General features: G+C 44.4%; 1 protein-coding gene, 1 long non-coding RNA gene and 1 pseudogene across 13 annotated transcripts; 1 reads left to right on the top strand and 2 right to left on the bottom strand.

The window, feature by feature from the left end:
• Positions 1 to 5,786: 5,786 nt before the first annotated feature.
• On the top strand, positions 5,787 to 13,289 carry LOC136456914 (uncharacterized). 2 transcript variants are annotated; one of them, XR_010759615.1, is made up of 6 exons: positions 5,787 to 5,883; positions 6,047 to 6,175; positions 7,292 to 7,497; positions 12,896 to 12,962; positions 13,051 to 13,109; positions 13,238 to 13,289. It is a non-coding gene; the product is annotated as an uncharacterized lncRNA (long non-coding RNA). The 2 variants fall into 2 exon arrangements; XR_010759614.1 differs by lacking the exons at positions 5,787 to 5,883; positions 6,047 to 6,175; positions 7,292 to 7,497 and having other exon boundaries at positions 12,477 to 12,962.
• LOC136456913 (protein NRT1/ PTR FAMILY 5.10-like) lies at positions 9,652 to 23,222 on the bottom strand. Of its 11 annotated transcripts, XR_010759613.1 has the most exons (10): positions 22,963 to 23,222; positions 22,528 to 22,754; positions 12,572 to 12,627; positions 12,285 to 12,479; positions 11,134 to 11,547; positions 10,915 to 11,060; positions 10,484 to 10,835; positions 10,250 to 10,405; positions 9,794 to 10,108; positions 9,652 to 9,728 (listed from the first exon to the last, which is right to left on the bottom strand). XR_010759613.1 is itself a non-coding variant. In XM_066456913.1 (4 exons), exons 1-4 carry the CDS (start codon positions 23,111 to 23,113, stop codon positions 12,464 to 12,466), a joined length of 450 nt encoding a protein of 149 aa, XP_066313010.1. In that variant the 5' UTR covers positions 23,114 to 23,222; the 3' UTR covers positions 11,850 to 12,463. The 11 variants fall into 11 exon arrangements, 2 of the variants coding, with proteins under 2 accessions (XP_066313010.1, XP_066313011.1); XR_010759610.1 differs by lacking the exons at positions 9,652 to 9,728; positions 9,794 to 10,108; positions 10,250 to 10,405; ... (3 more) ...; positions 12,285 to 12,479; positions 12,572 to 12,627 and adding exons at positions 14,884 to 18,049; positions 18,145 to 19,149; positions 19,261 to 19,348; positions 19,529 to 21,149; positions 21,225 to 21,409; XR_010759607.1 differs by lacking the exons at positions 9,652 to 9,728; positions 9,794 to 10,108; positions 10,250 to 10,405; ... (3 more) ...; positions 12,285 to 12,479; positions 12,572 to 12,627 and adding exons at positions 14,884 to 18,049; positions 18,145 to 18,612; positions 18,919 to 19,149; positions 19,261 to 19,348; positions 19,529 to 21,149.
• A 2,663-nt stretch (positions 23,223 to 25,885) lies between these two features.
• Positions 25,886 to 27,930, bottom strand: LOC136459527 (protein NRT1/ PTR FAMILY 5.10-like; annotated as a pseudogene).
• Between the last annotated feature and the right edge of the window lie 37,880 nt (positions 27,931 to 65,810).

Genomic DNA, 65,810 nt, shown 5'->3' with positions numbered 1-65,810 from the left:
TCAAATAAATATCAAAATTTGAGAGTTGAGGACAAAAGTGATGACATAGTACAGGTTTATATGGACTGAAATATCAAAATTCAAGAGTTGAGAATCTAGATAACACTAGCGTGGTTCGCTTGTGAATTTTACTGTTTTTTTTTGTTCTTCGACACCCAATTTTTCTAGCAAATTCATTGCATTCATAGGTTGGGCTAGCTCGAAAAGGAGGACATGGGAGAATCTAGCGAGGCCAGTGATGGTAGCAGCCAACAAGTGAAATAGCCAATAGAATAGGTTCCCACGGATGGAGGGTGCCTTGGCCTTGTCACGGGCTCCTCTTGCATCATGCGGGATTGCATTGCAGGTGGCCTCCTGTGCAAGGACCAACCGATCGGAGGATTATTTACATATTTATCATCATTATGATGTGAGTGGTATAAAAAATACTATGTCAGTAACTCATATGTCAGTGACTGTAAGATGCCATTAAAGCGGCAGTGATCAATGATCAGGAAGCCGCTCGTGCTGCGGGGTGCAAAGGAGAGGACGATGCCACATCAAAATGGCAGCCTCGCCCTCACACCACACCTCGTGTCCTCGTCCTTTCCAAAAGCGCCGCAAGGTGCAGCAAGCCCATCCATCCATCCATTTGTTCTCCTCACCAACGGCTGACCGGGGTTCTCAACTTTCCTGGCAGTTGGGTCATGTCTCGTGGCAACATAGCCTGGCATGATTTGATTTGTAGCCTGTTCGGTTGGCTGGTTCGTATCGTTGCTGGTTTGTGAAGAAGTACTGCTGACTGGTTTGTGTGAGAGAAAAATACTATTCCGACTGAAAATTTACGATCGTTTACGACAAGCCACAGCCAAACAAACAGGCTGTTGGTTTGACGGGGCGTGGCCTAGCTAGCTACATGCATCTAGCACGAGGCACGAGCGGTTGGGCGAGCAGCAGCGGTGGCTTGTGCGAGCCGAAGCTTGCCTTTGCTGATTGATTAGTTCGTTGCGTTAGTTAGTGATGAAACAATACGTTCGCCGGCACTTTTTGAAAGGAGAAACACGGTGCCTTCTGGGTCACAAGTGACATTAGAGCTCAAGCTCTAAATAGGTAGTCTAAAATTATATCTAAACTTTAGCACTACCGCACATTAAAGCTTTAGACCTTATAAAAATGAGCTAAAGTGCTTTAAAGTTTTTAGAGGTCTAAAGTTTAGATGAGAAGATCAAACAGGCCCTAATTGGTGGTGTGATCTTAAACCCACTGTGAATTCTGATTCTGACGACAAGGTTTGACTTTTACTGATGGTCTGGTTCTTTTGACCTTTACCGGTCACGGCGACTGAGTGGAGAAAGCCATTGATTGGTTGATGGGAGAAGGCAAATATACTTTTATGCTCTCTGGTCCCTGCCATGTCCATGTGTTTTATTCGAATATTTGCTCTGTTCATTTGGCTGATAAGTTATGATTAAAAGTACTATTGACTAATTTATTATAAGAAAAAATACTATTTATTAACTAAAAAGTACAGTTTATAAAACGAACCAGCATGCGCTTGGAGGATCGATCGACCATCGATCGTTGAGGATCGATCGACCATCGATCCATCGACGATCAGACATGCCTATAATAATGCGTAACAGAGTACTCCTGACACTCCATCAGGGAAGATTCCTGCAAGTGCGCGCGCGCACCTCGTCGGTCAGACGCATTTCTTCTGTCTTGGCGGCAACTGCAAGCTACCGTTTAGTTCCCTCCTAAAATACTAATTTTTTCAAGATTTTTCATCACATTGAATCTTTAGATGCATATATGAAGTATTAAATATAAATAAAAAATAAAACTAATTACACAGTTTAGACGAAATCCACGAGACAAATCTTTTAAGCCTAATTAGATTATGATTGAACACTAATTACCAAATAACAACAAAAACTGCTATAGTGTTATTTTGCTAAAAATTTCGACATCTAAACAGGCCCCAAGGCCATGTGGCCTTCATGGGCAGTGCAGGGCTCCTTGGAGGCTTGGACGCTTCCCGGTTCTCCCCTCCGAGCTCACGTTCACGTCCTCCTGCATTGCCGGCCCGCAAGCGTCCCTTGTTGTGTCACTTGCAGGCGGTACCGGGCCCGACATGTTGACCCTAGCCAAGGCGCGCAGGCAGGGCTCCATGAAGCGACGCTCCTCACAGGTCAGATCGGACCAGCCCAACATTAGCTGCGACGCAATGCAAATGGCTTTTTCTACTGCATCTGCATGCGATGCAAGTCGGCAGGCAGTTTTACTAACTGAATGAAGAAGAATAAGGCCCGGCCAGGTTAATTAGTAGTAGGAATGTAGGATTGATTAGTGGGCCTTGTTTAGTTTTCCAGATTTTCTGAATTTGGCACTATGCAAAAAGAAGATTTCTCGTCACATTAAACTTGCGGTACATGTATGGAGTATTAAATGTTGACGAAATTAAAAACTAATTGCACAGTTTGGTTGTACTTTGCGAGATGAATGTTTTGAGCCTAATTAGTCAACGATTGGACAATTATTACCAAATAAAAACAAAACGCTACAGTGTTTAAACAGTGCTGCCGAATTTGACGGCGCCGAATCCGGCCTCCAACTAAACACGGCCGTGGTAGGATTGCTAGCACGCAGCAGCAGCAGGCATGTGTACGGCCTTTGACGAGCTCGCAGCGTTCTGGTCGTTCAGCTTATAAGCCGTATTTTTCAGACAATAAATAATATTTTTGTCTTGTAATAAATTAGTTAGTAGTACTTTCAGTCCTGGCTTCTCAGACAAATAGGGTATGCTACTCAACCCGAGAGGCGACGAGCCAATGGGCGACATGGCACGTTATGGGGTATTCCGTGGTCGGGCCATGTGACGTCGCGCTCACTGTACCAGCACCAGCACCAGCACCAATACCACGCTGCTGCTGCTCCGTCTCCGTGATTAGGACTCTAGACTGTTCGTTTCGTCTGGATAGGCTTATAAGCCATGATTGAAAGTACTGCTGACTAGTTTTGTGTGAAAGAAAAATACTATTGACTGATTGATAATCCAAGGCTTATAAGCCGGATACAGGCTGCCGAACAGGCTGTTAGTACTCCTGAGAGCAAGTATAATAGCAGGTTGTAATGCTGAGATGGAGGAGAGATGTGAGAAGTGGGCTGTAAGCTTACAGCCGGTTTGGGCACAAGAACCAAGAAAGTCTGTGAGAGATAAGTGACCCATGTATTAACTGTAAAGAGCTAATTACTATATAAGTGGGCTGAGAGAAGGTTGTAAGGACGATGACATGGACAACGGGTCTGTAGAGGTCGTATGTACAGTGTGTATTTTGCGTAAAACCCTGCCGAACCCTATTGAATGAGGAGAGAGAGCATACTCGGCGTTTCGCGAGACGACGAGCTCGGCGCGTGCTCCAGGTGCAGTAGCCGGCCGAGATCAGCGTTGTACGACACGCTCGTCTCCAGGCGAGGGCGTGGGATCGAGATGCGGCGCGCGCGGTTTTGCCTTTTCCGCGCCAAAATCCGTTCTATCGACGATACCGAAGATGGCGAGCGCGGCTCCGGTAGCTGAGCTCCGGCGCACGGGCGAGCTCCGCCTGGCCGCCACGAGGCGCGCAAGCGAGCTCCGCTCTGGCCGCTGCGAGCCCCACGGGCGACCTCCTCCGCGGGCTACGCGTGGGCGAGGTCCGCCGCGAGCTGCGTTTGGATGAGCTCCGATCCCTCCCCCCAGCCGCCGCGAACCGTCATCTTCTCCTCCATACTGTGCGAAGGGCCCTTCACCATCTTCTCGGTCATCAGAAGCTGCCTCAACTTCCCTATTGGTGACGCCCCTGGCATGCTCGATGAAAGGCTGCAGAGGAGCACATCAAAAATTTGGTGGGGTTATTTTTTCCCCCTTTCTTCTTTCTATGTACAGGAACTCGGTGGGGGACTTGTTTATTTGCTGCTGCAGGCGGATCCAACCAGATTAGTAGATTAAGTTAGGAATTCATTCAGTCATTTCATTTGCTGCTGCAGACTACAACAGGATGCATGTAATTTTCAGTTGTTGCTGCTGCTTCAGTCATTTCATTCCTCAAGTCATTTTCAGTTGCATTCATGTGCTTGGTAATTTTCAGTTGTAGTCGATTGCTTCGTATTTTTCTGAAAACTGAAACCTGTCAATTTGTTCTTGCTATAAACCTGTCAGTTGCTTCTTAATTTAATCATAGATAAAATCTGTCATATGTGCATGCTATAACCTGTCATATGTTCTTGAATTTGCTTCTTGTGAACTGCTAAAAAATGAACTGTTGATGTATTTTCTGATGTATGGACTTGTTGAAGTATGGACCTTCGATGCTCAGGGCATTTTGCCCATAGCCACACACGCACAATATAATTTTCTGCCCATAGGAGTCACAGCTACACAGTTGCCTGTTGCAACATATTATATTTGATTTGTGTTTGATCCGTTTTATATCGACTAGCAACATAACGATATATTGAGATAGTATTCACGATTGATCATGACCTTATGCAAGCATTAAACGGCTTGCAGACAAACATATAGACAACTCATTGTATGGGTTGTCTGTTTAACCATCTGTGTTGTGAATTCCAAGAATTTGCAGACGACCTCTTGTCTGTGGGGTGAACATACCCTAAGTAGCCTTAATAGAGTTATCTCGTTAATTAGTTTCCATCTATGTAATTATTTTTTTAATTAGCTATATTTAATACTCCTAATTAATATCAAACATTCGATACGACAGACTAAACTTTAGTCCCTGTAACCCAACACCCTCTTAGATACCGTTACAAAACATCCAACCAAACACTGTGTAAATGAAAGACTAGCAACGATGATAAGTTTCAATCGATGTGACAGACAAACCTCAAAATAACTACATGAGAATTTTTACAATGGTTGTCATAAAATGGACGGCTCACGAGGACCGATCCGACGGCTAAAAAGGCAAAGGAACCCAGAGGAACCAATTTAAGAGGTACCAGGAGGAACCAGGTGCATACTAAATGGTGGGACCATACGCACCGGGTGCATACTAAAATTTATCGGATCAGCACTTTAAAAAAGTGGGAAATTTTTTATTTTTGAAATTATTTTACATAATTGAGGGTAGAACAGTAAATCAAGGATAGAAAAATAATGTTTAGAGTACTAGGATGATTGAAGTACTACACTGTTTTCACGTCTCTTCGGACCAACGCAGGCCGACCCCTCTCTCTCTCAGTCGCTCTGTTCTTTCTCGGGCCCTTCTTTCTCTCTGTGTGCTGCGGCGACGAGTGCGAGGGCGGGGTGAGGACGAGGGCGGTGGCTGCGGCGGCGAGTGCGAGGGCAGGGCTGCGGCTTCCAGGGCATGCCATCCCTCCTCACCAGTCCCTGGCGAACGACGGCACCGCGTAGATCCGGCGATGGCGGTGGAGGAGGCGAGATCCGGGCCCGGCGACGTCCGCGCTCCCCTTCGCTGCGGCGGTGGCTGTCCCCGCTGGCGGGAGGGTGCGGGTGGCAAGGTGCGCTCGCGGACGCAGCGGTCCGAGCAGCAGCCATGGTGGGGATCGACACCGTGGAGGAGGACGAGTAGGGTTGCCGGGCTCCTACACCGGCACCGCGTAGATCTGGCGATGGCGGTGGAGGAGGCGAGATCCAGGTCCGGAGGCGTCCGCGCTCCCCTTCGCGGCGGCGGTGGCCATCCCCGCTGGCGGGAGGGTGCGGGCGGCGAGGTGCGCTCGCGGACGCGGCAGTCCGAGCAGCAGCCATGGCGGGGATGGACACCGTGGAGGAGGACGAGGAGGGTTGTCGGGCTCCTACACCGGCACCGCGTAGATCCGGTGATGACGGTGGAGGAGGCGAGATCCAGGCCCGGCGGCTTAGAGTTTCGCTCGCGCCCCACTCAGGTAACCTCAAGCGCCGTCTTCAATCCCAATTGCACTCGAAGCTACAAGTCTCTCAGCTTAATTTTGTGTCTAGTTCGATTTGGTTTCTTCGAATGCGTTCGTTTCATCTCAGCTTCATTTTGTGTCTAATTCGATTTGGTTTCTTCGATTGCGTTCGCTTCAGGTCAACGAAGCTAGCACGAGACCGGCCATGGCACCGACGCAGGCCAAGTTAGGTCTCTTCGTTGGCATAAACAAGGGACACGTCGTCACCAAGCGAGAGCTGCCGCTTCGCCCGTCCGATCGCAAGGGGGTAAGAATATCCGTTCCGAAGCCTCCGATCTCTTAATACTGCTCTGCGATCTCAATTGCAGGTGTAATCCAGCCTATAGGACCAAAATCCTGCTATTTTGTGCCGTGCTTGTATATATCTTAGTTGAATTGCAGGTTATGAATTTATGATTTGTGTATTGGACATAAAAGAACGCTGACTGTTTTGTGCAATAATTTTATTTTTGACTTGGTAAGAGATTGGCATTTTGGTATGGTGGATTCTGCTGGATTACATACTCTAGTGGATGACTTGCTTGGTTTTCCGTATTTGAACTGCAATGTTACTTTTGGTGTATCATTAATGTTAGATAATTGAGGTTTGATGATTGAATAATCCAAATTGTTAGGTCAAACAGGCCTGTTGCTTTTGGACGAAAAAAGTATGGGCGTAGAAACATTTGTACATTGAATAGTCTTTTTTTAAACAGCTTTGTTGTGTTTCTTGCCTCATCTCACCTTTGGCAATCTGGAGATTTTTCAATACTCCAAGTTGCTAGTCCTGGAGGCAGATATTAATTGGTGAGACATAACGTGGAAGCTTAGTCACATTGTGATTTTGTTTCTAATACTTCTCACTAAATGCACCTTTTAGCACATGATTCGTAAGCAGAAGTTTTATCTAATTTACATTATGACTGGTTTGGGTTGTAAAATTGAGGCATAATATGAGTTTGCCGCTGAATGATCTGAATTGGTCAGTCTACTAAGCTAGGTGTGGTGCTTTGGAATGGCAAAACTATAGTTTTAAAACATTTGTGGAAATGATAACAGGATCATTACTGTAACTAATAAGCAGCCCCAAAGTTCATACTGATCATCATGTCTCATCTCACCTTTAGCAATCGGAGGATTTCATTACTTCATGTCGCTAGTTCTAGAGGCAGATATTTATTGGCGAGACATAACATATAAGCTAAGTTGCATTTTGATTTTGTTTCTAAAACATCTCGCTAAATGCAACTTCCTGAATTAGTTGATGGAATTTTGACATGATGCTATCTTAGTTTTTCTTAATGTTTTCTGGTTGTTAATGACTTCTTATTTTTATTTTTTAGCATCATGGTCTTATATCTTTGTCCTGGCCCTTTTATTTCAGAAAGCTACCAGGAGGGTGACATTCGTCAGAAGCTTGATTAGGGAGGTCCCAGCGTCTGCTAGATCTCGTCGGCGCGCAAGGCAGGCCGAGCACTTCAGCCGAGCCGAGAAGCGGTCAGCCTCGGTGATGCAGCGCCTGGGCGGCTTCCTCTTCCCACGCTGGCCAACATTGAGGACGGTGTAGCGATCCGGCGTGGCTCTGCCCGGGTCCGACGCCCCCACCCCTTCCTCTCCTCCTCCACTTGTTTGATTATTTTGATTTGGTTTGTCACGTTGTAGCAAAATGCACTGGCATTCTTCTCGGTAGTTTATCTGCATTGTGTTTGCTCGGGTTGATTACTTTTTTGGGTAAAGTTGAAAGGACTTGACTATATGTTTTGTTTGTCCCCTCTTATGTTTGCTGCACATCTAGAAGCGTGCCCTTGCACAAAACCATCAGATATTTAGAAGCGTGCCCCTACAGTACCCCCTTTCCCCCCTTCCCATGAAGCCATGTAGCAAGATTTTTGCTTGGTTATCTGGGAAGTTCTGATGAGAGTTTTGGATTCGAGTGCACGGTAGTGGCAACGATTACCTCTACCTGGGGATGTTCGATATGTATCTCTTTGGTTGGTCTTCTACTGCATCTTGCTACTGATAATTGCCACAGTTTTGTTACACTACACATAAGTTGATGTCATGTCATTGTGCATTCAATATTATGATATCTGCATTTCTTGTGGCAATGTGCTCCTGATCTTCTAGAAATATAATGAGTCAGGCTACCTTGCCCAGAGCCTCTAGAATTACAGGAATTGATGTAGACTCGCTGAAAAATGTATGCTGCATAGTTTATTATTTAGAAAATGAATCAGCTTAGTAAGGACTATGGGAGAAGGAATCCCAACTTTGCTTGAATGATTTGATTGATAATGACACTATTGGAGAATCATTTGTTATGCAACATACATGCAGTTGATAAAAATCTCGTACTGTAACCAATTTGTTTTCCTGATTTATCAAATGAAACTCTAACTCAAAATATTTGATCTTTTCATCTGCTACTAAAACTCAACTTTAAGATAGGGTGTCGTCTTAACATCCATGATACTGGCATGCAGGAGAGAGGGTTTTTTTTCATGTTTAGATAGTTTTGGTGTGGGGAATCATTTGTTATACATCAATATGGCCTGCATCAGTGGAGGGCTAGGGGTTTCCCTTGCTTCCACTTTTCAGCAAGTGATGAATCAGATGGATCTGCTATTTTTTTAGGTTAAGCATGATATTTTAGGCGTCTAAAGTTAGGGGAATCTTTTGACCTCTGTCAGTATTTAAGCTGCTCTACTATCTCAGTGCTATTATATTACTGTGATACTAAAAATAGATGTCAACGTTCATGAGTGAGCTAATTTCTATCTTTTAATGTTACTGTAGTGGTAGTGGCCTGGCATACATATTCTTAGCAATAGAGGCCATGGTTGATGGTGGAGTTGCTGCTGGGCTTCCTCGAGACCTTGCCCTTGGTTTTGCATCTCAGACAGACCGCCTTCATTCCATAAAGATATGATGTGATACACTCTTTGCATATGCTGTGTGATTCTTTTAAGCCAGCGTCTCCCGGTAGATGTTTGACTAAGTATTTGCGTCTGAACACACATGAATTTAGTTCAGCACATCGTTTAGGTCTGAACACACATCGTTCTAGCCATCTGGACAAACTAAAGATGAAATATAGCTTACTAAATAGACAGCACATTAGTTCTAAAAAGGCCTAAAAGGGCTGGTCTGCTGTTTCCCTGGATGCTTGGCCCTTTGAACTCAGTTTAGCGATAGATTCGCTACTAAATTCATCTGCGACAGTAGGAGTAATTGACAACTAATTTTTTTGGCGGTCGTCCTCTTTTCTATTTTGAGCTCCTAGTTCCTTTTTCAGATCCTTTTCCTTTCGTTCCTTTCCCTCCTTTTGTCCCTTTCCCTTCTTTCGTGCTGGCCTCAGGGTTTGGAGTTTTAGTCTCTATTATTTGAACATCGCTTGCATTTTAAGCCTGTTCGTGCTGGCGTTGTTCATCCGGATTGTTTGCATAGTACTCTTCCTCCTAAGAATCATCAAGAAAAATGTTAGACCTAGCATATTTTGTACAGTCTAGTATAAGTTGATGCATCTGGATCATTTTTAATATGAATTAAAAGTTCAGACCGTGATAGGATTTTGGTACGATTGTTGTCGTCTCATGTTGCGATCAGAAAGGAGCAACCTCGTGCAGATTCTCCAGTTTAAATCCTTGCATTTGTGTCTATACAAGTGAAAATAGTGCACTATCATAGAACAATTATTGAATGAGTCTGTAGATATTTGGAATTAACAAGGATTGTAAGACTCACTGTTTGTGAAATGAAAGGCCATTTTTTCTCCATCCCATGCCAGCATATAAAATATTATGAACGCCCCGCATGAATGACTGCAACGAACATAAGAATTAGTAATTGAAGTAGAACATTAATGTAGAAAAGGGAAAAGGAGTACCCGTCTGTTTGTTGCGGTATGTTATGATAAGGAATTCGTTTCTAGACGCGCAAGTTAACCAAGCCATCATTGCCTGAAGAATCAATGCATTCTTGTATGCTTTCCACCTAGTGGATGGTGAGATAGATGTTAAATTTGATCGAACTGTAATTGTAATTCAATAGGTGGTACGTGTTACGTTGTACTTACCAACGCCTTCTCTTGGTTTTCATCTCGGGTTGAGGCTAAGGAGTTAAGTAGCTAGACCTCTTTCTTTATAAAATTTAGCACTAGTAGAGCCCAGTGGTTTTTGTTTATATGCATAGGCACAAAAACCTGAAAACAATAATTGCGATAGAGATTACCAGAAATACAGTAAACTGTCCTAATTGACAAAACTTTGAAAAAATAAATACGGATATTTTGCTGAATGGAAATGTCAAGTAAAAGTGTCCAAACAAAATCAGTATTACATACCAAATGCCTTCGAACACATTTGTCGGCAATTAACTTCTTAAATGTCAGGCGTTGGTCACCCAAATTATCTGTAGCCAACTTCCTGGCTTGGAAAGTTGTTATGAATGATGCCTCTTCAGTCTCCACATTGCTGAAATCAACATAGGCATTTATGACCTAGAAAGGGTGGAGTTATTAGTACATAGTAGGTGTTTGCATGTTATTGTGGACAAAAAGGATCTAAAATTAGTTTACCTCATCTACTATAAAGCCATCTGTGAAATTAGGGCGTAGCTGTTTGGCTGTAAGAACATGGTCACCTATCTGTACAACCTTAGCATGGTCGTAACTCATTAGTACGAAGCATCCGGCTTCTGTGTCTATTGGACTCACTTTGTAATCGTTGTCGACAATTGGCTTCCTTGGTGTGATGTGTGTAGAGGCGTCGCCTTGGTGTTGTATAGAGGGGCTATTCTGCTGCTATGTGTTCTTTTCCATCTTAACTTTTGTTCCAGGTGTGTGCTTCAGCATTGATTCTCGCCAGTGCATGGGAGAAATGCAGTGGGCCACCTGGTGCTGACTTCTTGACTAGTATCTATGGTGATTCCTGTAGTTGGTATTTTTTGTTAAATTCCAAAATATCAAATCCAACATTACACAAAGCAACTGAAGCCACATTTGCATACCCGAACTTATGCAGATGTAGGCATAGATAACCTGAACTTGCGAAGATGTAGCCATAGACGGCTGACCTTGTGCAAGATGTTGGCGTAGATGGGTCAACAATACTTTGCAGTAGTTGAAGGATTTGTTGTTGTACCTGTTGCGTTTTCTGTTTTTTGAGAAATTATGTTAGACAATGAAGCACTGGTGGAAACCAAAAATGAGTACTCACTGATGGTTACCTTGATATCCATTTTCATTTATGCAGTATTGTCTTCTATCTTGCTCACCCTAGCTTCCAGTCTGTTGTCCAGCCTTTTCTCCTTTCTAATCTTAGCTAACTCCTCATTTTGTGATAATATTTTCCTATCATATTTGTGGTCTATATCCATAATTTTTTTTCCATTGCTAGTGCAATGTTCCGTTTGGCTGTCGTTCGCCCATTCTTCAAGGAATTGCTTCTACATAAATAGGAAAGAATGAATTAGGCACACAAACGAGGTTGTGCACATAAATAGGTGTCATACATACTTGTTCGTTACTTAGACCCTCCTCGCGTATTGACGCTTGTTCTGACATTGATGTTTCTGTCTTTATATTTTTTTGGCTTGGTGGTCTGCTGCAGGGTGGTCTGACCTAGTAGTGCGCGTCATATGCTGGAAACAATTAATAAGATAGTTAGGATGTATGCGTATGAACAGCAGCATATTGATGGTATGTTTCGAAACTTACTAGTTCCTCCATCTAGGCCGGCCTGATTAAAAGCATGCCATCGAAGACCAACTATTGTCTTCAGTCCACCTCGCCATCAGTGGTGGTTGGATTGCCTCGTAATTGATCCCGTACTTGGTGTATGCAATGACGCGCTCCCAGTACCAAAACTATGAACACAATGCAAAAAATACATAAGACCAAAAGTAAACATTGTTTATAGGTGGCTGTAGCTTATAGAACTGACCTGCAGCAAAGTCAAATTGCCATGTATGTTGGCTCGTTTCTTAACTATGTAATTATTACATGAGGATCAATAAATGGGTCAGAGTGAATTGGCCCCAATTGAATTTCGGAATGTCTGATACTTTTCTAACCACGGGTAGATAACTAGCTTTAACATAGGGCTTCACAGTTGGTGCTAGAATGACACCAATTGTGAACAAGACAAATATTCTTTTGAAGTCATCATCCGGAGTGCCTGATTTCATCATCATTTGTTTCAACTTGCTAATCGTGAGAAGGTGGTATGCATCTTCATACCTCTTCATCAATTCAATGTCCACTTTTTTGTCTTCATCTTTGACCTCCTCTTGGTTTACATGTTTAAAAACATCTATGCCCTCAATCCGGAGTCACATTATGTCCCTGACATCCTCTAGATAAATAGGAACATTCTTACCATATATAAAGAAGCATTGGTTGCTGATTTCGTATCTGTTTGCAATTTTGTCAATCATTTGTCTTCGGAGACATGTCCCTGGCATACGAAGCAGCCCCCAAATCCCATAGACTTAATAGCATCCTTGTGGTCGCTCGATAAGGCTTTTACAGCGTTTACAAAACTCATAGTTGAGTTTATTAAATGCATATATTTCTGCAGCAACCAGTTGGTTGATGATAAGTTGCTAACAATGCAAAGGACAACTTGCACAAAAATAGGAACTGGATATTGGATATGGAAATTACCTGCTTCTTGGTCCCTCCCTGCACTTTTTCAGTATGAACCATGGTACCACTGTCAACTGCATCAAATGATGTGAATAAGAAATGTTAATAATGAATGCTGCAGTTGTAATCTGATTATATTCCTTTGCATATCTTGGTTCTTGTTTGTTTGTCTATATTTCAGCAACATGGTATTTACCTATATTTCAGCATTTTGGTGCCCTTTTATCATATTCCTTTGCATATCTTGGTTCTTGTTTGTTTGTCTTAAATTTATTTCACCAAGTAGAGTTCGCTGCAGTGTTTGTGCCTGGAAAAAGGAATGCTAATCCTTCTAACTATCAGGTCACCACCACTAGCAGCAATCACATTCCATGATCTTGTATTGTACACAACAAATGAAAAATGGTAGGTACTCAATTGTGATTTTAAGAACTATAATTAATTTATTAAATGATTTATTTGCCATTGCCTGATTTCAGTGCCATGTTTACAGGTAGTAAACTTGAAAGAAGCAAGGGATTTCTCCAACAACAAAGGGTTCATTTATGTTTTTAAGGTTTGATGCCCCTTACTTGCTTCCAGAAGATTAATACCTGCTTTTACTGTTTCCTGATCTATTGCAAACTAAGACTGTCAAACTCAGAAAGGATTTCTGATCTCACGTATATCTATTAAAATTCACAGAAACTGGAGTGGCAATCATTGTCAGTTGATCTGTTGCCTCATCCTGACATGTTCACCGATGCAAGATTTAAGTCTGGTAGTACTCATGATAACAAAACAGACGATGATGGTGCAAAACGAATGTTATTTGGTGGTGAAACATTTTTGGAAGGAATATCTGGAGAGGCTAATGTGAGTGCTTTGAGTTTTATTTTTATAACATGTGTAAAACTCTTTAACTTGTCTGATGTTGAAGTAAATGGTTATGTTTGTGTGATAAAGAAAAGATAGACTTTCTTTATTGAAATTTTCATATTCATAACTCCATTAAGTGCAGTTGCACATATTTCTTAGCTAGGGTGTGATATCTTTGATCATCAGCTTATTTGATTAAGGCACCAGGTGGCAAAAGAATGTACGTACATATCCTGGTAAGAATGCCAGCTTCATTGTTATTAGGTGGACCAGGTTTCACAACTTGATTCCAATTAGATTAGTAAGTGATGTCTACTTGTGTTTCTTCTTTTAGTGAATCTCTATGATTGCGGCAGCTTAAGGCATCAGGTACCAAAAGAATGTGCCTACATATACTGGTACACCTTTAGAATGCCAGCTTTGTTGTTATTTGGTGGACCAGGTGTTGCAACTTGGCTCCAATTAGATTAGTAAATGATGCCATTTTGCCCTGTTTGTTTATTTGGTGAATTCTATGTTGCTGCCGTGCAAGCTGCTCTGATTGAATGGCATGCATTTTCCCACTTCTGTGGGATATATGCTGCCAAATGAACTGTCAGATGATGAAGTAAATGGTTGTGTTTGTGTGCTAAAGGAAAATTAGACTTCCTTTGTTGAAATTTTCTCGTTGATAATATCATTAAGCGCAAATGATGAAAGATATTCTGGCAAAGCCTTTGACTTCTCTCTGAAATTCAAATTCGAACTTGGGCCCCACTTGACAGCACGCTGATGAACTGAGGAAGAACCAAGAATAGAGCTGCTAGGGCAGGCATCCGGCCGTGGCTCCTCAGGATTGCTAGGAAACTGAATGCGCTTGAAGGCCGAGGTTCGAGAAGAAGGCTGTTTGTGCCCCATGAAGCGGGGAAAATCCAATCGACTGAAAACCGAAGAGCGAACTGGGATTGCATTGGCGCCAGTTAAAGGGGTCATTTTCATGACTGAACGATGAGCAGACTGCCAAGAGTTTTCTTCTTCAGATATGAACTCTCTGCATTCTCTCTTCCAGTTTGGACCAGCCCTTGTTCCAAAGGTGAATAAAAAGCTTGAGAGAAGGAATTGCAGAGCCCCCATTAAATGCCATGCATGCTTGCGTTGGGGACACGTCCAAATTGACTGCCCAGTCAAACGCTGCAAGGTAGTAACTCATGGGCAGTTTAGGATGTGCTTAGTTGGGGAGGTGAAAATTTTTAGATAGTCACATCGGATGTGTCGAAAGGAATGTCGGGAGGAGTTTTTGGATACTAAGAAAAAAATAAATTACAGAACCCATCAGGAAACTGCGAGACGAATCTAATGATACTAATTAATTCGGTTATTAGCACATGTGGGTTACTATAGCACTTAAGGCTTTTCATGACTAATTAGGCTTAAAAGATTCGTCTCGTGATTTTGCCGAGAACTGTAGCAATTAGTTTTTTTTTCAGTTTACATTTAGTACTCATACATATGTCAAATATGCTTCTTTTACTGTAGGAGGTAAAAAAATTTGAAAACTAAACAGGCCCTTACTGATGCAATTAAAGGAAAAGCACCCATCGAGCAGCCCACCACACTTGATGCTCCGGCTGGGCCTGGCCCGAGCAAGCCCCCTACCTTCAACTCATTCTCGGATTGGGCCAAGCAGCATTTACGACTGAATGGTGAGACCCCAGATCAACGGGTGATTGAGTGGACCCTCCTGCCAAAGTCTATGACTAGATGGGCCTCAACATCCTTTACCCCACCTAGAAGAGAGTACAAGCGCTGTCACTGGAGCTTAATCTTAACCTTGGCCCTTCGCATTCTAGCAGTGCAGTGCTTATATCACCACGACCAACAGTGTTCCAGGAGAACCCCATTCCACCGCCATTGCCACAGCAAGCTCAGAATGCACCACCACCACATTCTGCCCAAATGGCATTTCAGAGAGCTGACCCCTCACCTTTCCTTCCACCTGAGATGCACCTTCAGCACGTGGAAAATCGCCTAGTTCATGGTCAGGGCGGTGGCGAGATCAAGACCGGTGCCACGACATGAAGATTGGGCGATCTTCAACATAAATCCACTGCTGGGTAATGCTCTGAATTTCAATGCGGTCAGTGATGTGCTAGAAGACTTCTTTGTGGATGTTGCAAGAGTCCAGATTCGTACGATCCAGCGTACTCATCTTGGCCAAGCTTTGGTTCAGTTTGTTCGTGTCTATGATAGAGATACTCTGATTGCAAATAGCCCGCATCAGTTTGACAATGTAGCCATTTCCTTTGTTAAGCACAACCAAGGCCGTAACTAGATGGCAGGGTCACGTTCAATAGGGAAGTTTGGCTAATGCTTGCAGGCTTTCCTTTTGATTACTGTGAAGAAGAATATATTGATAATGCCTTGGTCCCCTTCGGTAGAATGCTAACCTGGGACAAGAGCCCAGATCACAAGAACAGGCTGAATGGTGAGAGCAAGGGTGGTGGACCTGGAATCAGTCCCTCACTTCATTGTTCTCTCAGAAACTGAAGCAATGGAAAGTGAGTCGTGGACTATCCAATGTGAAGTGGTACAACAGGACATGCTTGGTGCAGGACCACCTGATGAAGATCAGATACCAGTAGAAGCACAGAACTTTGATCAGGTTCCTTTTGCTTTTTTGGCCTTGGACAGCAGGGACCAGGGCCAGTGAACCAACAACAGGTGCAGTTTCAGCCAGCACTACAAAATGTCCCCTAATCAACAGTTAGATGGACAAGCAGTCAATTGGGACTTCTGGCCTGAGGAGCTCCCTGCTATTGGTCAGCAAGTAGTGCAAGAGCAGGCGGTGCCACCTATCCAACAAGCTGCACCTCTCCTGCAAGATCTTAATGAAGAGCCCAACCTTGAGGACCCTACTAAGTCATAATTCATCCTCCTCAAGCGTTAGTCCAAGTGTTACCCCAATATCAGGATTTGGATTGAGAACTAATGAACCAGGAAGTTGAGATGGAGATAGCACAACCAGAACCACCTGAGCAACTCATTCCTGAACCTGTGGAACAATTACCTGCACCTGTTCTAGCAGCCCCACTACAAGCACCTCAACTTTCTGCATCATGAGATCCCTGAGGACATGCTAATGAATGATGCAGAATTAGCAGAGCAAGATCTGTTGCTTCAGCAAGAAGACCATTTGGGGGAGCATAACCAAAATAATATACAAGTTGGGCTGGTCAAGATTGTGGAAAGCCCACCTCCTTTATTGCACCTAAAGTATTTGGCAACAGGCCCATTCTGTTTCCTTGGGAAAAAGAAGCCCCAAAGGTGAAAGGATCACTATCTGTGGACATACAGGTTGAATGGGCTGCTTTCTTTGCCTCTCTGATGCAAAGCCCATCTCACTACTCATGGGTTAAGGAATTTGTCATGTCAGGCTTTTCAGGATTGCTTAACAGTTCAGGACAGTCAGTTTCTGTGCCTGTTCCTTCAATTTGCCCCACTTCTCCAGTCAGCAGCTGCTCCAAACTGACGGATTGGTCAACCCCTCTCAGTGGAAGAAGAGGAGGACATTGAAGAAGATAATGATGAAAATGAAATAGCTGTGGAAGAAGAGAATGAACCTTCTAAAAAGATGACAAATAAGGAATGGAGTCCTCAATCTGTAACCAAGTCTAAAAAAGCCAAAGCCTGTTTGGTGGAAACTGAAGTTCGAAGGAGCAACAGACTGAAGGTTAGAAATAAAGGTTTCAAGACAAGCAGCTGTGGCAAAGTTTCCTGCCTGGGTTGTTCTAGCAAGCCACCCATTATTCCTAACTCAGTGATAAGAAACTTGGGCTCAGAACTATGTCAGATAGACCCCAGCCAACTATCAGATGAGTTACTCTCCAAAAAGAAAGATGCAGGAACCATAGGCCCCAAGAAGAAGAAGGATATCAAGGGCAAAAAGTTAAAGAAGAAGGAGGATGATAAGAAGAACTAAGAAGATGTCAGAAGCATTGGAGGACCACCCTTTTGCCCTTGAAGCCACTGGAGCTTTAGCTATCTATTATGTTTTTTTATGCTTGTTTCCTTTTTCTGGATGAACTTTGTTCGCTCTTTATGTTGTAAGAACTATGTCTGGTGTACTCCTGCTACTTGGATTATGTGCTCTATTTATGTGATCTTTTGCTCCGTGTTACTTGTCTTTTGGCTTTGGATGAATGGGGCTAGTTTCCCATTTTTTGTCCCTTTCCTGTGCTTGTTTTTTTTTCAATGAATAGAAATAGATCTTGGAAAATCCTTTGTTGGAATGTCAGAGGAATAAATTCTGAAAAAAATGGAATTCAGTTAAAGACAAAGTTATGGAGAGTGGATGTAATATCTTGTGCTTGCAAGAGACAAAGAGGCAAGAATTCAGTCAAACATATCTGAGAAACTTCTGTCCTCCTAATTTTGATGAGTTCCATTTCCTCCCTTCTAATGGAGCATCAGGTGGAATCCTTGTGTCTTGGCAAGGTGCATCCTTCAGTGGAGAGGTAATTTTCCAAAATGAATATGCAGTCTCCATCAGCTTTACCTCGCATCTGAATGAAGACACTTGGGTCTTAACAACGGTCTATGCACCTTGCACCTATGAGGGGAAGAGGCAATTTCTTAACTGGTTCCACTCCATTCAAATGCCTGACGAAATAAACTGGTTAATAGTGGGAGACTTTAACCTCATCAGAAGACCTGAAGATAGGAACAAGGAAGGTGGTGATATTCAGGAAATGTACCTCTTTAATGAGGCCATCAACAGCTTAGGCCTGATAGAAATCCCTCTACATGGAAGAAAATACACCTGGACAAATAAACAGACAGAGCCACTCCTAGAAAGGTTGGACTGGTTTTTTTCTTCTGCTAGCTGGACCCTTAGTTACCCAAACACAGCTGCTAAAACTTTACTTATGGAGACCTCAGACCACTGGCCATGTGTGATTGAAATCAGCACCTCCATCCCAAGAGCACAGGTCTTCAGATTTGAGAACTGCTAGTTAATGATTGACAGTTTCTTACCCACTGCTCAGCAGAATTGGTCAATTCCCACAGCTGCAACTGACTCAGCAAAGAACATAACTGCTAAGTTCAAGAACCTGAGAAGAATCCTAAGGACTTGGAAAACCAGCATTTCATCATTGAAGCTCCTCATTCAGAGGGTCAAATCATTAATATATCTGTTGGAATCCATAGAGCTCCTCAGAGATCTAAGCATACAAGAATGGAATTTCAGAAATATCCTTTGTGATGATCACTCTCCTTAGAATGCAAAAGTCATATTGGAAACAAAGAGGAAAGATAAAATGGGTGAAAGAAGGAGATGCAGGGACAAAAAAATTTCATGCCCATGCTACAACAAGACAGAAGAAATTCAATCCCATCCTTCATAAATGATCATGGAAGAGTAATATCTGATCACAGCCAAAAAACAGATCTAATATGGGAGGCTTTCAAACAAAGGATTGGTATCACTGAATTTGATGGAATGTTGTTTAATCTGTCAGAACTTCTACCTATCACCACTGATCTATCTGGTATAGAAGTTGATTTCTCTAGAGATGAGATTGATGCTGTCATCTCTCAATTGCCAAGAAACAAATCCCCTGGTCCAGATGGGTTCAATAATGAATTCATTAAAAGCTGCTGGTCATTCATTGCAAATGACTTCTATGATCTCATTGAGGATTTTCAGCATGGTAATCTTTGTTTAAGAAGTATTAATGCCTCAAATATCACCCTGGTCCCTAAGACAGAAGGAGCAAATAGGATTAATGATTTCAGACCAATTTCTCTTCTCAATTCTTCAATGAAGATAATTACCAAGTTACTTGCCAACAGACTACAAGGTTTTATACCTAGAATCAATCACAAAAATCAGTATGGGTTCATCAAGAAAAGGACCATCCAAGATTACCTAGCATGGGCACTGGAGTACCTTCACATCTGTCATAAATCCAAGAGAGAATTGGTGATCTTAAAGTTAGACTTCGAGAAAGCTTTTGACAAAGTTGAACATGAAGCCATTTTGCAAATAATGGAAAAAGGGCTTTGGGAATAGATGGTTATGTTGGATCAAATCCATTCTATGTTCAGGAACTTCTTCAGTGCTACTTAATGGAATACCTGGAAAAACTGTGCATTGCAGAAGGGGGGTTAGGCAGGGGGACCCCCTCTCCCCACTTCTATTCGTTCTAGCTGCTGACTTGCTGTAGTCCATCCTTAATCAGGTAAAAGATAGAGGAATTGTTAATCTCCCAATTGAGCTTAACCACACATCTGATTTTCCAATAGTTCAATATGCAGATGACACGTTGATTATCATGCAAGCTTCAGCTACCCAACTCTTTGCACTAAAAGGCATACTCCAAGCCTTTGGTACCTCTACAGGTCTCAGGGTGAATTATAACAAGTCAATGATGGTTCCCATTAACATCTCTGAGGAAAAACTTGAGCACTTAGCAAGAACTTTCAATTGTCAGAAAGGATCCCTACCTTTCACCAACCTAGGACTGCCCCTGGGTTTACAGAAACCAAGAATTGTGGATTTTTCCCCACTGGTGAGCAAATGTGAAAGAAGACTTGTCATGGCATCATCATTTCTGAATCAAGCTGGGAGACTTCAGTTGACTAACTCAGTAATCTCTGCCCTGCCAACTTTTACTCTAAGTACCTTCAAGCTGCAGAACATTGTCATTGAACAAATAGACAAATATAGAAAACATTGCCTTTGGAGAGGTGCTGATCTGCAGTCTAAAAAGCCCTCCAGTGCTGCATGGCCCATGGTTTGTGCTACAAAGGATGAGGGTGGTTTGGGAGTCCTAAATCTAGGAAATCACAATGAAGTTTTGTTGATGAAATATCTCCACAAATTTTACAATAGAGAAGATATTCCCTAGGTAAGTTTAGTTTGGGAGAAATACTACTCTAATGGCAGGCTGCTTGAGAACAGCAACAGAGGATCGTTTTGGTGGTTCATTCATAAGTACAAGGATGTTGCAAGAATTGATTTGAAAGATGGAAGGACATGCCTTCTTTGGTCTGATATGTGGCTAGGAATGACTCCAGAGACCAGCTTCCCTGAGCTATATACTCATTTGCCAAGAATAAGAGAATCACAATCAGAGCAGCCAAGAATGAAGATAGCTTCCAAAACCTTTTCCACCTGCCACTATCAGAAGAAGCTTACTCCCAGTTCATCCAGTTACAAGACTGCATCAACAACATCCAACTTACCGGCACTAAAGACACTTGGGGATTCAGCTGGGGATCAAATCATTTCTCATCCTCAAATATCTATAAACAGCTCAGAGGGCACAGCCCGACCACTGTTGCATATAAATGGCTCTGGAATAGTTCTTGTCAGAATAAACACCGGGTGTTCTTTTGGCTCATTTTAAAGAACAGGCTAAACACTAGAGGGGTGTTAAGAAGAAGGAACATGGAACTCGAGAGTATTCATTGTGTCCTCTGCACAGAGCAACCTGAAGAAACCATTGAACACCTTTTCATCAACTGTCCCTTTGCAGTAGCAGCATGGAATTCCATCAACTTAAATGTTCGTGCTGATTTCCAGCTCATACAGAATCTTGAGTTGCTCAAAGATGAGATTAATCAAAGTTTCTTCATGGAGATCATCCTCCTCCTCTGTTGGGCTATCTGGATGACCAGAAATAATCTTATCTTCAGACAAATCCCACCTTCAGTTCAAAATTGCAAGCTCATCTTCAAGACTGAATTTCATTGGCTGTTATGCAGAGCAAAGAGGAGTTACTTCCCTAAAATTCAAGAATGGATAGACAACCTAGCCTAATTTGGGAACCTTTAGTCAGGAGCCTTCTTTTCTTTGTTTTTCCTTTCCTAGTCCCCTAGCTTTCTCCCTCTACCTGTACTCTACCCAGCTCATTCCTGTTGCTTCTGCTAGTCCCTTTGGACCTGGCTTGTATTTTTCTTGTTTTTGGACCTTGGCTTTCAATAAATGTCTTCAGTAGGGGCTCCTCGCCCCTCCTGTTATTTCAAAAAAAAAAAAACAACAACTGGGTGACCCAGACTAGAATGGAACCCAACCAGGTGTGCCGGGGGGGGGTGTTGAGCTTGACCATCCCAAGAGCTCCTTAAAAGCCAATTACCAAATCATTGATTATTCTAGGTCCGTAAAAAGAGCAGGGAGACAATTTTTTGCCTTTTCTCCAACAATTGCTAGTATTTTTGCTTAAAAAAAGATAAGAGTCTACATGGCCACTCGTCGTCCTATAAGAGAAACTCTAACAGAATCCTTACTTCTAATTTGAGAGCTATCCTTACTTTTGAGGGCTTGAATTTTTCTTTTTTTGCATTTATGTGAGACTTTATGTTTGTAGTATGATTTAAAAACTAAACTTTGATGATAACAATTAGCAAATGTATAATAAACTGAAAAGAAATATTTCCAAAATGTGACATTTTTAATAATACTTTTATTTTCATGTAAATCTCCAAAGTTTGAGGATAGCTTGTGGGACCTGATCTTGTTTTCTTTCAGAGCATCTCCAAAAATCTTTCTTAAACTTATCTTGTAAATCATCATGTTGAGAATCATTTGAATAAAAATAACTCTCTATATTTTTCCACTCCATTAGTTTTTTTACATCCTGTGAGCACTCTAGAGAGATAGCTTTGCTCTCCGTCTTTGACTAATTAGAAATCCGGAATAGAGGATAATATTTAGAGATCTAATTAAAGAGACTGTTGGATGATATTGCTTTAACCAAAATATCTATTTCTTGTCACTTTGGAAGGATATAGAAGACTCTTTGAGTTGCTCTATAAGGTATTACTATACACCTCATAACCACTACAGTACACATGACAATGTGGAACGCTAGGAGGAATGGATAAGCTAACTGAATTTTTTCAGACTTTCTTCAAAATCAATATATTCTTATTTATTAAGTGGGCTCAACTTGAAACTAATTAAGCTAAAACCGAGCCAAAATTAAATTTCATTTAAATCGACTAAAATTATTTTTAAAAGAAAACATAATTTCAAAACGAGCCACCGAATCAACTCTAGCAACTTTTTATCTAAGAAGAGAAAGGTGAACAAATGAGGAAACAAAAATACATTCTTTGGAATGCAAACTGACCAGAAGATAGAGCACACAGGCGGCCAGGACCGCTCGATACCGGCCAAGTCGCGAGTCAGCAACGAGCGCGCCGACGAGCGGCAGCCGTGGACACGCGTTCACGGTCCCAGACCACGCGTTCACGCCGGCGGCCGCGGCAGCCGTGGACATGCCGAGTGGGCCGGTGAGGTACATGATCAAGTTGGCCGACACGCCGACGAACCCAATACGCTCAAAGAATCCCATCGCTGCATATATGGTAGTAGCAATAGCAACAGTGAAGCGTGATGCAAACCTGCGGACGAACTAGGGAATTTGAACGATCGACTTGCAATCTGTATGCACTTGTAAACGATCGTAAATTTCCGACCGGGAACAGTGTTTTCTCTCGCCCCAAACCAGCCAGCGGTAAATAATCCACGATACGATACGATCTCCGAACAGGCTGATGATTACCGACGATGAAGAGGGCGGCACGCCAACCGCCACGGCCATCGCCGGGTTTGGAGGTGACGGGCAACGCTGGTCCGGGAAGAAGCTCACCACCGCCGGACTCCATCATATCAGCCCGATCCGGAGGATCCAAGGATAGGAGCACCGAGCACATCGAACCTCTTGCTGCGTTGTCTCGTGACTAATGGTCGCAGCACCGGTTGGTGGTCTGGGACCGTGCAGCCGTGCAGGTGGCCAGGTGCTGCCGCTCGCGAACGCGTGGTCCGAGACCTATCGCTACCGTCAGCGAGTATTTCTCGAGAAAAAATAAAACAGTACTATATATTAATATTCAGTTCGGTAGACCCTAAACAATTATAAATTATAAGATAGAATAATATTTTTTTCTCACACCAAACCAATCAAACCAGTCAGCAGACGGAGACGAGCTCAGCTATGCAAACCATTAAACCAAGGTCTTCAGGACGCGTAAAGTAAACCAAGGTCTTCAGGACGCGTAAAGTCGTTGTCAGTTTTTCAAGAACGTTGAATACAAGAGCAACTCCAAGGCCCCGTTTAGATGCAAAAAAATTTTGGCTTTTGGCTATTGTAGCACTTTTGTTTGTATTTGACAAAAATTGTCTAATTATGGACTATTTAGACTTAAAAGATTCGTCTCGCTAATTACGGACAAACTGTATAATTAGTTATTCTTTTTACCTATATTTAATGCTCCATATATGTACCATAAAATGTAATGTGATGAGAAATCTTAAAAAATTTTAGATTTTGGATAGGATCCAAACAGAACCCAAGTTCACCAAATGTCGGTGCATACACGAAAGCTACCGTGCAGTGCAATTGGCTTGCAGGGCAGGTGGCTGCAGTGCAAGAAGGTCCCGTCGGTCGCGTGGCCTTTTCTGAGGCTGTTCAGATCCCACCCAAAAACTAAATTTTTTTAAGATTTATCGTCACATCAAATCTTACGACATATACATGGAGCATTAAATGTAGGTAAAAAGAATAACTAATTACACAGTTTATCTGTAATTAGTGAGACGAATCTTTTAAGCCTAAATAGTTCATAATTGGACAATTTTTACCAAATACAAACGAAAATGCTACAGTAGCCAAAAGCCAAAAATTTTCAGAAGTAAACGCGCCCTGAGTCCCTTAGCCACATTGGTTTCTCCAAGTTAAAGGTGCCATTTCACGAAACAAAAAAGAAAACAATAAAAATAAAAAAGATTAAACAAAAGCTTCTAGCCATAATCGAAGTCGGGGGCAATCAGTTCTTTTGCACGTGGTATAACTCTAGCAAACTCTTATCTGAAAACTGCTTTGCGTCTTTTGGAGAGACACTGGTCCGTGTCTAAAAATACAGTCATTATGAAGGCCTTGTTTGGTTCTCTAGTCCATGGACTAAAAGTTTTAGTTCATTTTAGTCTATGAACTAAAAGTGTATTAAAGTGGTGTTTGGTTCCTTGAACTAAAATGGACTAAAGTAGAGAGAGGGAACAATAAATAAGAGGCATGTGTGTCTCCAACACCTTTTAGTCTATTTTAGTCTAGTTTTGTTGATTAAAGGACTAAAGGATTTTAGTCTACTTTTAGTCAAGTGTTTGGCTGTTTAGTCCAAATAAAATGTAGATTTTAGTTCAAAATGCTTTAGTCCATGGGAACCAAACACCCCCGAACTATCCAGATGGCCCAAGACATTGAGATCAAAACTTCCATGAAGACAGGAACAGCTACTTGATCCTTGAAGCTGACTAGAATATCGAAGGGATTGCGCACTTGATCTTCACATGGCAAGACATCAAGGGGCTGCCCTGATTCGTCTCCTGGCCAACAATCCGCTAGAATGTCCCAGCAAGCTGCAGGCTGCCATCGGTTCACGTCTCGGATCATCAACATGTCAAGTGTCCCAGGTGTGGCTGATGCAGCATGCCGCCACCATCTGATTGCCTTGCGGCATCTCCTTCGACCTCGCTGCAGCCACATATCCCTTGATCTGTATTGTCACGGCGTCTCCTTTGACATTGCTGCACCCACAAGATCGTCCTTTAGAATCTGTGGGCAAGCAGTTGACCCTTACGCTCTAGTCAGCAAAGCATGATGCTATCTCTTTTGTTGCATGCCTGCTAAGGGCATCCTCAACGATAGAGTCAACTTACTAGCTCATATGAACTTAAAAAAATAAAAAAAAAATAGAGTAATCTAACATGCTAGTATAAAAAAAATATGTAAACATTGATAGTGTATGAGCTTAGCTCTTCATTAAGAGCTAGCTTATTATTATCTCTCCTTATTGAATAAAATATCTTATAAGCTAGCTCTTAAGAGGCTACTGTAGCTGCCCTGGCACATATTCTCCTTGCGACAACCTTTTGAGGTCCTATTAAAAAGATATTTTCCAAAGATGATATCTAGAGATCCAGAGGCTACACATTTCGTGCAACAAGGACACCTCCAATAGTATAGATGTCATATTGTCATCTCATAATGTATGCTTTATATGAAATATGTTTTTTATTTATATATTCTCTCTAAAAAAAATTAGCTCTTCTCTTCCGGCTGGTTCAAAGATTTTTGACCTCTCTCTACTCCACATGGCATCTAAAACTAGTTTAGAGTTGGCAATTGAAGATCCCCTTGGTTGCCGGTTAGCAAGGTTATAGTATTATGGTCCTTATCTAAATAATTCCGCAGAAAATGGCCCATTTGAGAATATATAGCCTCAACTAGCCCATTTTGGAATCTTAAACCAAGAGATAACCAGTACAAGGGGGAAAAACTGTGTTAACACCAGAATCCCGTAGCCACTCCGTACTCCGTACGGGTGTTTTTTTTCAGGGCTGGTTCTCTACAAACAGCTACAGCTACAGCCCCCCCCCCCCCCCCCCCCCCCCCCCCCCCCCCCCTCGAAGTGATCAGTACAGCTCAAACTGCATATATCACACGAGATCACCATTGCCACCACCATCATTGCCACTCTTTCTCTTGTAAGCATACACTCGAGAGAAGAGCACAAAGGCGACGAGCTCCACGGCGCAGAGCCCAGTGAGCAGCCAGTAGAAGTAGTCGAGGTGGGCGCGATTGAGGTTGTTAGAGAACCAGCTCGTCCCGCTCCTCGCTGTCGTCTTGTCAATGACGGAGATGAGGAAGCTGCTGAGGAGGTGGCCGACCCCGAAGATGCTCAGGAACAGGGCCAGCCCAAGGCTCCGCACCGCGTCGGGGACCTGGTCGTAGAAGAACTCCTGCAGCCCGATCATGGCGAACACGTCGGCGACGCCGATGAGGACGTACTGCGGGACCATCCACCATAGCGTCATGGGGAGCTGCGCCTTCGGGGTGTTCACCAGGCCGGATTCCATCGCGACCCGGAGCCGCTTCATCTCCACGAGCGCGGACAGGGCCACGGCGACGAGGGAGAGCGCCAGGCCGGCGCCGACCCTCTGCAGCATGGTGATCCCCGTGGGCCTCCCCGTGTAGCGCCGCGCCAGGGGCACGAAGAGCCGGTCGTACACCGGGATGAAGACGACGATGCTGACGCTGATGAAAGTCTGCAGAGCCGCCGCCGGCACCTTGAACCTCGCGCCCATCCGGCGGTCCAGCGTCGCGGCCTGCTTCGTGAAGAACGTCGATGTCTGGGAGAAGATGATCGCGTAGATTATGCACGACGCCCATATGGGCAGCAGGCGGAGCACGCTCTTCACCTCCTCGACGGCGACGGCGTTGTCCTCGTCGCCGTCGCCTAATTTTCTGCTTGCAGCAATGCACGGACTGTCATGTCATGTCACACAAGATGCATAGCAGCAAAGATTCAACCGGAGCAGTGGAGATACCTGGTACGAGGATTCGGTGCCCAGCTCTGGATCAACGCCAGCAACGCGTTCCCGACGCGCGAGAAGGGGCTGGGCCTCTGTGGTGGTGTAGAACCGGTACGATCTCGTCCCGAGCAGGAACAGGACGAGCGAGGCGACGATGACGATGCAGGGGATGCCGAAGCCGAGTCCCCAGCCGACGTTGTCCTGCACGTAACTGGAGACCATGGTGGTGACAGCGGTGCCGGTGCACATGCCGAAGTACCACCAGTTGAAGAACGAGCTCCGCGCCACGCTCTCCTTGGGGTCCTTCTCGTCGAACTGGTCCGCCGCGAACGCCTGCGCGCACGGCTTGTGCGCGCCCTCGCCGAGGGCCACCAGGTACAGTGCCACGTAGAAGATGGCCACGTGGCCGCCGCGCAAGGCCGGCAACGCCGACGACAGCGACAGGGCGCCCATGCTCTGCAGCGAAAACAGGGCCGCGGTTGAAGAACAAGACTGGGCTACGAGAGCGAGCGGTCGGAGACGTGCGGGAGACAGGGGACTGACCACGACGAAGATGAGGGAGGCGAGGACGATGGCCCGGTACCGGCCGAGCCAGGCGTCGGCGACGCACGCGAGCGGCAGCGGCAGCATCTGGGAGACGCCCTTCCACGCGTCGATGGACGCGGCGGCGCGCGCCATCGGCTGCCCCAGCGGCCCCGTCAGGTACGTGATCAGGTTCGCGGCCACGCCCTTGTATGCGAACCGCTCCGCGATCTCCATCGCTGCATGCAAGCAAGATGAAAAAAGGTACGTTGTCGTAGTCATGTCGATGGTATGAGCGATGCCACTGTGTCACGCCTCACGCGCCGTAGCAAGACGAAGGAGATCTGGAGATGGGAACGTACCCATGACGAAAACCGACGGTTTCCAGCCCCCGGTGGCGGCACGCGAGGCCGGCTGGCCGCGGTAGTCGGTGGCGCCGGCGACGGTGTCGACCATGGCTGGTTGGTACAGCACGAGGGAGAGGAACTCGCTCCGATGACACATGGTGTCGTCGTCGCAGGTTAGGGCTTTATAGGTAGGCGCGGCGCCGGCAGAATCGACAGCCAGATCGATCGAGGTGGCTGACTGCGCTTTCTTTGCTTTTCCGGAATCGCTCCCCTCTAAACGCCTGTGCGTGTTAAACTGTCACGTAAACGTGGTTACCGCAGCCCGCAAGCGCCATCCGCAGGCCCGCTCGTGCGCCCCCGCAGGCGCCATGCACGCTGGTGAGCCCGCGCCGCCGCGCGTGCGAGCGGCACGAGTTCGGAGTGTCCCACACGCGTGTCCGTGCCAGCGAGCATGAGGAGGCACGGGACCCGAGCGTTTCGGTGTGACCGCTCGAGCGAGGCCGTCCGATCACGGATCGTTGGCCGTGATCTGCCCAGCATTTATTTCGGATACACCAGACGCATCTTTATTGAGTTGCCTTGATTTGCCAAACGGGTTGCTTCGGAGGATTTTTTTTTTGCTGAAAAGCAACGGATGGCAAGTGTTGCTGACCAGTGCACGAAACCGGCCGTGCGGGAAATGTTAGGCTCCGGCACGCATCGTCTGAAACTGAATGTCTGATATGAACATTTCACGAGCTCTGAAGAGAAAAATGAACTCCAAAGATGCTACGCTGCTGCCTTCTTGTTCTGAACCATTCCTGTTTTAGGGTGTTACCGATAAGCTTTTGTCATGATGTCCACAGGGTGAATATGCACAGACAATGGACCAGTACCACAACCAATGGAAATTTAGCAAACACAAACTATTTCTTTCTTAATTTCAATTTCTCCACGGCAACTCACCGGAGGAGCCAAAGGTTACCTTCCTGATTCCTGAACCTGTACGAATACTTGATGCCAGTTGGCAGGAAGTGGAGTGAAGAATCTAACTCCCTTTAAAACTCATCGGTATTTTTCAAGTTTTCAACAGGCTAGATCAATATAAGCCGACCGATATCACTTGCATCTAGAGTTACAGCCACGCATACTGAAGTGCCCTCCCAACAGCCCTACGGGACACGTCTCTAGGCTTCATCGGCATGCTAGAGTAAAAGTCCCATAAAAACACAAATATTCTAAAGCAAAAGAGGTTCCTATATCCTTTGCATGATGCTTATCTCCCAAGTCCTAACATGTCGTCAACTGTCTTTCGTAGTCACACCATGGCATGACAAAAGGACAAATATGCAATAGCTGCAAGACATCAGTGTTCATAAGAGCAGCTCTAAAAATCTCTTTATATCCTCTCATATGGGTAGGAATAGAGATTTTAGTAAAAAAATACAAATATCATCTAATAGCTTGTATTTCTCCAAATATCCCATTCTGTATTCCCAAAGATAGAAAATGGAGCTGGCTTTCCATAGTGTCAAACAAGATATAGAGAATTTATTAAAGATCGAGAGATATAGGGTGCGATTTTTATTAAAATAGCTCCCCAAATAAGAATTTAAAGAGTAAGAATGACCACCGGAGACACTTAAAGTTTATTAGATGGAACGGAATAGTAACTTTCAGGCCTAGTTGACTGAACTATTGCGCCAAAGTCCAATAATTCCCTTGATGCATATCAAGGTCGATGGGCTCTCGATATCAGCCCAGCCATGTGTAACACCCCTGGTGTTACGAGTTTGTTTAGCACCGAGATTTAGGTCCGAGAAGGATTAGCCTAACAAGTTTCTGGGTTTTAAAAATTTATAACGCACGTTAGGCGAAAAACAATTTCTAGGAACAAGGATCAAACATAACTTGTATTTAGTACTTAAATAAAAATTGAAGTACGAGTTTAGCAGATGGAAATGCGACTTTAACTTTTGGAAAATAGATGTTGTTAACTAGTGTTTTGGGAGCTCAAAAATCAAATTTGATGTTAAGATAAGCTCTTTTCGTTAAGTCGGCAAACACTTGAACTATTGTTAAAATACTATTTTTGACAAATTATATTGAGCAAAATAGTTAAATGGTGCTTAAATATTTTGCTCCTACGGGTTAGTATAAGGTATGGACTATTGCATGAAGTATTTGTTGGTTGAAGTTAACTAGGTTTAGATCTATTAAAAATTGCGACAAAAGAGTTAATGGGTACTTAGCCTCAATTGAAATCCTTAACTTTCCTAAGTATGAAAAAGTAGTAAGACAATGCTATCTTGACATTTAAATTCTAGCTAAAATGTTTAAACACTTGCTGCATATTTTGGTATTGTTGATTGCATCAAAGTGAGTGCTTGAGCATGGCATAGGTCAAAATTGTGTTGGATGACACGTTGTCCGCTCAAAAATTGCCCTAACTTCATTAGAATTTGTTGTGAACCCTGATTCGGTGCTCGGTTCGTGAACTGGTGTTCAGCGCAATGAGCTCCTGTTGGCACCTCTCTATCTCCCTCGATGCTCACTCTCCGGCCATGCTTGTTGCTCAAACGAGAAGCACTTAGTGGCTACTAGAATCTTGAACTCTTGTTTTAATCTCAACTGGGCTCTAAGCGGTTGGTTTTAACACTTTAAAATTCGTGCTTCACATGTGGTTCGGTCGTTCGGGCCTGGGGACGCTATCACCACGTCTGATGTCGCGCCGTCGCGGGCTACCTGCAACGTTGCCGGCCGCTGCTACCACGCGTTGCACCGCGCGTTGGTTGGCGTACTCTGTGGCCGTGGCCGCTGTCCCGCTGACCAGCCGAGTGGCGTCGTCTGCCCGCCGGGCCAGGCGTGGCCGCAGCCACGCTCCACCGTGCGCAGGGAGCTGTCGACGTGGCGCTGTCCAAGCGCACCTGCAAGGCTGCGTCTTGTCCTCTTGTTGTTTTGGTTACTGCAGCGCTCACCCTCAGCCACACATCCCACCTACCGAACTCGAGCTCAACATCGTACGTAGTTATTGCATCATGACGCCATGTTGCTGCATGCACGTGGCCGCACGCGGGTACACCTCTTGGCTCCGTCTAGCGCTAACCGACGCGCCGCCTATCCTTTGCTCGAGCAGTCGTATCCCCATGCTGCCGTGTCTCGTTGGGTTGTGGCCGAGCCATCTCTGTCGGGGCCGCTTCCTACGATGTGATGGTGGCAGTGCATCGCTCTCCCTCTCCCTTTCTTGATCACCAGTCCGAGGCTTCCTAGTCCAATTTCTCGCATCGGTGGGTAGCTTAGCAAGTTAGCTAGGTGTCGCATTCTCATCGAGCCCAGCCGTGGTCTGTCAATGATCAATTTTGGTTTCTCCTCGCTGCCGATCATGTGCGCCGCCGTGACCAGAGGGTTGGGGGTAAGGTAGGTAGGAGTGGTAGCAGTTCAATTGCTCCTAACCCTGAGCTCGCCTTGACTCCCTCTATTTGGTGCTCGCACTATTTTGGCTAGGGTGCTCGTGGTCGGTGGGGTGACGTGACAGTGTCCATCGTAGAGCGCTGCCGCCTCGCTCGGTCGCACGTGGCTAGACCGTCGCAGCGCTCCCCTGCTTCAACCTTTAGTAGGGCATACACCACGGTGAGCCACTATGCTTATCCGCCACTTCTACTCTGCCGAGCGTATGTAGGTTCATCGGAACAGTCGTGCCGCAGCCGCGGATAGCCGCTCGCCGCTGTAGCCCATGACAGTGAGCCTTCGAGTCCATAACCGCCACCCATCCTTACGCGTTTAGCTGTAGATGGTGGTCGGCCCCTTAATGCCGTCGTAGTGAGCCTAGTTTGCCTGGCGTAACCACCGTTGCCACTGGTGTGCCGCGCCACCGCGCGCGGACACACCGAGGACCGCGCCGTTGCAAAGGCAACATATTCCAGGGTCTTTAATGCAAAGCATGAGTCTGTAGTAATAGCGTTCCATTGCTCCGCGTCATTATTCAAAAACCCGAGCCCTCTTTTGCAAAACGCGAGCGCGCGCGACCCCGGCCTTGGGCCGTGCTGGGCCACCACGACGCACGCATAGCTACGCCGCGCTGGGCTGCCGGGCCGAATGGTCGCCACCGACCCTTTTCCTTTTCTATGCATTTTCTAATTTAGTTTCTAAGGTAAACTTATAAATTCAGTATAAAATTGTGTAGTTAACCAAAAATCATGAAACTAACTTTGTTAGATTTCTAAAATCATGATCTATCTGCTAGTATATTTTGTTCACATAGTTTTATAATATTCTTAGGAGTTATATAATTAAATTGAGATACTTAATATTGTTAAAATATAAACTTGTAGGAATTGTTGTGATAAATTGGTGATAGTGTTGGCTCTGAAACTTTCATAGTAAATTTCTAACATTATTAGGTGTTCACTGTAATTTTTGTAGCTCTATAATAATTAGTTTTCTAAGGTAACTAAATGAGCCATAGTTCGAAAATATATGTTTAAGCAATAAAATGCCGAAACACCATGAGATTTTAAAACTAGAACATTTTCTGGGAAACAACGCATTATTTCGATAACGTGGATACGTAGGCTAGTACGTTAGTCATTAAAGTTAGCTAATTAGCTCGCGGAGCGTGATCGTATTTAGAGTTGTAGTTGCCGTTGATTATTTACATCTCTGCGTTGCATCCACGTATATCATAATAGGAACAACGATGGATCATGGAGTCGACCGAGGTAGCAGAAAAGATGGTGCCTTGATGATCGTGCCACCATGATGGAATGCTAACTTTTGGTTATATCTTACCCAAGCAAGCGCCGGTGCATAACCCCTATTATTCTGCACTTTATCTTATGCTTGTGCATTAAGTTTTAAGGAGTTGAATGAAAACCACTTGCATATATATATTACTATCCTATGAGTTCTATTAGTATGTCAGAATCGTATAGATTGCTATGCTATAGGACCTGGTAGAAGTCGAGTGATTACTTGTCACTCGCGAGAGATATGAAAGATATTATTGTTATTATTATATTACAATTGCATGGAATATATATGAATGGTACTTTGGATCTGGACTTGGTTAGGCATTCGAGCGAGGCTCGGATTGCACTTATTCCTCATGTGTCGATTAAGGACCGTCTGTTGCGGTGGATGGTAGTCAGGTCACAGACTTATTATCCTGAGCACATACTTGCTTATGGGAGCGGGAAGGCTCGTTGCTCTCTTGTCGTGGGTGAAAGGATCAAGATGGCCAAGATGGGATGAATTGGGCTAATTCTAAATTTCTTTACAATAATTAAACCATACACTTAGCCCACTTCACCCCTTGTGCCTAGAAGTGTTTCTAATGTTCTACCGTACAAAAGTTTTGCAACCTATGTTCCAATCCTACTCTAGCATGGCAATTCTATAAATGTAAAGATAAGAATTGAATTGCTTAAAGTAAATGCTCAAAGTAAAGAGAGAAGGAGGAACGCGGCGATGTTTTGCCAAGGTATCAGAGAGTCGCCACTCCCCACTAGTCCTCGTTGGAGCACCCGCGCAAGGGTGTAGCTCCTCCTTGATGCGCGTAAGGATCAAGTGCTCTCTACAGGTTGATTCTTCGATACTCCGTCGTGGTGAATCACCCACAACCACTCACAACTTGAGTTGGGTCATCCACAAGCTCTGCCGGATGATCACCAAGCTCCCAATCACCACCAAGCCATCTAGGTGATGGCGATCACCAAGAGTAACAAGCACGAACTCTCACTTGACCACGACAAGCATAATGAGAAGGGTGGATGCACACTTTGCTACTCTTGCTTTCACTAATAAGGCCTCTCTTGGATTCTCAAATCTCAATCACCTCACTATGACCTTGCTCTTCTTGGCACTCTCAAGGGTGTTTCTCGGCTGTTGGAATGAGCAAAAGTGATCCCTTGAGTGAATAGAGGAAGTATTTATAACCCATCATTCAAAACGAACCGTTATGTGCCACTGCGGGGTGACCGGACGCTCCGGTCAGTTCTCCCCGCAACCAAGCAGTTAAGTTGTGACCGAACTATGACTGGACGCGTTCGGTCATAAAAACTGCTCTCTAGAACCTTACTGATGTTGACCGAACTCTGTAACCCAGTGTCCGGTCACTTTGCTGCTCAGCATCCGGTCAGTAGCCGGAACCTGACCAGTGTCTGGTTAGCACTGATCGGACACGTCCGATCAGGATTCTCCCTCTCTGGAACCTTACTGGAGTTGACCAGACTCTGACACCCAGCGTCCGGTCACATTTCACTCAGCGTCCGGTCGCATCCAGATGACTTTACCTTGATCAAATGAACTGACCGGACTCTACGCCAGCGTTCGGTCACACTGGAACCAGCGTCCGGTCAACATTTGACCCTCCATTCACTTTCAACTCGCAATCATATGTGAATGAAGTTTGCTCTGATTGATCTAAGGGCTATTTTGGAGTTACCTAGTGCTAGATTTGACAAGTGTGCACCACACCTAATCCACTAGACTCACCTAGGTTAAGCTACCCATCCATACCCCCTTAATAGTATGGCCAAAGGAAAAATAAAGTCCTAAACTACTCTAAGTGTCTTTTCAACTCCAAACGACACTTTGAACTAGTCCATCCTTAACCTTGTCATCCATCCTTTGAAAACCAAAACGATTTCCATTGTAGGGGCATGGCAACCATGATTGCCCAATCAATTGCCATTACCATGACCTAACTTAATTGCATCTGCAAAACACATGTTAGTCGCAGTAATCTCGTATTATCATTAATCACTGAAACCCAACTAGGGGCCTAGATGCTTTTAATCTCCCCCTTTTTGGTGATTGATGACAATACAACCTCGAGTATGTAAAAGAGATGAGGTTTTCAACATGCTTGGTTCATATAAGCTTTTGACAATAAGAACAAAAGAGTTAGGCAAGCTTATATGACCCAAGCCAACATGATGTACTCAATAGATATGAAATAAGCATGAGTAGAAGTAATAAAGCTTATTTGCATCGGAGTAAAACGCGGAAGCAAAGCAAATGAGCATAACACAAGTGATATGACATATAAATAATTCAAAGTAGAGAGCACACATGTCACATATCACATAAATATCACGATCACGTAGATATTACTATCACATAAATATAATTCGATGCATGAAAGTAAACACATGAATGCATAATAGAGTATCACACATAAAAAGCCAAATATAATAGATAAGCTCCCCCTAAATATGTCACTCCCCCTAAGTCTAACATACTCGATTCCTCTTCCCCTTTGGCGTCAAACACCAAAACCTAAGGGTCGATCGATGGGGCTATAGTAGATGAGTCGGGCACTGAGGTGCAAGAAGCAAGTTGGAATTGTGTGCCATCATCATCTGATCCTGAGCTCTGAGCTGTATGACCCTCTATAGCTAGAAGCGACGCTGAAGTGGTCTAGGTCGGATTAGGGACTGGTGTGGCCTATGACTCTACAGGTATGACTATAGCAGGTGGCTCTGATGATGCAACTGAAGAAGGGAGCATCTCTGTAGTCCCAGTAATAGGGGCAACTATGGAAGGACTAGGGACATGTACATATGGCAGAGTAGGCTGCCCTATCAACTCACTGAATGTCGCACCAAGGCTCTTAGAGACTGAGGTATCTGGCACAAGTAGCGAGGAAGTCTGAGCCAGTGTGAAGCCTGTCTGTAGAGGTGTGAACTATGGGGCTAGCACTGACGAGGCAAACCACTAGGACACCTGCTCTGTAGGTGAAGGAAAATGTGTCGCTGGCTGTCCTTGACTCTAAAGCCCACTGGGCTGTAAAGCTAGAGTCATAGAAGTGGTGGTAGGTTGGCCGATCTAGGGTGAAGGCGGTTGCGGTGGAGCCCCAATAGCAGTAACTACATGCTGCATAAATCTAAGTAACTATTGCTGCATGAGAAGCTACTGCTGATGCATGGCCTACTGCTACTGCTGTATAGCCTGCTGCTACTACTGGACCGCCTGCTGCTGTCGCTGGAACTCATCCTGTCTAGTCTAAAACTGTGCAAATGTAGCTGCGGTCTCCTAGGCCTGGCGAGCTTGATCCTACCTCATCCACTCAAGTATAGCGAGTAGAACGGGGTCTGTCTGCGGTGCAGGTGGAGCTAAACTGGAGCTACCTGCCTCATGGTCATGTCATCGAGGAGGCATCTGAGGGATATCCTGGTAGTCATCATCTGAGCTATTACTGGGGTCGCTCTCTACCATACCCTCCTGCTGAGCATCTAACTGCTCCTCCTCTATAGCTGCAATGCCCCTGATAGTCTCATCCTACTGGGCTACAGTCTCTGGCACCTCTAGACGATGGCATGGCTAGCTAGGTGTCCTCACTACACTATGGCGAAGCATTTGAGTCATGTTACATGCAGGGAACTCTATAGTAGCACCACTATATTCTACCAGCATCTTAGGAGGCCTCATTGTAACTACCCTGTGAATCAAGAATGTAATACAGTGAGCATATGGCAGCTGCCTGTGACCTCTAAACCCCTCTGCAAGAGTGTCCTCCATCTCTGATAGAATAAGATCCCAAATATCAAACACAATCTGCTGCATCAGAGAGTTCAGGAGCCATAATTGAATGAGAGTCAAGCCCTCATGATATTCCATCCTCGAGAGCAGGGTCCTCCTCATAATAGCATCAAGTAGTCTGGCTGTAGAAGTAAGATCCCTGGATGTCCTGCTCGACCCCTCGCCGAAAGGCTCTGTGAAGCAATGATGGACCAAATCTATAGGAGGCACAAGACCGCCGTGAGGGCATCTAGGAGGCATTGTCTAACCATAGCAAACCTCAAGTAGCCGGACAGGTTGCTCCTAAAGCCTGAGAATCTCCCTGACCCTAAAGCTCATCAACCTGTAATCTCTGCCTCTGAATGCAAAGTGAATGAATCTGTGCTGCTGGTCAATCCAAAGTATAGCATAGAACTCATAGACCCAAGATGGAACATATCTGTCTATCCATCTGAGTAAGTCTATCAGCCCTAGCAAGTAAGATAGGTAAGGACGAATATGCTCTCCAGCTGTTGCTACAATGGCCTCAATAGAACAAACCCTCTGAGACCTAAATGTTGCCCCACTGTTAAGATGTGCTTTATAAAAATCCTCCTGCAGTGGTGTATAGAAGCCCTCTGATGCATGCTCATCCCTCCTAGGCGGGAACCACTCCTCAAACTGCACAAATATGAGCTGCTACACCTATTTGGCTGTGGTGGCCCTTAAATCCAAATGAGTCACTAGAGGCGGACCCTATGGTCTGGGAGGCGGACGAGAACCCCTCCGATGTGTCTCTACCTTCGGTGTCACCTAAGTACGGGTACGAATAGAGCGGCGAAGCTATGGCTAAGATGTCGGCTCTATCTCCTCGGCCTACTCGGCCTACTCTACTGGCTATGGCTCCCCCTGAGGCTGAGGCTCCTCCAAAGCAACATGGCATTCCTCAAGCATGATAGTCCCAGCTGGACTACCATGATGATGCTCAACCTGCTCAATAGCTGCCCTCTGTGCTTGTGAAAGCTGATCTACAATCTGTACTCTACTCCTAGCACCTCCTCTCTCTGCACGATCTACAACGGCTACAACTGCTGCTGCTCTCTCTGTGTCAGCATCTACATACTTCCTCTTCTTTGTCGCAAGCTTCTTCATCGCCTTGCCTTTCTCATTAGTAGGCAAGCGAGGCGGAGGCCTCAGATCCTCATTACCTGGACCACCTTTGACATTCTTGACACAAGCCATCTGGAATGATCTGCTATGTCAAATAAGAAATAACTGCCACTAACACTCCTGAGGGTTGGCCTCGATCCGTACTCGCAAGCTTGGCCCCGAGTTGACTGACAACTATCAAAGTGACCTCAGAAACACCGACTCGCTGCATGTTAGAATAGATCAGATATATGAATAATTTCAATATACATCTAGAGATACGAAACCCTAAGAAGCAAGCATTAGATGCAAAATTAAAAATGAGGGCTTGCTACCTGACGAACCGGTGAACCGAAGAGAAGTGGAATGAAACGAGGAACCACCGGGTCAGCAACTAGACGTCTAGGGTAAGGGTTGCGGCAATGCGGCAAGGATCAGGCGTGGAGATGTAGCTGGTGGTGGCACAGTGAAGGCATGGTGAGGCAATAGCGCTAGGGCATGGGCACATGCTGGTGAGGTAAGGCATGATAGCACTAGGGCACGGGCGGGCTGTTGCTAGCATGACGGCGGCACTAGAGTAGGGCATGGTGGCGTGGGGAAGGCGCGGGCATAGATGGCGCGGGCATGGCAATGCAGCACGACGACACGGGAGATGGCGCTGGAGCAAGGCTCGAGCACGGTGGCGTGGGAGCGAGGCCTGTGTATGGGCATGGCGGCATAGTGCGGTCAGGCGGCGCTGCTTTGGTGGGCACAGCGTCGCGGGGCACGGTGGCATGATGCGGTGGTGGCACGGCGCGAGGAGGCGCAGTGTGGCACGGGATGCGGCGATGAGAGGCGGCGCGCGGGCACTAGAGCAGGGCGACAAGATGTGCAGCAGGGCATAGATGCGGCGATGTCGGCACGATGAGCTTGCGGGATGGAGATTAGGTCATGGTGCGGTCCAATTTTATGGTGGCCTCGACGGATTAGAAAAGGAAACGAGATAAGAGTTGGAATCTCGCACGACTACTATTGATCGAACGCTCCAGTGGCAATGACCAGATGCTGCCACCTAGAGTTCGGTCAACTCCAGAGAGGTCCAAATCCCCTAGAGTCATGACCAGACGCGTCTAATCCCAACTAACCAGACGTAGCCAGAGTTCGGTCAATCCTATCTTCGTCTTCTTCGCTTGACCAGACATAGGATCACCTTCTGACTAGACATAGGGAGCACACTGTTCCAGCATTCGGTCACTCCTTAGTAGCAACGGTTCACCTCCTATGAACTGATCGGACGCAGGGGAGCAGTGTCTGGTCCAGCGTCCGGTCACTCTTTTTCAGCAAATCTTCAAAGTCCTCTGCGCTGCTTGTTCCCAATCAAGTCCCAACTTCAATAAGATCCAAATAAACACCAATTGGGACTGATATGAGTGACCTCTCTCAAACCCTCAATTTTTTTCAAAATATTTTGCCTTAGGCTATTATTCTTTTTAAGAAAATAGGCAATAAAATGGTGATTGAAGACAAACGACAAAACAACATTCATGCATATGCAATGCAATACTTGAAAGTAATTCTAGTTGCTTGTCAAGTTTGATCCAAGGTTAAGCTTCTTCACACGCTTTTCGGCGGTTATCTTAACCATGTTAGACAAGCCCTAAGTGCATTACCAAAAAGTAAACATGTTGTATATTACAATGCAATGCAAGGGACAACACAAGCTCATTTTCTAGTGAAGTTGCTAAAATCAAGCACATTGAGCTCATTCTTCAACCGACAAAATATTGCCTCATCTAGCAGTTTAGTGAAGATATCCGTCAATTGATCCTCGGTCCTTACACCTTCTAATGAAATATCATTCTTAGCAACATGATCTCTAAGAAAGTGATGGCGGATATCTATGTGCTTGGTGCGAGAGTGTTGAACCAGATTATTAGCAAGTTGTACCACACTCTCATTGTCACACAAAAGAGGTACCTTTTCTAGAACTACACCATAGTCTAGCAAAGTTTGCTTCATGTAAAGTATTTGTGCACAACAAGCACCTGCGGCAATGTATTCCGCTTCGGTGGTGGACAAAGCCACACTATTTTGTTTCTTGGAGGACCAAGACACAAGTGATCTACCAAGCAAATAGCACCCTCCTGATACGCTTTTTCTATCAACTTTGCAATTGGCAGAATCCGAATTGGAATAACCAACTAATTCAAATCTAGCTCCTTTGGGATATCAAAGACCAATGCTTGGTGTGTACTTAAGATACCTAAGGATTCTTTTAATAGCAATCAAATAAGTTTCCTTAGGATTAGCTTGAAATCTAGCACACATACACACACTAAATATGATATCAGGCCTAGATGCGGTTAAATATAACAAGCTACCAATCATAGAGTGGTAGAGAGTTTGATCAACCGTGTTACCTCCCTCATCTAGGTCGAGATGTCCATTAGTTGGCATTGGTGTCTTGATTGGCTTACATTCATCCATTTTGAATCGCTTGAGAAGATCATTTGTATATTTCTCTTGAGAGATGAAAATTACTTCTCTCATTTGCTTGACTTGAAAACCAAGAAACAATGTAAGCTCTCCAATCATTGATATCTCGAACTCCTTCGACATCAATTCACCAAACTCTTTGCAAGAATCTTCATTTGATGATCCAAAGATGATATCATCAACATATACTTGACAAATGAAGATATATCTATCAAGCTTCTTGGTGAATAGTACAGGGTCGACCTTCCCAATGGTGAAGCCCTTCTTGATGAGGAAATCCCAAAGACGCTCATACCAAGCTCTTGGGGCTTGCTTAAGCCCATGTAGCGCCTTGGACAACCTATAAACATGATTAGGATATCTAGGGTCTTCAAACCTGGGAGGTTTATCAACATAGACTAGTTCATTAATAAAGCCATTTAAAAATGCACTTTTAGCATCCATTTGATATAGTTTTATTTCATGATATGATGCATATGCAAGGAGGATACGAATGGCTTCTAGTCTTGCAACCGGTGCAAAGGTCTCTCCAAAATCCAACCCTTCAACTTGAGAGAACCCCTTTGCAACTAGTCTTGCCTTGTTCCTCACAATAACACCTTGATCATCTTGCTTGTTGTAGAACACCCACTTTGTTCCAATGACTCTTGCGCCTTGTGGTCGCTCTTCAAGAGTCCAAACTTCATTGCGAGTGAAGTTGTTCAACTCTTCATGCATGACATTTATCCAATCTGGATCTTGAAGAGCTTCTTCTACCTTAGTAAGCTCAAAGCAAGAGACAAAAGAGTGATGTTCAATAAACGAAGCAAGCTTTTGAGAGCGAGTCATTACTCCCTTTGATGGACTCCTTATGATGAGATCTTGTGGATGAGCTTGTAGTAGAGGTAAATTTCTTCTATTAACCACTTAAGGGGGAGATTATGGAGCATCAACATCATGTGCTTGTGTCACTATTTGCTCATGGGAGACATGAGTGTCTTCATTTTCTACTCTTCCATCTTCATCACCATCTTGTGGCACATTTGATGAAGAAGGTGGATTAATCACTTGCACATCATCTTCATCATCATTAGGATTGATGTCTCCAACTAGAATGTTCTTCATAGCCTCCCTCAATGGTTCATCACCTACATTATTAAGATTCTCATATGCTCCTTGGGAGCTATTAGATTCATCAAATTTCACATCATATATTTCTTCAACCAAGCCGGTGGCATGATTAAATACTCTATATGCTTTGGACTTTGATGAGTAACCAACATGAAAACCAATATCACAACGTCTTTGAAACTTCCCTAGGTGTTACCGCTTCTTGTAGATATAGCATTTGCAACCAAACACCCTAAAGAAGGAGACATTCAGCTTCTTTCCATTGAGCAACTCATAAGGTGTATTGCCAAGGAACTTTTGAAGGAATAGGTGGTTGAATGCATAACATGCGGTGTTGATAGCTTCCGCCCATAGAGTGTTGTACTCATCAAGCATTGTTCTTGCTAGTGTGATCAATGTCTGGTTCTTTCTCTCAACTACACCATTTTATTGAGGAGTATATGTTGTGGAGACCTCATGCTTGATCCCAACTTTATCACAATAGGCTTCAATGTTTGTGTTGTCAAATTATTTCCTATTGTCGCTTCTAATCTTCTTGAGCTTCACTTTAAACTTATTTTGTGCTCTCTTGGCAAACTTCTTGAAGCATGATGCAACTTCAGATTTGTCATGAAGGAAGAACACCCATGTGTATCTTGAGTAGTCATCAACAATCACAAGACAATAAAGATTTCCTCCCAAACTCTTGTATGTTGTTGGTCCAAATAAATCCATATGAAGGAGCTCTAGTACTCTTGTTGTTGACATGAAAGCTTTTGTTTTACAACTTGTTCGTCGGCTTGACATGCACTACAAAGCTTGTCCTTCTCAAACTTCACATCCTTCAACCCTCTCACCAAATCATTCTTCATTAGCTTCTTGGGTGAGCTCATCCCAACATGAGCAAGTCTTCTATGCCATAGCCACCCAAGTATTATTTTGGTGAATAGGCAAGTCTTCAAATTAGGATCTTCAGAGGTGAAGTCCACTAGATATAGGTTGTTGTATCTAAATCCCTTGAATATCATTTGATCATCATCTTTCTTGGATACAACCACTTTCTTCTCGGTAAATAGGCATTGAAAGCCAAGATCACACAATTGTCCAATGGATAGCAAGTTGAAGCTCAATGAAGCAACATATAGCACATTTAAGATTGAATGATCATTTGATATTGCCACTTTGCCCAATCCTTTAACCTTGCCCTTTGAATTATCTCCAAATGTGATTCTTTCTTGTCTATCTACTTCTTCATCTAGTGAGGTGAGCATACAAGGATCACCGGTCATTTGTTGTGTGCAACCACTATCAATTACCCAATGACTTCCACCGATCTTGTAGTTCACCTACACACAAGAGATCAAGCTTTAGGAACCCAAACTTGTTGAGGGCCCTTGACTTTCTCTACAAGTGACTTTACAACCCAAATTTTCTTAGGCATATTCTTGTTGGGAGGTCCTAAGAACGTAACTTTCATTTTTCCACTAGAGTCCTTTCTAAGCATGTAATGAGCATTGAAAGCAAAGGGTCTAGCATGCTTGGGCAAGGGTTGTGGTGGTGGAGTTTGACACTCATGGGCAAAGTGGCCTTCTTGTCCACACTCAAAATACCTCTTTGGCTTTGCCTTTGACTTGTGTTGTTGTTGTTGAGCTTGAGCCTTCTTCTCTTGGTTTACCAAATACCCAATACCACTTCTATCCATCTTCATGATGGTGTTCATTAGTAGCTCACTTTGAAGATGCTTGCCTCTTATGAACTTGCTCAATCCAATCTTGAGATGCTCTTTCTCCAACTTGAGCTTCTTGTTCTCTTCCTTGAGTGCATCATTATTTTTCTCTTCCTTGAGTTTCTTGTTCTCTTCTTTGAGCTTCTCATTCTCAAGAATCAAATCACCATCATGATCAAGAGTTTCTAGCACTATAGTGTTGGTGGTTTTGAGCTCTTCAAGATCTTTCTTGAGCTTTTTATTATCATGCTTGAGCTTGACATACTCATCATAGTTGTCGGTTTCAACCACTTGCTTGCCTTTGCCACTAGATCCTTGCTCAATGCTCTCAACAATTAAATCATCACATGATGTAGCTATATCAATCTTAACAACATCGTTAGTAGCATCATGTGGTTCATTGGATAAAAATTCTTGAGCGATAATAAGATTATCATGATTTATCTTGAGAGTTGTATATTCTTCTTTTAGCATATTGTGGCTAGTGATGAGCTCATTATGTATCCTCTCAAGTTTATCATGTTTTTTAAGCTCTTTCTTAGAAGATTTGAGCTCCTTGAGTTTGGATGATATAGCATCATTTGCTTCTCTAAGCTCAACACTAGCCTTTTCCGCTATGTCACATTTAGCTAAAAGAGAGTCATTCTTAATTTCAAGCTTTTCATTCTTAGCTCTTGACTTTCTAATGATCTTAGTATATTGGTTTAGCAATTTAACAAGATCATCATATGAAGGTGATTCAAATTCATCATCATCACTATCATCATTATTAGCATGATCATCACCACTACTATCATCATCATTTGATACCTTTCGTTCACCCTTGGCTATAAGGCATAGGTGTGTAGAGGATGATGGCGGTGGTGTCGGTGAAGATGATGAAGAGTCAATCACAATGGCGGCCACCTTCTCATTATCACTATCATCATCGGATGAGCAACTAGATGAATCAATGTCCATGAGCCAATCACCGATGATGTACGCCTTCCCATTTTTCTTCTTGTGGAAGTTCTTCTTCTTGCCATCTTTCTTCTTGTATGGCTTGTTTTTCTTCTTTTCATCTTCATCTTCATCACTTGAGTCATCTTTCTTGCCCTTGTTCTTCTTCTTGTACTTGTCTTTCTTGGGTTGGTGCATTGATGTGCTAGATGACCAAGTTCTCCATAATTGTAGCAATCCATCTCGGAGATTGGCTTCCTTCTAGTGCTAGTGAAGAACTTGTTTTTCTTGCCATCAAACTTGATGCCACTCTTGTTGAGCTTCTTTAGCATCTTGGCGGTTCTTCTCACCATGAGAGCAAGACTTGCATCATCAACTTCATCATCACTTGAGCTCTCATACTAATTCTTGCTTTGCCCTTCTCTTGGCTTGCCTTGAATGCTAAGTCTTTGTCTTTCTTCTTGGTAGAGGATGAGCAATCTTGTGGCTTGATGTGCATGTACATCTCATGAGCATTGATCTTTCCCAAGATTTGAGTTGATGTAGCGGTGGAAAGATCACCTTAATGAAGCATGGTCACAATATGCCCATATTTATCAATGGGGAGGACACTCAAGATTTTTCTTACAACATCGGATGGTTGCATTTGAGTGAGTCCAAGCCCATTGACTTTCTCTACAAGAACATTCAAGCGTGAGTACATTTCATTAGCACTCTCTTTAGGAAGCATCTCAAAAGAATTAAGCTTTTTCATTATGAGATGATAGCGTTCCTCATGCTCGCTCTTAGTTCCCTCATGGAGCGCACAAATGTCTGACCATAGTGCATGGGTGTCCTTGTGGTTCCTCACCCGGTTAAACACATCTTTGCAAAGGCCTCTAAAGATGGTGTTTCGAGCCTTTGCATTCCATTTCTCATAGTTCACTTCATCGCCTTGAAGGTGCGTGTGATCCTGAGGTTTTGGGAATTCTTGTGAAGTGGCTCTAAGTATTCCAACATCTAGAGCTTCTAAATACGCCTCCATGCAGATTTTTCAATAAGGAAAATTATCCCCCTCAAAGATAGGAGGAGGTCTATCCCTGTGAGACATCTTTCTCTAGGCGGTTAAGCCTAAATACGTGAGCACAAGGCTCTGATACCAATTGAAAGGATCGAGATGCCCAAGAGAGGGGGGGGGGGTGAATTGGGATAATTCTAAATTTCTTTGCAATAATTAAACCCTACACTTAGCCCACTTCACCCCTTGTGCCTAGAAGTGTTTCTAATGTTCTACCGCACAAAAGTTTTGCAACCTATGTTCTAATCCTACTCTAACATGGCAATTCTATGAATGTAAAGACAAGAATTGAATTGCTCAAAGTAAAGAGAGAAGGAGGAACACGGCAATGTTTTGCCGAGGTATCAGAGAGTCGCCACTCCCCACTAGTCCTCGTTGGAGCACCAGCGCAAGGGTGTAGCTCCCCCTTGATCCGCGCAAGGATCAAGTGCTCTCTACGGGTTGATTCTTCGACACTCCATCACGGTGAATCACCCACAAGCTCTGTCGGATGACCACCAAGCTCCCAATCACCACCAAGCTGTCTAGGTGATGGCGATCACCAAGAGTAACAAGCACGAACTCTCACTTGAACACGACAAGCCTAATGAGAAGGGTGGATGCACACTTTGCTACTCTTACTTTCACTAATGAGGCCTCTCTCTTGGATTCTCAAATCTCAATCACCTCACTATGACCTTGCTCTTCTTGGCACTCTCAAGGGTGTTTCTCAGCTATTGGAATGAGCAAAAGTGATCCCTTGAGTGAATAGAGAAAGTATTTATAACCCCTCATTCAAAATGAACCGTTATGTGCTACTGCGGGGTGACCGGACACTCCGGTCAATTCTCCCCACAACCAAGTAGTGAAGTTGTGACCGAACTCTGACCAGTGTCTGGTCACAAAAATTGCTCTTTGGAACCTTACTGATGTTGACCAAACTCTAGAACCTAGCGTCCGGTCACTTTGTTGCTCAGCGTCTGGTCAGTAACCGGAACCTGACCAGTGTCCTGTCAGCACTGTTCGGACACGTCCGATCAGGATTCTCCCTCTCTGGAACCTTACTGGAGTTGACCGAACTCTAGCACCCAGCGTCCGATCAGGATTCTCCCTCTCTAGAACCTTACTGGAGTTGACCGAACTCTGGCACCCAGCGTCCGATCACATTTCACTCAGCGTCCGGTCACATCCAAATGACTTTACCTTGATCAAATGAACTAACTGGACTCTATGCCAGCGTCCAGTCACATCGAAACCAGTGTCTGGTCAATATTTAACTCTCCATTCACTTCAAACTCGCAATCATATGTGAATGAAGTTTGCTCCAATTGATCTAAGGGCTATTTTAGAGCTACCTAGTGCTAGATTTGATAAGTGTGCACCACACCTAACCCACTAGACTCACCTAGGTCAAGCTACCCATCCATACCCCTCTTAATAGTACGGCCAAAGGAAAAACAAAGTCCTAAACTACTCTAAGTGTCTCTTTAACTCCAAACGACACTTAGAACTAGTCCATCATTAACCTTGTCATTCATCCTTTGAAAACCGAAACAATTTCCATCGTAGGGGCATGACAACCATGATTGCCCAATCAATTGCCATTACTATGACCTAACTTAATTGCATCTGTAAAACACACGTTAGTCACAGTAATCTCGTATTGTCATTAATCACTGAAACCCAACTAGGGGCCTAGATGCTTTCAGTGGATTCCGGTTCTTTCCGGACCGACCGATTGGAGGCGGGGATGGTGGAGGTCTAAGCACCACACAGAGTCCAAGACTTAGGAGTGGGGGCTTGGAGTCCAAGTTTGGATGGCGACCTGGACCCCTTGAAAGGTCCTAATATGGCTAGAGGGGGGGTGAATAGTCTATTTAAAAAATCTACAAATCAACTAGAGCAATTTGATTAGTATGACAAATAGCGAAATACAAACTTGCTCTAGCTCTACAAGGGTTGCAAGCCACCTATCCAACAATTCTAGTTGCAATGATTACTAGGCACACAACTTACAATGTTACTACTCACTAAGAGCTCTCAATCTTGCTACTCTAAAGAGCTCCACTTTATGAACTTAAAATAACAAAGCAAGCTCTCAATTCTAATTACACTAAAGAGTTTGCCACAACTAGTTTGCAAGAATATCAATAAGTGAGTAGGGTGATTATACCATCATGTAGAGGAGTGAACCAATCACAAGATGAATACTAAATCAATCACCGAGAGAATACCAAAGGGCAAGAGACAACCAATTTTTCTTCCGAGGTTCACGTGCTTGCCGGCACGCTAGTCTCTATTGTGTCGACCAACACTTGGTGGTTCGGTGGCTAAGAGGTGTTGCACGAACCTCATCCACACAATTGGACATCGCAAGAACCTACCCACAAGTGAGGTAACTCAATGACACAAGCAATCCACTAGAGTTACCTTTTAGCTCTCCGCCGGAGAAGGCACAAGACATCTCACAATCACCACGATCGGAGCCGGAGACAATCACCAACCTCCGCTCAACGATCCTCGCTGCTCCAAGCCATCTAGGTGGCGGCAACTACCAAGAGTAACAAATAAATCCTACAGCAAAACACGAATGTCAAGTGCCACTAGATGCAATCACTCAAGCAATGCACTTGGATTCTCTCCCAATCTCATAATGATGATGAAACAATGATGGAGATGAGTGGGAGGGCTTTGGCTAAGCTCACAAGGTTGTTATGTCAATGCAAAATGTCCAAGAGAGTGAGCTTGAGCCGGCCATGGGGTTTAAATAGAAGCCCCCACGAAATAGAGCCGTTGTACCCCTTCACTAGGCACAACTCGAGATGACCAGATGCTCCGGTCAGTTCGACCGGACGTAGGACCCCAACGTCCAGTCGCCTGATGCTTGCCATGTGTCATCGGCTTCAAATGCCGATCGCCTGATCTCAACGGTCAAGTGATGACCGGATGCGCTGCTGCAAAGTGACCGGACGCTAGACCCCCAGCGTCCGGTCGTTTCCAGTAAGCATCCATTTGCGGATCCACGACCGGACACGTCCGGTCATGCTTGATCGGACTCACTCGGCGTCCAGTCACTCAATGTTTCCTCTGTGCGCCTCACATTAGCATACGTCAGCACTGACTAGACACACCTAGCCAGCATCCGATCACTCTTCGCGCCAGCATCCGGTCACAAGACCGAGACGCGTGCTCACTGCTGCTACTGACCAAACTTTGAACCCAGCGTTCGGTCACTGCTCCACCAGCGTCCGGTCACTCTATGAACCCCTGTCTTTTCTATATAGGGCGCCGGTGGCACCATCGGACTGTCCACACTCTACGGGCGGACACTCCACCGGTGAAGTTTCTAACCCTTGCTCAAATATGCCAACCACCAAGTGTATCACCTTGTGCACATGTGTTAGCATATTTTCACAAAATACTTTCAAGGGTGTTAGCACTCCACTAGATCCTAGATGCATATACAATGAGTTAGAGCATCTAGTGGCACTTTGATAACCACATTTCAATACGAGTTTCACCCCTCTTAATAGTACGGCTATCTAACCTAAATGTGATCACACTCGCTAAGTGTCTTGATCACCGAAACAAAATGGCTCCTACTATTTATACCTTTGCCTTGAGCCTTTTGTTTTTCTCTTTCTTCTTTTCAAGTTCAAGCATTTGATCATCACCATGCCATCACCATCGTCATGATCTTCACCATCGCTTCATCACTTGGAGTAATGCTACCTATCTCATAATCACTTTGATAAACTAGGTTAGCACTTAGGGTTTCATCAATTAACCAAAACCAAACTAGAGCTTTCACCCCTTGATAGGAGAGTGGTGGGTTGGTCTTGCTTGTGCCTGGGGTACAAGCGAGGCGTGTGTTTCAGGGTACCCAGCTGGGATACATCGGTTCATGAATCGCCGTGTGATACAGTATGACTTGGCTATGGTCTAGCACCGTAGTAAGAACTGGAACTCGAAAGGTGATAAAATAATTCTGATTGCTTACCACCTGCTTGAAAGTAGCATAGGTGCTTACATAGAATGGTTAATTAATGAACTAATGATGACTGCTAATAAAATTGAATATAAGGACGTACGTTTAGTAATACTTCCACAGATGCAATAATCCACAAGCCGAATAAGCCTTGTATATCCTTGGAGTCTTTTATTTTTCTCCTATCGGATAAGTCTTGCTGAATACAATTGAGTACTCAGGTTTTTATTCCCCTTGCTGCAGGTGATCGGAGGATACTTAGAGCTGACTCTTATGTGGAAAAACCTCCTGGTGGGCTCAGCGAGGATTCCTTTCGCACTACGACCGTAGTGTTTATTTATAACCCTCATGAAAGGTTTTTATAAGAAAAGATGTAAAAATCTGTTGGCATCTCTTGTATATAAATGTCTACTATGTTAATACTCCACCATGTCATTAACTTAATCCTGCTTCCTTTGTAACTCTGATAACATTGTTATATTCTGCTGTTATAATAAATTGAGGTAATATTTTGGTACTGTAATAAAGTGATGTAAGAAATGACTTAAGAATGTTATAAGCTTTATTCTCTCATTTATGATCCTAATGAAAAAATATGGATTTTCGAGTTTTCCCTTGGGGTGTGCTCGACGGGACCGTGTAGTTTAGTGTCGTCTCTTGAGTACTTAGTGTCTAATGGAAGAAAAGTACTCCTAGAAGGCATTGGATTAGGCGGTTCTGCCACCATTTAACTATTTTGCTCAATATAATTCGCCAAAATAGTATTTTAACAATAGTTCAAGTGTTTGTCGACTTAACGAAAAGAGCTTATCTTAACGTCAAATTTGATTTTTGAGCTCCCAAAACACTAGTTAACAACATCTATTTTCCAAAAGTTAAAGTCGCATTTTCATCTGCTAAACTTGTACTTTAATTTTTATTTAAGTACTACATACAAGTTATGTTTGATCCTTGTTTCTAGAAATTGTTTTTCACCTCACGTGCGTTATAAATTTTTAAAACCCAGAAACTTGTTAGGCTAATCCTTCTCGAACCTAAATCTCAGTGCTAAGTAAGCTTGTAACACCAGGGGTGTTACAGTCTTGTTTTCCAATTATTCCATTCCTTTTAGGGTGTGGCTAGCGTCAAGACGCTAGCACCCGTCGGAACGCCCATGTCTGTCCCGCATGCAGCTCGCGTGCTACATACTTCGCATGTTGATGCTCGCAAATTGCTGCACACCCATGCTGCTGCGTGTCTACGCCTGCTGTTGTGCATGGACATGGGGACTTCCCCTGCATGCAGGGACCTCCTCCGCCTATGCTCGCTTCCCTCACCTGCTAATGAAAACACTTACAACATGAAGCATTTGTTGCAAAAATACGTCTAAAACAGGTAAAACATTTGAAACATAAGCTTGCAACATGTGTATAGCCACTACAACATATGCAACGCCTCAGATAAAATACTTGCAAGATATATCTAAAACAATTGAAACATGTGAAACATACATGTATAGCCACAACAACATATGTAATATCTAGATAAAACACTAGCAACTTGCAACACGAAAACACTTGCTGCAATATAAAAATGAAAACACATGAAACATTTGGAACATACCCTTGTGAAACATATAGGGTGTGTTTGGCTCATAGCCGCACAACGCCACAACTGAACCACGGCACGCTGCATGCGTTTGGTTGATGCCGCATTTTGCGCATGCCAAAGGTGCGACACCTCTTGTTGTACAAAATGCCGCCTTCTCTCACCAAATATCTGGCGCCCGTTTTGTTCACCGCACATTTGGAGCGCCAGAGCTATGGTGCGGCATCCCATGACTAATGGCCAAAAGCGCCCATAAAACATCCAGATCGAAACACTTGCAACACACGTCTAAAACAGATGAAACATTTTGAATAAACTCTTGCAACATTCATCTGAAACACTTGCAACATCCCGATCTACTTTTGCAACATCTATATAAAGCATTTGTAACATACCTCTGAAACATCTATAACTCTTGAAACATACGCTTGGAACATGTACTTTTAGCGCAGCACACCATCTCCTTGCTACTTGCAAGAATGGAGGCTCGTCGGCGTGTGGAGTTCACCAAAGGAAGTAGCCCGGCGCCACTCGTAGACGACGGGCCGACGGTAGTGGTTGTGCAATGCAGCAAGGAGTCAGCGTCTGCATGACTAGGAGAGGGAGCCAGATCTGCTGGGGAGCCACTCGTGCCTAGCCTGCCGCTCTAGTTCGCCTATGACCGGGGCTGTTGATGCCGTTGCATAGCCGTGTCAAGGGCCGCTCGGGCCTCCGTGTCGTGGCCCGCTTATGCTGAGGCCACACCCAGGCTGCTGCGTCGTCACACTAGGGCGCTTGCCCACACCGCAACGAGAGAGATGGAGAGAGTAGCACTGGAGGCACGCGCGAGAGAAAAAGTGGAGGCAGAGAGGCACTAGAGAGAGGAGTGGTGGCAGATATTTTTCATGGCATGCATGCGAACAGTACATGCGCGGGTGGGTCGGGTCCATCCGGACTATAAATGTCAATGGGGCCCCATTCCCTGAATCCCCGTGGGGAATTCACCCATTAGGGAACGGGGATGGTATGAATTCTACCCCCATGGAGGATTAAACGGGGCTAAAGTTATCCCCGTCGGAGATCATGGGGGGCGGGGATGGTATGCAGGCCCCCGTCCCTGCTTCCCATGGGGACCCGATTCCAAAGGCCCATTGAAAGCATCTAGGCCCCTAGTTGGGTTTTGGTGATTAATGATAATACAAGATTACTATGACTAACGTGTATTTTGCAGAGGCAATTAAGTTAGGTCATGGTAATGGAGATCGATTGGGCAATCGAGATGGTCATGCCCCTATGATGGAAATCATTTCAATTTTCAAAGGATGGACGACAAGGTTAAGGATGACTAGTTCTAAGTGTCGATTGGAGTTGGAGTGACACTTAGAGTAGTTTAAGACTTTGTTTTTCCTTTGGCCGTACTATTAAGGGGGGTATGGACGGGTAGCTTGACCTAGGTGAGTCTAGTGAGTTAGGTGTGGTGCACACTTGTTTAAACTAGCTCTAGGTAGCTCCTACGAATGCCTAAGATCCATTGGAGCAAACTTCATTCACATATGATCAAGAGTTGGAAGTGAATGGAGGGTCAAATGCTGACCGGACGCTGGCTCTGGTGCGACCGGACGCTGGCCGCAGGGTCCGGTCAGTTCATTTGATCAACAGTCTACGTTCGGTGCGAACGGATGCTGGAGAGGTCAAGTGACCAGACGCTGAGAGGCAGCGTCCGCTCGACTCTAGTAAGGTTCTAGAGAAGGGAATCTACGACCGGACGTGTCCGGTCAGTACTGACCGGACCCTGGGGGTTCAGCGTCCTGTCGAGTACAGTAAGGTTCCAATAAGGGTTTAATGCGACTGGACGTGTCCGGTCAGTGGTGACCAGACCCTGCCAGCGTCCGGTCAACTCATTTTCACTGGTTCGCGGGTTGAACTGACCGGAGCGTCCGGTCACCCCATAGAAGCTCATAACGGTTCATTTTTCATGCTGCCTTATAAATCAAAGCTCCACTCATGTGTGGAGTTACTTTTGCTCATTCCAATAGCTGAGAAACACATTTGTGAGTGCCAAGAAGAACAAGGTCCTTGTGAGGTGATTGAGATTTGAGAATCCAAGAGAGTAGCCTCATTAGTGAATCAAGAGTAGCAAAGTGTGCATCCATCTTCTCATTAGGCTTCGCGTGGTCAAGTGAGAGTCCGTGCGTGTTACTCTTGGTGATCACCATCACCTAGACGGCTTGGTGGTGATTGGGAGCTTGGTGATCACCTAGCGGAGCTTGTGGGTGACCCAACTCAAGTTGTGAGCGGCTTTGGGTGATTCGCCGCAACGGAGTGTCGAAGAATCAACCCGTAGAGAGCACTTGATCCTTGCGTGGATCAAGGGGGAGCTACACCCTTATGTGGGTGCTCCAACGAGGACTAGTGGGGAGTGGTGACTCTCCGATACCTCGGCAAAACATCACTGCGTTCCTCTCTCTCTATTTACTTTAAGCATCTACTTTGAGTATTTACTTTGAGCAATTCAATACTTGTTTTTACATTCATAGAATTGCCATGCTAGAGTAAGTTTGGAACATAGGTTACAAGTCCGTTGTGCGTTAATTTGATAGAAACACTTTTCTAGGCACAAGGGGTTAATTGGGCTATCCGTATGATTTGATTATTGCAAGAGAATTTAGAATTAGCCCAATTCACCCCCCTCTTGGGCATCTTGATCCTTTCAATTGGTATCAGAGCCTCGTGCTCACATTTTAAGCTTAATCGCTTTGAGCAAGATGTCTCACGGGGATGGACCTCCTCCTATCTTTGAGGGAGATGACTTTCCATATTGGAAAATCCGCATGGAGGCGTACTTAGAAGCTCTAGATGTTGGTATTCTTAGAGCCGCCTCTCAAGGCTTCCCAAAACCTCAGGATGCTACTAACCTACAAGGCGATGAGGTTAACTATGAAAAATGGAATGCAAAGGCTCAAAACACCATCTTTAGAGGCCTTTGCAAAGATGTGTTCAATCATGTAAGGAACCACAAAGACGCCCATGCACTATGGTCGGACATTTGTGCGCTCCATGAGGGAGCCAAGAGTGAGCGTGAGGAACGCTATCATCTTATGATTAAAAAGCTAAATTCTTTTGAGATGCTTCCCAAAGAAAGTGCTAATGAGATGTATTCTCGTTTAAATGTTCTTGTAGAGGAAGTCAATGGGCTTGGACTTACTCAAATGTCACCATCTGACGTTGTGAGAAAGATCTTGAGTGTCCTCCCCATTGACAAATATGGGCACATTGTGACTGTGCTACATCAAGGTGATCTTTCCGCCACTACACCGACACAAATCTTGGGAAAGATCAATGCTCACGAGATGTACATGCACATCACACCACAAGATGGCTCATCCTCTACAAAGAAGAAAGAGAAGGATTTAGCATTCAAAGCTAGCCAAGATAAGGGCAAAGCAAGACTTGAGTATGAGAGCTCAAGTGATGAAGAAGATGATGAAGAAAGTCTTGCTCTTATGGTGAAGAAGACCGCCAAGATGCTAAAGAAGCTAAACAAGAGTGGCATCAAGTTTGACGGCAAGAAGAAGTTCTTCACTAGCTCAAGAAGAAAGCCAATCTCCGAGATGGATTGCTACAATTGTGGCAAACTTGGCCATCTAGCTCATCAATGCACAAAGTCCAAGAAAGACAAGTTCAAGAACAAGAACAAGGGCAAGAAAGATGACTCAAGCAATGAAGATGAAGATGAGAAGAAAAAGAAAAGCCATACAAGAAGAGAGATGGCAAAAAGAGGGACTTCTACAAGAAGAAGAAGAGTGGAAAGGCCTACATCGTCGGTGATTGGCTCACAAACATTGATTCATCAAGTGGATCATCCGATGATGATAGTGACAATGAGAAGGTGGCTGCCATTGCTATTGATCTTGCATCTTCACCGCCACCATCGCCATCATCCTCTACTCACCTATGCCTTATGGCCAAGGGTGAACGCAAGGTAACTAAGAATGATGATAGTAGTGATGATGAGCAAGCTAGTGATGATGATAGCGATAGCGATGATGATGATTCACCTACATATGATGATCTTGTCAAAATACTAAGAAAATACACTAAGATCATTAGAAAGAGTAGAGCTACAAATAAAAAGCTTGATGCTAAAAATGACTCACTTTTAGCAAAATGTGATACATTGGAAAAGGCCAATGATGAGCTTAGAGAAACTAATGATGCTATATCATCCAAACTCAAAGAGCTCAAATCTTCTCAGAAATAGCTTAAAGATAAACATGATAAACTTGAGTAGGTGCACAATGAGCTCATCACTAGCCACAACAAGCTAAAAGATGAATACACTACTCTTAAGATCAATCATGATACTCTTGTTATTGCTTAAGAATTTTTACCAAATGAGCCACATGATGCTACTAACCATGTTGTCAAGATTGATATAGCTACTCCATATGATGATTTAATTGATGAGAGCATTGAGCATGGATCTAGTAGCAAAGGCAAGCAAGTGGTTGAGTGCAATGACTATGATGAATATGTCAAGCTCAAGAACACAAATGAAAAGCTTATGAAAGATCTTGAAGAAATGAAAAGCCACAACACCATTGTGCTAGAAACTCTTGATCATGACAAAGAGTTGGTTCTTGAAAATGAGAAGCTCAAAGAAGAAAACAAGAAGCTCAAGGAAGAGAAGAAAGATGATGCTCTAAAGGAAGAAAATAAGAAGCTTAAGTTGGAGAAAGAGCATCTCAAGATTGGGTTGAGCAAGTTTGCTAGAGGCAAGCACCTTCAAAGTGAGCTACTCATGAACACCATCATGAAGATGGATAGAAGTGGTATTGGATATGTGGCTAGTATAGAGAAGAAGAAGGCTCAAGCTCAACAACAACAATCAAAGCCAAAGCCAAAGCCAAAGAGATGTTTTGAGTGTGGACAAGAAGGCCATTTTGCTCATGAGTGTCAAACTCCATCGCCACAACCCTTTCCCAAGCATGCTAGACTCTTTGCTTTCAATGCTCACTACATGCTTAGAAAAGATTCTAGTGGAAAGATGAAAGTCATGTTCTTAGGACCCCCTAACAAGAGTAGGCCTAAGAAGATTTAGGTGGCTAAGTCACTTGTTGAGAAGGTGAAGGGCCCTCAACAAGTTTGGATTCCTAAAGCTTGAATCTCTTGTGTGTAGGTGAGCTACAAGACCGAAGGAAGTCATTGGGTTATTGATAGTGGTTGCACTCAACATATGACCGGTGATCCTTGTATGTTCACCTCACTAGATGAAGAGGTAGATGAACAAGAGAAAATAACATTTGGAGATAATTCAAAGGGCAAGGTTAAAGGATTGGGCAAAGTGGCAATATCAAATGATCATTCCATCTCCAATGTGCTCTATGTTGCTTCATTGAGCTTCAACTTGCTATCCGTTGGGCAATTATGTGATCTTGGCTTCCAATGCTTGTTCACCGAGAAGGAGGTTGTTGTATCCAAGGTAGATGACAATCAAGTGATATTCAATGGATTTAGATACAACAACTTATATCTAGTTGACTTCATCTCCAAAGATGCAAATTTGAAGACTTGCCTATTCACCAAAACAACACTTGGGTGGCTATGGCATAGAAGACTTGCTCATATTGGGATAAGCTCACTCAAGAAGCTTATGAAGAATGATTTGGTGAGAGGGTTGAAGGATGTGAAGTTTGAGAAGGACAAGCTTCGTAGTGCATGTCAAGCCGGCAAGCAAGTTGCAAATACTCATCCAACCAAAGCTTTCATGTCAACCACAAGAGTGCTAGAACTCCTACATATGGATTTATTTGGACCAACAACATACAAGAGTTTGGGAGGGAATCTCTATTGTCTTGTGATTGTGGATGACTATTCAAGGTATACATAGGTATTCTTCCTTCATGACAAATCCGAAGTTGCATCTTGCTTCAAGAAGTTTGCTAAGAGAGCTCAAAATGAATTTGAAGTGAAGCTAAAAAAGATTAGAAGTGACAATGGGAAAGAATTTGACAACATAAACATTGAAGCCTATTGTGATGAAGTTGGGATCAAGCATGAAGTCTCCGCAACGTATACTCCTCAACAAAATGGTGTAGTTGAGAGGAAGAACCGGACTTTGATCACTCTTGCAAGGACAATGCTAGATGAGTACAACACCCCCGAAGCTCTATGGGTAGAAGCAATCAACACCGCATGCTATGCATCAAACCGTCTATTCCATCAAAAGTTCCTTGGCAAGACACCTTATGAGTTGCTCAATGGGAAGAAGCCGGACGTCTCCTTCTTTAGGGTGTTTGGTTGCAAATGCTACATCTACAAGAAGCGGCAACACCTAGGGAAGTTCTAAAGACATTGTGATATTGGTTTTCTTATTGGTTACTCATCGAAGTCCAAAGCATATAGAGTATTTAATCATGCCACCGGCTTGGTTGAAGAAATATATGATGTGGAATTTGATAAATCTAATGGCTCCCAAGGAGCACATGAGAATCTTGATGATGTAGGTGATGAACCATTGAGGGAGGTTATGAAGAATATTCCGGTGGGAGACATCAAGCCAAAAGATGATGAAGATGATGTACAAGTCATTAACTAACCTTCTTCATCAAGTGTGCCATAAGATGGTGAAAAAGATGGGAGAGTAGAAAATGAAGATACTCATATCTCCCATGAGCAAATGGTGGTACAAGCACAAGATGTTGATGCTCCACAACCTCCTTCTCAAGTGGTCAATAGAAGAAATACACCTCTCCTACAAGATCATCCACAAGATCTCATCATAGGGAGTCCATCAAAGGGTGTAATGACTCGATCTCAAAAACGTACTTCATTTATTGCTCATCACTCTTTTGTCTCTTGCTATGAGCCTACCAAGGTAGAAGAAGCTCTTAAAGATCCGGATTGGATCAATGCTATGCATGAAGAGTTGAATAACTTCACTCGCAATGAAGTTTGGACTCTTGAAGAGCGACCAAAAGGTGCAAGAGTCATTGGAACAAAGTGGATGTTCTGCAACAAGCAAGATGATCAAGGTGTTGTTGTGAGGAACAAGGCAAGACTAGTTGCAAAGGGGTTCTCTCAAGTTGAAGGTTTGGATTTTGGAGAGACCTTTGCACCGGTTGCAAGATTAGAAGCCATCTGTATCCTTCTTGCATATGCATCATATTATGAAATGAAACTATATCAAATAGATGTGAAAAGTACATTTTTAAATGGCTTTATTAATGAACTAGTCTATGTTGATCAAGCTCCCATGTTTGAACACCCTAGATATCCTAATCATGTTTATAGGTTGTCCAAGGCACTATATGGGCTTAAGCAAGCCCCAAGAGCTTGGTATGAGTGCCTTCGGGACTTCCTCATTAAGAAGGGCTTCACCATTGGGAAGGTCGACACCACACTATTCACCAAGAAGCTTGATGGGCATATCTTCATTTATCAAGTATATGTTGATGATATCATCTTTGGATCATCAAATGAAGACTCATGCAAAGAATTTGGTGAATTGATGTCGAAGGAGTTCGAGATGTCAATGATTGGTGAGCTTATATTCTTTCTTGGTTTTCAAGTCAAGCAAATGAAAGAAGGCATCTTCATCTCTCAAGAGAAATACACAAAAGATCTTCTCAAGAGATTCAAGATGGATGAGTGTAAGCCAATCAAGACACTAATGCCTACCAATGGACATCTCGACCTAGATGAGGGAGGTAACCCGATTGATCAAACTTTCTACCGCTCCATGATTGGTAGTTTGTTATATTTGACCGCATCTAGGCCCGACATCATGTTTAGTGTGTGTATGTGTGCTAGATTTCAAGCTAGTCCTAAGGAAACACATTTAATTGCCATAAAAAGAATCCTTAGGTATCTTAAGCACACACCAAACATTGGCCTTTGGTATCCCAAAGGAGTTGATATAAAAAGCATATCCGGAGGGTACCATTTGCTTGGTAGATCACTTGTGTCTTGGTCCTCTAAGAAACAAAATAGTGTGGCTTTGTCCACCGCCGAAGCAGAATACATTACCGCGGGTGCTTGTTGTGCACAAATTTTATACATGAAACAAACTTTGCTAGACTATGGTGTAGTTCTAGAAAAGGTACCTCTTTTGTGCGACAATAAAAGTGCGGTAAAACTTGCTAATAATCCGGTTCAACACTCTCGCACCAAGCACATAGATATCCGCCATCACTTTCTAAGAGATCATGTTGCTAAAAATGATATATCACTAGAAGGTGTAAGAACCGAAGATCAATTAGCGGAATTCTTCACTAAACCGCTAGATGAGGCTACATTTTGTAGATTGTGGAATGAGCTCAATGTACTTGACTTTAGCAACTTCACTAAAAATTGAGCTTGTGTTGTCCCTTGCATTCATTGTAATATACAACATGTTTAATTTTTGGCAATACATATAGGGCTTGTCTAACATGGTTAAGATAACCATCGAAAAGCATGTGAAGAAGCTTAACCTTGGATCAAACTTGACAAGCAACTAGATTTACTTACAAGTATTGCATATGCATGAATGTTGTTTTGTCGTTTTGTTCTATTTGCCCTCTTATTGACTATTTTCTTAAAAAGAATTATAGCCTAAGGCAAAATATTTTGAAAAATATGAGGGTTTGAGAGAGGTCACTCACATCAGTCCCAATTGGTGTTTATTTGGATTTTATTCAAGTTGGGACTTGATTGGGAACAGGCAGCGCGAAGGAACTTTGAAGATTTGCTGGAAAAGGTGCATCGGACGCTGCACCGGACGCTACTGTCCAGCGTCCGGTCAGTTCACAGGAGGTGAACTGCTGCTGAAGGAGTGACCGGACACTGTGTTTGTGCGTCTGGTCAGGAAGGGATCCAGCGTTCGGTCATTTGAAGAAGGAACATGCTATACTAACTGGATCCTGCCTGCGTCCAGTCATGGACCACTGGACGCGTCCGATCGTGATTCCAGAGGAATTGGACCTCTCTGCAACGTATACTCCTCAACAAAATGGTGTAGTTGAGATGAAGAACCGGACTTTGATCACTCTTGCAAGGACAATGCTAGATGAGTACAACACCCCCGAAGCTCTATGGGTAGAAGCAATCAACACCGCATGCTATGCATCAAACCGTCTATTCCATCAAAAGTTCCTTGGCAAGACACCTTATGAGTTGCTCAATGGGAAGAAGCCGGACGTCTCCTTTAGGGTGTTTGGTTGCAAATGCTACATCTACAAGAAGCGGCAACACCTAGGGAAGTTCTAAAGACATTGTGATATTGGTTTTCTTATTGGTTACTCATCGAAGTCCAAAGCATATAGAGTATTTAATCATGCCACCGGCTTGGTTGAAGAAATATATGATGTAGAATTTGATAAATCTAATGGCTCCCAAGGAGCACATGAGAATCTTGATGATGTAGGTGATGAACCATTGAGGGAGGTTATGAAGAATATTCCGGTGGGAGACATCAAGCCAAAAGATGATGAAGATGATGTACAAGTCATTAACTAACCTTCTTCATCAAGTGTGCCACAAGATGGTGAAAAAGATGGGAGAGTAGAAAATGAAGATACTCATATCTCCCATGAGCAAATGGTGGTACAAGCACAAGATGTTGATGCTCCACAACCTCCTCCTCAAGTGGTCAATAGAAGAAATACACCTCTCCTACAAGATCATCCATAAGATCTCATCATAGGGAGTCCATCAAAGGGTGTAATGACTCGATCTCAAAAACTTACTTCATTTATTGCTCATCACTCTTTTGTCTCTTGCTATGAGCCTACCAAGGTAGAAGAAGCTCTTAAAGATCCGGATTGGATCAATGCTATGCATGAAGAGTTGAATAACTTCACTCGCAATGAAGTTTGGACTCTTGAAGAGTGACCAAAAGGTGCAAGAGTCATTGGAACAAAGTGGATGTTCTGCAACAAGCAAGATGATCAAGGTGTTGTTGTGAGGAATAAGGCAAGACTAGTTGCAAAGGGGTTCTCTCAAGTTGAAGGTTTGGATTTTGGAGAGACCTTTGCACCGGTTGCAAGATTAGAAGCCATCCATATCCTCCTTGCATATGCATCACATCATGAAATGAAACTATATCAAATGGATATGAAAAGTGCATTTTTAAATGGCTTTATTAATGAACTAGTCTATGTTGATCAACCTCCCGAGTTTGAAGACCCTAGATATCCTAATCATGTTTATAGGTTGTCCAAGGCACTATATGGGCTTAAGCAAGCCCCAAGAGCTTGGTATGAGCACCTTTGGGACTTCCTCATTGAGAAGGGCTTCACCATTGGGAAGGTCGACACCACACTATTCACCAAGAAGCTTGATGGGCATATCTTCATTTGTCAAGTATATGTTGATGATATCATCTTTGGATCATCAAATGAAGACTCATGCAAAGAATTTGGTGAATTGATGTCGAAGGAGTTCGAGATGTCAATGATTGGTGAGCTTACATTCTTTCTTGGTTTTCAAGTCAAGCAAATGAAAGAAGGCATCTTCATCTCTCAAGAGAAATACACAAAAGATCTTCTCAAGAGATTCAAGATGGATGAATGTAAGCCAATCAAGACACCAATGCCTACCAATGGACATCTCGACCTAGATGAGGAAGGTAACCCTGTTGATCAAACTCTCTACCGTTCTATGATTGGTAGCTTGTTATATTTAACCGCATCTAGGCCCGATATCATGTTTAGTGTGTGTATGTGTGCTAGATTTCAAGCTAGTCCTAAGGAAACACATTTAATTGTCGTAAAAAGAATCATTAGGTATCTTAAGCACACACCAAGCATTGGCCTTTGGGATCCCAAAGGAGCTATATTTGAATTAATTGGCTATTCTGATTCTGATTACGCCGGATACAAAGTTGATAGAAAAAGCACATCCAGAGGGTGCCATTTGCTTGGTAGATCACTTGTGTCTTGGTCCTCCAAGAAATAAAATAGTGTGGCTTTGTCCACCGCCGAAGCGGAATACATTGCCATGGGTGCTTGTTGTGCACAAATTTTATACATGAAACAAACCTTGCTAGACTATGGTGTAGTTTTAGAAAAGGTACCTCTTTTGTGCGACAATGAAAGTGCGGTAAAACTTGCAAATAATCCGGTTCAACACTCTCGCACCAAGCACATAGATATCCGCCATCACTTTCTAAGAGATCATGTTGCTAAAAATGATATATCACTAGAAGGTGTAAGAACCGAAGATCAATTAGCAGACATCTTCACTAAACCGCTAGATGAGGCTACATTTTGTAGATTGCGGAATGAGATCAATGCACTTGACTTTAGCAACTTCACTAAAAATTGAGCTTGTGTTGTCCCTTGCATTCATTGTAATATACAACATGTTTAATTTTGGGCAATGCATATAGGGCTTGTCTAACATGGTTAAGATAACCGCCGAAAGGCGTGTGAAGAAGCTTAACCTTGGATCAAACTTGACAAGCAACTAGATTTACTTACAAGTATTGCATGTGCATGAATGTTGTTTTGTCGTTTTGTTCCATTTGCCCTCTTATTGCCTATTTTCTTAAAAAGAATTATAGCCTAAGGCAAAATATTTTGAAAAAATATGAGGGTTTGAGAGAGGTCACTCACATCAGTCCCAATTGATGGTTATTTGGATCTTATTCAAGTTGGGACTTGATTAGGAACAAGCAGCGCGAAGGAACTTTGAAGATTTGCTGGAAAAGGTGCACCGGACGCTGTTGTCCAGCGTTCGGTCAGTTCATAGGAGGTGAACTGCTGCTAAAGGAGTGACCGGACGCTGCGTTTGTGCGTCCGGTCAGGAAGGGATCCTGCGTCCGGTCGTTTGAAGGAAAAACAGGCTGTACTGACCGGACTCTACCTACGTCCAGTCATGGACCACCGGACGCGTCCGGTCTCGATTCTAGAGGAATTGGACCTCTCTGGAATTGACCGGACACTGGGTGGTAGCGTCCGGTCGCTACCACCGGAGCGTCCGGTCAGTGGATTTCGTGCGGCATCAGCACTCTTCTTCTGTTTCCTTCTCTGTCGCGTTTGGGATCCTCATTTAACCGTAGCCATCGCGTTTTTTCCCTTGACCTAACCCGTACGCCGCCGCAGCTTCCGTGCCCTAGCCGCGCGCCACCACCGTCCGCCCCTGCTCTGCGCCCTCGCTAGCCGCGCACGCCGTTGAGCCTCCTCGCGTGCTCTAGCCTCGCACCACCGCATCCGCAGGCCTCCAGCAACCGTGCCGCCATAGCCTTGCCCACGCCACCGAGCACCGCGCGCCCAAGCCACCGTGCGTCCACCGCGCCGAGCATCCAAGCTCTAGCCCTTGCCTCCTTGATTGGTTGGTAAGGCCTAATCCCTGTTTTGAATTTGTCATGCTTGTGACCTAAATCCATTGCAAATCACTGATTTCAAATAATCTAGGGCCGCCGATTCATCGCAGTTCTTCGCAACCCTAGCCCTAGGCGGTTCTGAGGTTTCCCCCGCGTGACACGTCTCTCCTTCTCTTGGATCGCCGGTTCGTCAGGTAGCATGCCCGTCGTCTCAATTTTGTACCTACATTGCTTGCTTCCTAGGTCTTTCGCATCTATTAGATATATTATATTCATTTGTATATCCATCTATTCCATCATGCAGCGAGTTGGTGCCGTTGAGGTTCTTGTGGCAGTTGTCAGACAACTCGGAGCCAAGCTCGTGAGTACGGATCGAGGCCAAGCCTCAGGAGTGTCAGTTTGACAGTTGATCTTCATCAGCGGTAGTTCATCCTCTTGTCAGATCAGATGGCTCGCACGAAGAACGTTGGTGGTGGTTCAGGTGATGACAATCGAAGGCCCTCGCCTCACCAGCCTGCAGGACTGAAAGGCAAAGCAACAAAGCAGGTGACATCCAAGAAGCGCAAGTACCCTGATGCAGAGACAACAAGAGCAACTGCAGTCGCTGAGGCTGCAGAGCGTGCCGAGAGAGGCAGTGCCCATAGTGGAGTCATCATAGTAGATCAGTTAGCACCAGATACGCAGGGCAGACTGAGGGAGATTGAGCGACTTCATGGTAGTCCACCTAGGACTGTCATGATGGCAGGACGTCGTCTGGCTATTGAGGAGCCTTAGCGTTAGGGGGAGTCTCAGCAGGAGCCACAACAGTAGCCCCCACTAGTAGAGCCACAGCTAGTTCAGGAGACTCAGGAGGGCCAGCAAGCCAAGGAGACCGAGCCAGCACCCCAGCTACGCCGCTCTGGTCGTACTAGTGCTACAGTTCCACCGAGACTAGCTACACAGCGTAGGGGCTCACACCCACCGCCCAGACCACAGGGTCCGCCTCTAGTGGTACACCTTGACTTGAGGGCCGCCATAGCTAGACAGGTTCGCCAGCTGAGGTTTGTTGAGTTCGATGTGTGGTTTCCTCCAAGGAGGGATGAGAGAGTAGCTGAGGGGTTCTACACGCCACTGCAGGAGGATTTCTACAATGCTTATCTCAACAGTGGGGCAGTGTTCAGATCTCAGTGGGTATATAGTATAGAGTCTATTGTGGCAGCAGCTAGAGAGCATATCCGCCCCTACTTGTCATATTTGCCAGGGTTGTCAGATCTGATTGGCCGGACTAGACTGTATGTGCCATCTTGGGTTCGGTAGTTTTATGCTTCACTCTACGTTGATCCGCAGCATAACTTCATACACTTTGCATTCAACGGCAGAGACTATAGGGTGATGAGTTTCAGGGCCCGGGAGATACTTAGGCTACAGGATCAGCCTATCAAGTTGCATGAGGTATGTTATGGACAGTAGGAGCCTCCTAGGCGTCCTCATGGAGGGTTGGTGCCCCCTACAGATCTGGTGCGACATTGCTTCAAAGAGCCCTTTGGTGAGGGGTCGAGCAGGAACCCTAGTGACCTGACTCCTATAGCTCGTGTGCTAGAGGCTATTATCAGGAGGACACTACTTCCTAGGTTGGGATACAGAGAGGGTCTGACTCACCTACAGCTCTAGCTCCTTAATGCCCTGATGCAGCAGACCGTGTTCGATATTTGGGACCTCCTTCTATCAGAGATGGAGGATACTTTTGCTGAGGGCTTCAAGGGTCACAGACAGCTTCCTTATGCACATTGGATCACATTCTTAATGCTCAAGTCTATGCAGGTCAGGACCCCTAAGATGGTTGCAGAGTACAAGGGTGCCACCACAGAGTTTCCAGCATATAACATGGCACAGAGGATCAGGCACAGCACTCCATAGGCACCCGCTCAGCCCAGTCATCGTCCAGATCTTCTAGAGTCAGTAGCTCAGCAGGACAAGATCATTAGAGCCATAGCCGCTACAGAGGAGGAGCAGCTTGAGGCACAGCAGGGGATGACCGAGTCCAGTGATAGTTCGGATGATGACTATCTGCCGATTCCTCAGTTGTCTCCACGCAGACATAATGCAGAGGTCGGCAGTTCTAGCTCAGCTCCACCAGCACCATAGACGGACCCCGCCTTGATTGCTATTCTTGAGCGGATGCAGCAGGATCAGGCACGACAGGCACAGGAGACTGCTGCCAACTTCACACAGTTCCAGGCTCGTCAGGACGAGATCTAGAGGCAGCAGCAGCTTCTTCAGCAGCAGCAGTAGCAGATGCATCAGCAGTAGTTACTTATGCAGCAGCAGCTCATGGGATTCATGTAGCATGTAGTTACAGCACTTGGGGCCCCACAGCCACAGACTTCGCCCCAGCTTGCTCAGCCTGCCACCACTTCGATGACTCTAGCTATACAGCCTAGTGGGCTTCAGAGTTAGGGATAGTCTCTAGCTCAATTTGCTTCACCCATAGTTCAGGTGTCCCAGTGGTTGTCCTCACCAGTGGTAGCCCCACAGTTCACTCCATATCACATGGGCTTCTCACCGAAGCAGTCACCCTCACTTTTTGTGCCTGACACGTCAGTCTCCAGGAGTCTTGGAGCATCCTTCAGTGAGTTGACCGGCATGCCTACACCGCCTCATATGCATACCGCCGGTCCTTCTACAACAGCCCCTGTCGCAGTGACTACTCAGAGGCTCCCCTCGTCTGTCGCCTTATCAGATCCTATGACAGATATTCTAGCAGCTTCACAGGCAGCACCTGCCCCAGATCAGACCCAGACCGTTTCAGCGACACTTCCGGCTACAGAGGGCCAGTCAGCACAGAGCTTAGGGTTCGATGATGATGGCACTCAGTTTCATCTTGCTCCACATACTTCAGTGCCCGACTCATCCGCTGTAGCCCCGCCGACCGACCCTTAGGTTTTGGTGTTTGACGCCAAAGGGGGAGAGGGTTCGAGTATGTAGACTCAGGGGGAGCGAGATTTAGGGGGAGCTAGTTATCTAGTATTAGCTTATTATATACATTTGGAGTTTTATTTGTGTGATACACTATTACTATTATGCATTCATGTGTTATGTTCATGCATACTATTATATCTATGTGATAGTGCTATCTACGTGATTGTGATTTATGACATGTGTGCTCTCTACCTTACATTATTTATATGTCATATCACTTGTGTTATGCTCATTTGCTTTTGCTTCCACGTTTATACTTTGATGCAAATGAGCTTTGTTACTTGCACTCATGCTTCCTTTGAGTATATTGTGTTGGCTTGGGTCAGATAAGCTTGCCTAACTCTTTTGTTCTTATTGACAAAAGCTTATATGAACCAAGCCCGTAAAAAACCTCACTCTTTTACATACTTGAGGTGGTATTGTCATCAATCACCAAAAAGAGGGAGATTGAAAGCATCT

Source organism: Miscanthus floridulus, chromosome 6 (genome assembly GCF_019320115.1).
Source record: "Miscanthus floridulus cultivar M001 chromosome 6, ASM1932011v1, whole genome shotgun sequence".
Lineage (NCBI taxonomy): Eukaryota > Viridiplantae > Streptophyta > Magnoliopsida > Poales > Poaceae > Miscanthus > Miscanthus floridulus.
The sequence above is the reverse complement of the archived record's forward strand: the minus strand, read 5'-3'. Positions and strand labels throughout refer to the sequence as shown.

What these genes read in the sequence shown, in the direction of transcription:
- LOC136456913 (XM_066456913.1), bottom strand. Translation starts at nt 23,113, where the DNA reads ATGTGCTCGGTGCTCCTATCCTTGGATCCTCCGGATCGGGCTGATATG. An exon ending in TGCCGCCCTCTTCATCGTCG is followed by an intron (nt 22,755 to 22,962) that starts GTAATCATCAGC and finishes CCATATATGCAG; the next exon opens with CGATGGGATTCTTTGAGCGT. An exon ending in CCTGTGTGCTCTATCTTCTG is followed by an intron (nt 12,628 to 22,527) that starts GTCAGTTTGCAT and finishes CATTTGATGCAG; the next exon opens with TTGACAGTGGTACCATGGTT.